Source organism: Populus alba, chromosome 10 (assembly GCF_005239225.2).
Source record: "Populus alba chromosome 10, ASM523922v2, whole genome shotgun sequence".
Taxonomy (NCBI): Eukaryota; Viridiplantae; Streptophyta; class Magnoliopsida; order Malpighiales; family Salicaceae; genus Populus; species Populus alba.
Genome location: NC_133293.1, coordinates 7,406,617 through 7,476,027, shown reverse-complemented (window position 1 = coordinate 7,476,027; position 69,411 = coordinate 7,406,617). Strand labels below are relative to the sequence as shown.

General features: G+C 33.0%; 8 protein-coding genes across 15 annotated transcripts in view; 6 read left to right on the top strand and 2 right to left on the bottom strand.

Annotated features, from left to right (window-relative positions):
- Nucleotides 1-3,748: 3,748 nt before the first annotated feature.
- On the top strand, nucleotides 3,749-4,970 carry LOC118033516 (small heat shock protein, chloroplastic). Its single transcript, XM_035038530.2, has 2 exons — nucleotides 3,749-4,253; nucleotides 4,349-4,970. Exons 1-2 carry the CDS (start codon nucleotides 4,019-4,021, stop codon nucleotides 4,825-4,827), a joined length of 714 nt encoding a protein of 237 aa, XP_034894421.1. The 5' UTR covers nucleotides 3,749-4,018; the 3' UTR covers nucleotides 4,828-4,970.
- Nucleotides 4,971-13,450: 8,480 nt separating this feature from the next.
- On the top strand, nucleotides 13,451-17,889 carry LOC118033512 (protein WVD2-like 7). 2 transcript variants are annotated; one of them, XM_035038526.2, is made up of 8 exons: nucleotides 13,451-13,951; nucleotides 14,693-15,529; nucleotides 15,668-15,729; nucleotides 15,805-15,876; nucleotides 16,169-16,271; nucleotides 16,359-16,433; nucleotides 16,712-16,822; nucleotides 17,217-17,889. In XM_035038526.2, exons 1-8 carry the CDS (start codon nucleotides 13,883-13,885, stop codon nucleotides 17,430-17,432), a joined length of 1,545 nt encoding a protein of 514 aa, XP_034894417.1. In that variant the 5' UTR covers nucleotides 13,451-13,882; the 3' UTR covers nucleotides 17,433-17,889. The 2 variants fall into 2 exon arrangements, with proteins under 2 accessions (XP_034894417.1, XP_034894416.1); XM_035038525.2 differs by having other exon boundaries at nucleotides 13,457-13,951; nucleotides 15,802-15,876.
- Nucleotides 17,890-25,150: 7,261 nt separating this feature from the next.
- LOC118033510 (two-component response regulator ARR11) lies at nucleotides 25,151-29,859 on the bottom strand. 5 transcript variants are annotated; one of them, XM_035038522.2, is made up of 6 exons: nucleotides 29,328-29,467; nucleotides 28,476-28,575; nucleotides 27,259-27,411; nucleotides 26,726-27,112; nucleotides 26,466-26,542; nucleotides 25,151-26,334 (listed from the first exon to the last, which is right to left on the bottom strand). In XM_035038522.2, coding segments are annotated over exons 2-6 (1,617 nt in total). In that variant the 5' UTR covers nucleotides 28,477-28,575; nucleotides 29,328-29,467; the 3' UTR covers nucleotides 25,151-25,335. The 5 variants fall into 5 exon arrangements, with proteins under 5 accessions (XP_034894413.1, XP_034894411.1, XP_034894409.1 ...); XM_035038520.2 differs by lacking the exon at nucleotides 28,476-28,575 and having other exon boundaries at nucleotides 26,466-26,539; nucleotides 29,328-29,859; XM_035038518.2 differs by lacking the exon at nucleotides 28,476-28,575 and having other exon boundaries at nucleotides 29,328-29,856.
- Nucleotides 29,860-34,171: 4,312 nt separating this feature from the next.
- LOC118033515 (E3 ubiquitin-protein ligase AIRP2) lies at nucleotides 34,172-38,215 on the bottom strand. 2 transcript variants are annotated; one of them, XM_035038529.2, is made up of 5 exons: nucleotides 37,915-38,215; nucleotides 35,595-35,757; nucleotides 35,338-35,404; nucleotides 35,007-35,238; nucleotides 34,172-34,889 (listed from the first exon to the last, which is right to left on the bottom strand). In XM_035038529.2, exons 2-5 carry the CDS (start codon nucleotides 35,712-35,714, stop codon nucleotides 34,682-34,684), a joined length of 627 nt encoding a protein of 208 aa, XP_034894420.1. In that variant the 5' UTR covers nucleotides 35,715-35,757; nucleotides 37,915-38,215; the 3' UTR covers nucleotides 34,172-34,681. The 2 variants fall into 2 exon arrangements, with proteins under 2 accessions (XP_034894420.1, XP_034894419.1); XM_035038528.2 differs by lacking the exon at nucleotides 37,915-38,215 and adding an exon at nucleotides 36,240-36,890.
- A 2,311-nt stretch (nucleotides 38,216-40,526) lies between these two features.
- Nucleotides 40,527-45,976, top strand: LOC118033503 (probable LRR receptor-like serine/threonine-protein kinase At1g67720). Its single transcript, XM_035038511.2, has 15 exons — nucleotides 40,527-40,944; nucleotides 41,319-41,856; nucleotides 42,002-42,513; nucleotides 42,685-42,817; nucleotides 43,205-43,276; nucleotides 43,352-43,420; nucleotides 43,561-43,632; nucleotides 43,730-43,798; nucleotides 43,959-44,131; nucleotides 44,207-44,460; nucleotides 44,618-44,744; nucleotides 44,842-44,907; nucleotides 44,992-45,178; nucleotides 45,262-45,394; nucleotides 45,520-45,976. Exons 1-15 carry the CDS (start codon nucleotides 40,875-40,877, stop codon nucleotides 45,847-45,849), a joined length of 2,805 nt encoding a protein of 934 aa, XP_034894402.1. The 5' UTR covers nucleotides 40,527-40,874; the 3' UTR covers nucleotides 45,850-45,976.
- Nucleotides 45,977-46,894: 918 nt separating this feature from the next.
- Nucleotides 46,895-49,339, top strand: LOC118033513 (E3 ubiquitin-protein ligase AIRP2). Its single transcript, XM_035038527.2, has 5 exons — nucleotides 46,895-47,471; nucleotides 48,096-48,258; nucleotides 48,379-48,445; nucleotides 48,585-48,816; nucleotides 48,931-49,339. The coding sequence occupies exons 1-5, from the start codon at nucleotides 47,320-47,322 to the stop codon at nucleotides 49,139-49,141; spliced, it is 825 nt and encodes a 274-aa protein (XP_034894418.1). The 5' UTR covers nucleotides 46,895-47,319; the 3' UTR covers nucleotides 49,142-49,339.
- Nucleotides 49,340-57,795: 8,456 nt separating this feature from the next.
- LOC118033500 (trans-Golgi network-localized SYP41-interacting protein 1) lies at nucleotides 57,796-65,557 on the top strand. 2 transcript variants are annotated; one of them, XM_035038508.2, is made up of 8 exons: nucleotides 57,796-58,126; nucleotides 58,231-58,437; nucleotides 58,537-61,842; nucleotides 61,936-62,773; nucleotides 62,880-63,529; nucleotides 64,615-64,774; nucleotides 64,855-64,936; nucleotides 65,163-65,557. In XM_035038508.2, exons 1-8 carry the CDS (start codon nucleotides 58,043-58,045, stop codon nucleotides 65,263-65,265), a joined length of 5,430 nt encoding a protein of 1,809 aa, XP_034894399.1. In that variant the 5' UTR covers nucleotides 57,796-58,042; the 3' UTR covers nucleotides 65,266-65,557. The 2 variants fall into 2 exon arrangements, with proteins under 2 accessions (XP_034894399.1, XP_034894397.1); XM_035038506.2 differs by having other exon boundaries at nucleotides 61,936-62,797.
- Nucleotides 65,558-68,524: 2,967 nt separating this feature from the next.
- Nucleotides 68,525-69,411, top strand: part of LOC118033507 (very-long-chain 3-oxoacyl-CoA reductase-like protein At1g24470) — a 5,432-nt gene continuing 4,545 nt past the window's right edge. Inside the window, exon 1 of the mRNA XM_035038515.2 lies at nucleotides 68,525-69,385. Within this exon, the coding sequence (XP_034894406.1) occupies nucleotides 68,742-69,385 (644 nt within the window). The 5' untranslated portion in view covers nucleotides 68,525-68,741. The remainder of the gene's footprint in view (nucleotides 69,386-69,411) is intronic.

Sequence of the window (69,411 nt, the reverse complement as noted above, 5' to 3'; positions counted from 1 at the left end):
CAAACATCAAATTAGTTTATGATTGGATTACCTATTGACTTTTCAAATAAATCAAATTGAATTAGATCAACTCATATCTAGTTTTATTTGAAAAAACAACTTGAGATAAATTTTTGAAGAGTGAATTATCAAAATAACTCATCTAGCTAAATCAAATTTAATAACATTAATTAAAACTATCCAACAAATTTTTATTCATCAAGTAATTTTGTTTTTCTAAATGGAGTAATTATCAGAAAAGATTGAATTCTTGAAAAATAACATAGTTTGTAAAAAAAACAAATTCAATTATAATGAAATTCATGATAAGGCATGGATGAAAAGATATTGTTAAGAATTTTTAAAACTTTTATACATTAATGCTGGCATAATTGAGATTAACTATATAGTTAAAATCATTCTTTAGATTTCCTTAAAAAATAAATTTAAATCCACTTTATGTTTAAGCACTAGCTCTTAAATTAATAATATAGACAAGGTGAGGTATATATAGCATTACACAATTATTTGTTAACAACAAGTGATTTCTTCCTCGTAAAGTTTTAGAAAGATATGTTTATTGTTGTGGAATTTATCAAGAATTATAATATATAGTTTTGTTTGGAAGTGTAGTTATAATTATTTTTTAAAGTGTTTTTTATATTAAAATAATATTTTTTATTTTTTAAAAATTATTTTTAGATTAATATATAAAACGATTTCAAAATATAAAAAATAAATTAATTTTTTAATTTTTAATTATTTAAAAATATAAATTGAACCAGCATTTTCAATATTATAAATGCAGTACGATAAAACACTTTTCTATTGACCGAATAAAGATGCATTAAACGACAAAGCAGTGATACGGATTAGTAGATGGGATGAGTGAGAGCGGAGGGACCAGGGTTGATAAAAATAGATTGTAAAAGGGTTATTAACTCCAATAAAATTTCATCATCCAGATCGCGGCGGTGGAGAAACTATAATTGATCAAATCTACCGTTATTTTGATATTTTTTTAAAAAAATATTATTATTTTACAATATTTTAAAAAAATTATATTATTTTTTTATTAATTATTTATATTATTATTTTTATTTATAAAATCAATCAATTTAAATCCAATCAACTTTTATGTGATTTAATTAAAAATTTAAGTTAAATAAAAAAATTAAGATGAGAGATTTTAAAATTAATATTTGTAGCTATATTTTATGATATTATTAAAAAATTATGGATATTCTTAATATTTTTTATATATTTTTAAAAAATTATTTTAATTACAGGAAATACAAGTAAAAAGACTAGCGCATGTGATGATATGGGGATTGATCACCAGCCATTGATGTATCTAATGATGATAATGTAGATGGTAAATATGTATGATCCTTCTAAAATATTTGTGAGTTCAATAACACTTTTGATATTATTATTGTTTTATTAAATTACTATAATATTTATATGGTTTGGTTTTTTACTTTATTTTGCAACTAAATTTTAAAATATTATGTCTTCTAACTTGAAATTTAAAAGCGAACAACACTTTATATTCTTGAAAGTTAGCACTACAAAAATCAATAAAAAATATTTATTTATTTATAAGATTATTATTATTATATTTAAAATAAAAATTAAAAAATCATGAAAACTAAAAATAATAAAAGTATTTTTAAAAAGCATGAAAAAAAAGTTGATAAAAAAAAAAAAGCAGCCATTAAAATAATAATTTTTCTTTGTTTTTTTTCAAGAAACTAGCCCACATTAACAGGCCCATACCTGTCTCCAGCTAATACAGTCCATAGTCCAACAAAGCTAATGACAGGCGGTGACTCAAAAATATCAGTACTTGATTCGACTAAACAAAAAAAAAAAAAAAACATTTATAAGAACTCACTTAACTCTTAAAAATTGCAGTTCTCTCTCTCGCGGAGAATGAACAAGAAAAATTGAGAGATTTAAGGCAATATATTCTCATCTCCAAAAGATTCTTTATCTCTTCGCCTATTTCATCCCTGTTTACTCTTCATAGTCACTAACATCGCAGATCGCTCTGCCAAAACCCTTGTTCTTCGTAAGTAATTTAACTTGAATCTAACCGGAAACCACACCTTTTCTACCCTGAAACCCAGCTAATTTTACAACCTCCATTTGCCTTGGTTTAAACTCGGAATCCAATTGATTTGGACCACAAATCATACCCGAAACACTCGATCAAAACCCGGTCGAACCCTTACCTGAAGAAAAATCAAAAGTTGCAGCACCAAATCAACTCAAAAACGGATTTTTTTTGTTGTTTTTGCAGGTCAATGGTCGTGCAAGAGAGAGGGTTAGGGTTTGCTTATTTTTTTTCTTTTTAGATTTGTGTTTGACAGAGAGAGCACGAGGAAGGTAAGAAAGTTAGCACAAAGAGAGAGGAGTTGTGTGGTAATAGTTATCGGAGGTGTTCGGCGTTCTAAAAATATTTTAAAAAAAAAATTAAATTTTTTTTAAAATTAATATATTTATATTTTAAATTATTTTGATATATTGATTTTAAAAATAATTTTCAAAAAACAAAAAAAAAAATAATATTAATATATTTTTCTGAATAAAAAATATTTTAAAAAACAACCATAACTATATTTTCAAATATGTATTAAGATAAAATCATGGTTTTTATACTCAATTTGATATAAGATATGGATTAATTTTGATTGGATCATCAGATTTTGATAGGTTTATTTGATTGTTTGAATTAAGTTTTTTTTAAAAAAACAAAATAATATTTTTTTAATAAAAAAAATAAAAATTAATGGATTGCAACCGGCTTTTGTCAGATTAACCGAGTCGCTATGATACATCATGTTTTTTTTTTTCTTGTTTTTTTTTTTTTAAATGGTTTGGTTTCAGTCTTGAATTGGCAGAATTTTAAGTCGATCTGCTGATCTGGACCGAGTTTTAAAACTATAGATAAACTATAAAATACTCACTATAAGTTTCCTTTTTTTTTCTATCAAATTGGAAAGTTTATATTAGCCCTGTTTTGCACCAAAAAAGCATTGGCATATTCTAAAATGATGTCGATTTTATATTATTGATGTCTCTAAACCACATTAAGAAATATGGTGAAGGAACATAGTTTAAAACATTTTTTGTGAAATAGAAAAGTTTTATACATGCATAAAATTTTAAGATGTCACGCGAAACAAAACTTTTCAAATAAATTGTTAAAAAAGCTTACATAAATTATAAATTACAATGATAAAAGATAAGAGAGAGAGAGAAACCTCAAAGACAACATTATCTGTACCAATATTTTAATAAGGAAAATGATAACTAAAATGATCCATTTATGCTGCCCAAAATTGGTAATAGAGGGAAATGTTTTTTATCTATCTTATTAAAAACCTCTAATTCAAACATCTCTTTTGTAAGCAATTAAAAAAAACCTTAATCTAGTGGAATATGAACTTGTTTTTTTGGTGTATGAAAGCTAATCTAAATATATTATTATAGTCAAAATTAAAACGTATAAAAAAAACAATTATTTTTTTCCTTGGGAGGCCAAATTAGAGATTTTTTAGTTGAAAATTATCCATCATCTGATCATCATGTAACGATTACAATTTTAAAATATACTGAAATACCTAGATAAAATATTGTATAAATTCCCAGTAATAAAACATTATTCCTTAAATAATCAATTTAAAATAAAAAATTGTTAGGGGCCTTAGGGCAGACATTGGGCAAAGGAAAGGGTTAGGATGTCACTTCGTTTATCTTTGGCCCAGTCATGATCTCAGCCAAAAAAAAAGAAGAAAACTTTCTGGAGAACTCCAGAAGAGTACCAAATTCCCTACTGCTCCCACTTCCATACCTCCTTATCACATAACGTTCTCCAGAAATTTCTACTCTTTTCTTTAAGTATCACTCCATCATCCTCTTCCGATAAATTCCTCACAAGTTTCAGTTTTTCACCCATCTTGATTGCTTGACATCGACGGCCAATTGGAAATCTCCGCTGATCAACAGCTATATTTCTTGAACAAAGATCAAAATGTCTCACGCACTGTCAAATTTAAACCTCTCTCTTCCTCTGCCATCAATGAAGGGTGCTTCTTCAAGAAACCCTTATGGCCTGGCATTTAGCTACAGCCACAACCACAAGAGCAACAATAACATGAAGGCCATGGCAGCAGAAAGCAGAGACAATCTTGACCACTTGCAGAGAGCCAGGAAGAACCCTCAACAATCTCAACACAAGAAAAGAGTGGCCCCTGCTGCACCAATAGGTAATCAATCAATAACTATATCCCATACAATCTTCAAACTAGAAGGTAAGAAACCTTGAGACGCTCACTGAATTTGTTGGTTTCTTTCTTGGCAGGGTTATGGGACAGGTTTCCTACTGCAAGAACAGTGCAGCAGATGATGGAGACAATGGAGAGGGTGATGGAGGACCCATTTGTCTACTCAGGTGGGTGGCCATCACCATTACCCGTAGAGGGGAGTGGGTACAGCAGAGGAAGGACACCATGGGAGATAAAAGAGGGTGAAGATGAGTACAAAATGAGGTTTGATATGCCAGGAATGACTAAAGAAGATGTGAAAGTTTGGGTTGAGGAGAAGATGCTCGTTGTTAAGGCTGAGAAGGTGCCCAAGAAGACGGTGAATGGTGTAGAGAATGGAGAAGAAGAGGAGGGAGAGTGGTCTGCAAAGAGTTATGGCAGGTATAGCAGTAGAATTGCTCTGCCAGAGAATATTCAATTTGAGAAAATCAGTGCTGAAGTTAAAGATGGGGTTTTGTATATAACTATACCTAAAGCCAGTGCCACTGCCAAGATTCATGATATCAATGTTCGGTGATTGCTTAGAAATTGGCTCCTTGCCTGTCCTCCTTATGTTTCAAGTTTTGTGGAAGAAAATTGTAAGAAAGAGCAGTTGTGAGAAGAGCTTCTGCTATGAATCTTGAAGATGAAATTCAGATTTTCCTGCAATTTTCATTTTTATCATCTTTGAAAATGGACGGAAATAAACAGATAGATAAGATCAAAACTATGATGAAAGTTGTGGAAATTGATCACCACAAACTAACCTCTTAAGAAGAAAAGGATAAATTAAAATTTACTTTTAATTTACTGGTTCCGTTAATGGCTTTCTCCTTCAATAATTGTTTCGCAAGATATGTTTCAAACGTTTGACAAGAAACAAAAAAAGGAAACCACATCCTTGTACTAACGAAATTAATGGGATCTCATCAATCAGTCAGTTCACTGTGCATCATGCCTTTTACAATTATACTGGCATCCCTGCCTGCTGCGGGTTTTTATAATTGTGAATTAATGCTAAATAAATTAATATTTTATAGGAGAAAAAAATTATATAAGTCATTAAAAATTTAAAGGCTAAATAAAATAAATTGTGTGAAAATTATTGATATTGTAGAGATACTGAAAGATCAAAAAAAACTTACATGATTGGAAGGCGGTTGAAAAAAACTAATTATGTCATTGATCATATTTCAAAAGTAAAATAACACATAAAATATATATATATATTAAAAAAAATATTAGGAAAAAGATATAATAACTAATTATAAACAAAACGATGTCACAAGCAACATTAAAGAGTTTGCATTTCTTTTTAATAGAGTTAAATGCCTGCAGCATTAGTTCATAGGGGCATGTAAAATTAACAGGAAAGCAGCATGTAAAGTTGCTGCATAAACAAAAATATTGTGTGTCACCATATTAATGGAGATTTCCTGCAAATGAAGAAGAAAGTTGCATTATTAGTGGTCAAATGAAGGAAAAAAGCAGAAAAAAGAAAAGGAAGGTGGAGATTATGTGATACTAATTTGTAAAAAAAAGAAAAAGAAAAAGTAAAGTTTAAAATAATAGTAAAGAAGCTAGAAACTAAGGGCATATGATTTTATTAATTAAACTTGTGTATAGTATCAATTCTGAAGAGTTATTAAATAATTATGTTATTTGTTATAATTTAATTGACATGAATAGAATGAGCCATATATGAAACTTATAAACATAAAAAAAAATGATTCATTATAGTCATTGATTTTGTGGTTAAGAATTGTGTTGTGATTTTGGTCTTGACTCATTCATCTAGTTAACCTATGTTAATAATGATTAATTACTAGAAACCTTTGCTATCACATATTATATCAAACCTAAATTGTTATTGTTTAACTATATTGGCTAAAATGGAATCGACAACTTTGAAACTTTAGACTTTTAGGTTGACCATTTTAATTATTGAGCTATTCAGATGCTATTTTCGGTTAATCACCTTATACGCATCATTGTTTTTCGCTGCTTGGTGTTTTTTTTAGTGTGCTGTGCAATTTAATTGTTGGGATTCTATGGCTAAAATCATTTTCTTTTAATCAGTTGATGGATTAGCATATTAGCAAATTAGTATATTAGACCAACCTTAGCAAATTAATTAACTTGGTTTTTGCCATCATCAACATATAATGATAATGATAACTTAGGTAACAAATTCAATATATTTTTTTTCCTTAACTAAGTTTGATAAACTTTGATTTAACTAATAAAAAGGAGATGGAAAAACAATTTTGTGGTGTAATTGCAACACCAAGCTAGAGAATTTAGTATAAATGAAGAAATAATAATGAATTTTGTCTTAATTTATTATCGTTGTCATTTTTAAGCTGTGAACATTTTGCAAACAATTTTGTTGGAAAGAATTAAATCTTTTTTTTAATACATATCCAACAACCTTTTGTTGTTAGTTCCATTTATCACACTTTATGTTAATTGACTAAAATCATGGGTTTATCTAATCATCAATATTTTTTATAAACTGTATTTTTATTTACAGTAATAGGAATGTTCAGAGGAAATAAAAAGTGACAAAAAGAAAGGACTTTTTTAATATGTTTACAAAAGTTATTATGAAATGACCATTTAATTTGTTTTGAGTTGTAACAATGGGTTATATGTTTTATTAGCATCGACCGCAGACAAAGAATTGTGAATGTTCAGAATATCATTTCTGATAAATTATTTGTTGTCTTTAATTCTGTCTCATTATAATGAGATGTTAGGTAAGCCTACATAATTGGGGTATTATTGAAACTAAAGTTAGATTCTTGTTTTTATAAGTGATCCGACCTTTTTATCTCTTGGTATCATGATAACTAAATTTTTTGCCAAGAAGTTCTGCCTCTCCTGCGCTGTTTGTTTCTCCTTACATCCATTGTTTGCATTTTGGTGGAATCTTGAGTAATAGCAAGTTTTGTGAGCTTTTGTGGTTCATGTCAGGATCCAGTGCTTTTTCTTTATTCTCATAGTGGAGTTTTTGCTAGATGTCTTTGCTTCTTAAGGTTGTTATGTTAGTCTGAATGTTTTGGGGTTTAGTTTTTTTGCAGGTTATTGTTATAGGATTTCTCTTTTGTAGTCATTTTCTGATTGGTTGATTGTTTTATAGCACCCTAATTTTTTTTTAAAAAAAATTTGAACATATTCGTGAAAAAGGTGATCTTGATCGTCAAAATTTGTAATTTTGTTTCATTTTTTGATATTTGACTAAGAAGTTTGGGCAAAATTATCAAAAGTTTGTTATTTTAAGTGAAATAAAAGATTATACTGTTTTTATTTATTTATTTATTTTTTATTTATACTGCCGCATATGAACTGCTGTGATGATTGGTAATTGATTATTGTTATTTCTAAATTCTAATGTTACTTTTTAAAAACATGTTGCTTCAGGATCGCTTTATATTGATGATTTGGAGAGTATATTAGATGAAGTTGTGCTTTCTCTCAATACCATGATTGAGGATGGTAGCGTTGAAGAGGTACTCCCTTATTTTTTTTCTAGCATATGTATTGCTACGACTAGTAAAATATTTCAAGATTAAGAACTTGAGCTTAAAAAACTCACCCCTTTAGGTCCAACTTCCTTTGATATTGGCTAAATTAACTTTATCTTCACTAAATACTTGGAAAAACCATAAAAAAAAAAAGAGGTAAACAAGAAATGATAAACCGAATATATCCCCCATAACCTATTTGATGATGCAATCCATAAGTCTAAGTCTCTTTCAATTTATGTGGGAAAATTTCTAATATTTCTTGCTTTGAGTACTAAATCTTCAAGACTGTCAACTTTGATTAGTTTCGTTGCCCGCGAACGTTGTAGGTATGGATTCAGGTCTTAACAATATCTAGAGGGTTTTTCAAAAAAAAAAAAAATCAACTAGCAAGACACAATTAATTTAAAGAGTTAAAAAACAATCTAATTGATGAGTAAAAATATGAGTTAACTTGAAAAAAATCAAGACAATTTTTTTTTTTAATATTAAAATGACAACATAATAGATCACACCTTATCAACCCGATTTAATTGCCAAATTCACGACCCATATTGGACACAACCATAGTGAGCTAACTCATTCGAGTGAATGTTTCTTTCCTTTTCATTTCTTTATTCTTTTCCTAGTTGAGCTTTATTTGAACTCGAGTCGGATGAAATTTAACACTAAATTAAAAAGTTATTAAAGAAACAAAGACTATATTGAAAGAAGAAAGAAGAGGATTCGGGCTCAAGTATGATAAGATTTAAGATTCAATTGAAAAGTTGATATAAAATAAGAGATTGAATGAACAAAAAGGGTAAAAAAATATAGCACGTGTAATGCACGTGCCAACATGTGAGAAAAGCTGTCGTATTGGATGGTGCATGTAGCTTCTTCAACATCTAAAGGTGGTCTTCATTATTGTCTTTCGAACTCGCCCTGATTAGGCCTTCCTTTTAAGGTAGCACTGTGGTGGCCACCTTTTGACTACATGGCATCAATGACTATTTTTATCTCTCTCCACCTTTGGGATTCCACAACTGAATTTCTTGTTCTTTTTTCTTTAAGGGCTACTTTTTTTTTTTTTCTAATCATTAATTACAATCTTTCTAGATTTAATCTATTAGAATACAAAAAATGAAAACAGTTTTTTCACAAGATTAAGTGCAAAACCAATAAAAAATGTTTTTTTTTTTTTTACTAAATAAGAAGATCCCAACAAGCAAGCAAAAACAAAATACTTAGGCAATCATGAAACAAATTAGCACATATGGCATAGATTTTGTTTTAAATGAGTTTTTAAAAATTATTTTATTTTAAAAATATTAAAGTAATGCTTGTTAAATTAACCAAAGTAGTATTTCATACGTGTGCGCTTCTTCTTCCTTTATTACGAGTGACTAAAGCTCATCCTCCTTATTGCAATTCTCAGATAAGCCAAGATTCACATTGCTAATTTTTTATACAATGATTATATGTAAGGCTTGACTCAAGGATCTGGATCTGGTGAAGCTCGTAAGCAAAAGAACGTCAAGTTTCATAAGCTCAAAAGAGCCAAAACTTATTGCTGGGAGTGATTAGTGTGAACCTAAATTTACCATGGTTATGATATTAGAAGATGTTATTTCATCATAAAAAACAATATGCCTACTCTCATGTAGCCTCATGATCTTGTTTTTCAACATAAGACACTTCTCTACGAGATAACTGATCAAGCGATGATATTTGTAATAATTTGGATTGTCCACTTGGTTTGCTTCTTCGAGCCATTTCAACTCTAGTGGTTCGATGAGATTTGCTTTGAGCAAATCATCTAGCATTCTTGATATGTCTGAGTCAGGGAATGCATACTATTTTTTCTTATCGCTCTTTCAAGGCTGGCTTCTTTCTTTCACCCTTTTGAAAAGTAGTCAATGTTACACAATTATTGTTTTTTAAACTTTGGTTGGTACCTTTATGAAAGCATAGTTAATTATAAAATATTGTTTTCCCTCAACATTTAGAGCACTCTTTTCTAATCCATAACCTTTAAGCTTATTTCTCCTAGGCTTTTCCATAGGTAATGATGAACTTTTAACTGCAACAATGCTAAGTTTCATATCGTGTACTCGAGTAGCCAATTCTTTAAAAGACTTTGGTTTGATGCCTTATAATATGTAGTCTAGTCCCCCAATGCATCCCTTGAATACACATATCTAGTGTAAAAGTTTTGGTGAGCCGATCTCTAAAGTTGAGGCTAAGGTTTCTCCATCGATGAATAGAGTTGATGACAAGCTCCTTTTTCCATTTATGTGCATTGCTGAGTTTAATCATGTTGGCTACACTACAAGTACTATAGAAGCAGTTAAGAAACTCATGTTCTAATTTCTCTCAACTATTAATTAAACCAGACTTCAAGTTAATATGTCAGTCAAAGGCATTGTCTTTCAGGGAAAGAATGAACTGTTTTACCATGAGATAACCATCGGTTTTGACATTATTGCAAGTCTCTATGAAATGAGCTATGTGTTGCCTAGGATTCTCTTTGCCATTGAATTGTCAAAACTTTGGTGGTTGATAGCTCAAAGGCATAAAAATATGAAGGATGAAATGAGCTTTCTTCTTAGTCAGTGATGGCTTTCTTGATCAGTTCTTTTAGTTTATTTATAGTGAAGATGCCATTAGTAATACATTGATATTCCTTATAGCTCCAATTGTAAAATCCTCAATGACATCTAGTTGATCCATTTACAAAGCATTGGTAATCGAAGTTTGGCCTTCCTTGTTCATGCTCTCAAGTTTGCTCATCAGCTTTGCTATCTTGTAGTCTTTTTCCTCGAGTGAAGTTGAAAGCCTCTTGGTGAGTTTTGTCAAAGTTAGCCACTTGATCCTCCAAAGATGTAGTCTCAGTCATCATCACTAACATGGTGTCAAAACCCGAATCCTTACTTGGTGATCGACATGGAGAGGTCTTCATGAGAGAATTGTTGAAGTAGTCACATTGAGTGTCGAAGAAAAGTCCATGCACCCCACTTGATTTTTATGGTGGAGTTACTTGTAGCTTTTATCTTTAGAGTGAGCTCTTGTACTTTCTTTTTTTTGCATTCAATATCAACATCAGCTTAAGAATCAGCTCAGTTTGTGCATACAACTTAGCAATGGTTTTTTTTTTTAATGGCGAGGTTGAAGAATCTTTAACTGCATGTTAGCGACTTGAATCAGTACCCTTATTGCTTTTTGAAGCGACAATGATGATCATGTTCTTTCTAGTTGTCATTGAGAGGTTGTTGAAAATTCTTTCTTGAAGGGAAGAGATGTGAGGAAGAGAATCCCTAATGGAGTCGCCAGAAAATCATGGACACAATTTTAAGCATATGAAATTAGATAAGCACATGTTCACAAATATTTGAATTTATTAAAATATATAATTAGATATAATCTCTATTTAAAATATTCTTACAAAAAGAATAAACAATCATTTTATTCCTCCTTTAGATTTGATATGTGGTGATTTGATTTATTTATAAAATCAAGCCAAGATTTATGCTTTGTAAGAATGCGAATTTGGAAGTGTATTGCGAAGTGAGATTTGATGATTTGATGCTTTGAAGAATATATTTGATTTTTTTTTCAAAGTATTATTAAAAAAACCCTTATACAACGTTTAGGCTTGTCCCTATAAAGCTTCGTTTTTATATACTTCAAGTGTAGATGAAAAAAGGGTTGAGAGAAAGAGCTTCCTTGCTTGAAGTGTTTGTCTTGAAGAAAATTTTGTATCTCCAAAAATTCTTTTTCCTTTTTGTCTAAGGCGATACCCTCTATTTATAGAGATTTGTAGGAGCTCTCAAGTATTTTTTTTTTTTCAATGTCATGTGATATTATTTTATTGGTTGTTTTTATAGACGAGATCTTGTGTTTATGACAAGATATCTTCAATATCTCATCTCATATATCAACCTTTCATTGGCTAAGAAATATTTGAAGGCTTATTTATTTTTTATGTCATTTATTTTTATTTTATCCTTTTATGTAAAAATAAAAATAAAAATGACACATCTATAGAAAATTTTTGTTTCTACAAAAGAAACCCATGACCCATAAAAAATGATAATAATATCTTCACCTAGGATTTATCTCATCTAATTGCGCCTATTTTTTTTTTTTTTAAATGAGTCCAAGAAGTAACTAATATCATACCACTAATTACTCTTTAAACATCATAAAATTTCTCATTGCATCAAATACCAAACACATATTATATTTAACAATTATTTTAAAATAAAATAGATAAAAATAAAATATACAGAAAAGTTAAAATAGTGAAGATAAAGATATAAAAAATAAATCTATTTTAAAATAATTTTAGAATGAATTTCTATCATTTTAAAACAAAAAAAAAAAAAAAAATATCTTTTTATTTAAATTATCTATATTTTTTTATCCTTATATAATAACCAATTACCAGGTAGATGAATGATTCTATAAATAAATCATTAAAAAAACTCTAGCTTTCTTTATTTTATCTATCTATTGTGTTGTTTAGAGATGTTCCTTTCCATAATATTAATAAAGTTTCTCTGTTAATTCTATAGTAAATTGTCGACTGCATCACTATCTGCAAGCTAAATAAATTTAAAAAGTGCCAACGAAAAATACAGGAGAGAGGCTGCCAATAACGAAGAAAATCCCTACCCAGTGGGTGAAGGGAGTGCAAATGATTATCTAGAAAAAAAAAAAAAGTTTTTAATTAATTAATTAATTCGTTAAACATGGTCCCTTGATATAGGCCTTAAAAGAGTATAATAAGTTTTTGCTTTCTAAAATTATTTTATGAAAATTTTTTGAATTTTAAATTATTTTTTATGATTTTGTATTTTTTTGATAAGCTAATCGCAAAAGTAAATTTTTAAAACTAAAAAAATATTATTTTAATATATTTCCAAGCAAAACATATTTTAAAAAACAATTGTTATCATAATCACAAACAATACCTAATTGTAGACAAAAATTGTTACTAATGAGTTTATTTTTTTTTTTTAAAAAATTATTTTTTTTTTTTACTTTGAATTAATATTTTACAGTATTTTCAGATCGTTTTGATGTATTAATATAAAAAATTAAAAAAAAAATTTATTTAAATACATCTCCAAACAAAAAACATTTTGAAAAAGCAACCATTAAGTATAATAATAAACTAGTTTTAAGAAGGTGTTTAAAAGTATAATAGATATTATTTTTTCAAAGTGTTTTTTGCTTGGAAATATATTAAAATAATATATATATATATATATATATATTATTTTTAAAATTTATTTTTGATATTAGCATATAAAAAATAATTTAAAAATACTAAAAAAATCAAATAAAAAAATCAAAATTTAACCAAAAAATATTTATTCTCAATTTTATACGAGTGACCTTCTAGAATTAATTTTTTTTCTATATTTTTGAAAGATTTTGATATGATTTATAAAAAATATTTTTTAAAAAATAAAAAAATATTATTTTAATATTTTTAAAAATTTCTCTGTTTGCCCCCCTCCACCTTTCTCTCTTCCTTCAAATTCAAATTAATGGACTAAACCAAACTGAACATAAATAAAATCCATCAGTTTCTCTTTATCTGTCACCACCCCCCTCTCTCACATGATTGTTTTTTTAGAAGTGAAACTAGACGTTAGGAGCTTTGTTCAGGTAGGTCCCGAAGAAATCCATCCATCAATCAAAATATAAAGATTCAGTCTTTTCTTTGTTAAAAGTAAGTGAAAGAAGCGCAACCCAACAACAACAACGGTCTCTTCACTCACTCACTCGCTGACAGAGGAAGAAGGTTCCCTTTCTCTGCAGAAGAACGGAGTTGCCTCTTACGCTCTCATCTTGCCTTTGTTGCCTGCAAGACATGAAATGAGATGGACCCATTCGAGCCTACACCCTGATTTTCATATTTTAAAGGGAGACCAGAGACTGACTCTGCCATAAACTAAACTAAAACTAAGATAAGCTCTACGTACCTGCTGTCGGTAGCGAAAAGGGTTTTGAGTAAAAAAGAGAGTATTTTTGTTTGTGGGATTCGCTTTCTTTGTATAGATAGATAAAATAAAAATGGGAGAATCAGCTTGTCTTAAGAGATCTTTTTCTCATCCATCTAGTGCTTCCAGAGAAGCCAAAGAGGTTAGTCCTTCAAGCTTTATTGCTTTTTTTTTTTTTTTTTTTTCATGTCTTGTCTTATCATGCTCTGGGGTTTGAAGGAATGGTTTTTCTTTTATGGTGTTGTTTTTAGTAATCTTTTGTGGTTTTTGCTTCGATTGTTGTGATTTTGCCTCTGATATTGAGACATCTTGAAAAAATTATGACTACTGGGGTTTTTGGTGAAATGGAAAAATGGCTGTTGTGAGATTCTGTTGCTCATTTTCCTTTTGCTTTTTGGGTTATCAAACAGACCATAATGCTTTGAGGATTTACTCGTTTTTATTGAATTAATTACTGCTGTTCTTGATTTTGTTCAATGCTTTGAACACTTGAAACGAAAGTATTTTAAGCTCTCCTTTTATTTTCCGTAACTGCTAATATTTTCCGGAGAATTGCATATATTTGATTAAATGCAGCCTTGATTGGCTTTCGTTAAATCTCATTTTTCGGACATCCTCGTGTTGATGATTGCCTTTTTTCTTTCCATTGTTGGAACTTCTTTTGGACTTGAGTATGGCTTTTTTTTGTTCTTTTTAATATATCTGGCATTCATCAAGATTATGGCCCCTTTTTGTTTCAGTTAATAAAGAAGACACCGAGTCTCTGGAGTTTCTTTGCATTTTGTGTTAATTGTTTTATTGATATCATTGGTTTGAAATAGATAATAATGAGTTGCATCAAAGAAATCACTGAGCAAACAAGTAGAATATTTTTGAGTTTCAGGGCAATCCCATTCTAGCCCTGACTGAATCAATCTCGTTCGGGAGATTTATGTCAGAATCTTTGGCTTGGGAGAAGTGGTCAACCTTTAGTCACAATCGCTTCTTGGAAGAAGTTGAGCAGTTTTCCAAGCCAGGTTCTGTTGCCCAGAAGAAGGCATATTTCGAAGCTTATTACAAGAAGAGGGCAGCCATGAAAGCAGCAGCCTTGCTTGAGCAAGCAAACGCTGCATCTAACGACGTTCCTGAAGTAGAAGCTGCAGACAAGGCTCCCAGCAGTTCTCAACCAATGATTTTTTATGCTGGCCTAGTTCATTCTTCTGATGCAAATGCATTTTATGCTGATGGTCGAATGGATAATTCACAAAATGCAAAGGTGGAAGGAGATGAAGTGATAGGAGAAAAGAATGTTGAGGTGGAAAACTCTATTCACGTGGCAAATTCAAAGCAGATTGAAAATGCTGACGACTGTGACATTATTGTGGCCATGCCAGAAGAGAAGATGCCCAATAAGGTAAACAACCATCCCAACCAGGAAGCTGCTGAAATGGAGAACGTAGCTTTACCAAATAATAAAAGGCAAATGAGTTCTTTATCAAACTCATTGAGTCAGAGTAGAGCATCGAAACTTCCTAAGTCTTCTGCCAAACTGTCAAGTTCCACAAGACTAAATGCTACTCCAAACAGTAAGAAGTCTGCTGGAGAATTGGTGGGTGAAAAGAGAGCAACTTCAAAATCTATCCATGTGTCAATCAATTTTGCTTCTCGCTTGCAAGACACCAACAAAAGTTCTGTCAGAGTATCTAAAGACAGGTCCGCTACTCCAGAAAATCCAACCAGGGTATCTCCATTCCTCATACCATGATTATTTGATGCTAATCATTTTATGCGGTATAGACACTCATGCACACACTTCAATTATTACTCACACCAGTAAGAATCTTGTAACCCACCAAGATGAATTATGTCTAAACTGCAGGGATCTGTTCATGGTGTATCAAAGCTTCTTCCTTCAATATTTCGGCATTCACAAGATAGAAGGTATTTTGTCTCTACAAGCACAAGCAGCTGGCCCTTTCTAATTGTTATAATTGACACAGTTTATCCTCGCAGAAGTAAGTCAGAGCTCAACAAGTCAATTTCAGGAAAAATTACACCTGGTGAAATATCACAGACCCTCTCTTCAGAGTAAGGACTTTGCTCCTGGGTTTCCTGAATGATTCTTTTTTGTCTGTACCATGTTACTCATGCCACAGTCAAGTTTGCTTCTACTGAACTAGAGAGTATAAACACACTGAATGCATCATTGATAATTTATGTTCATAGCTGAAAAACATAAAATTAAATTTTAAGTTTGTGGCAGTTTTGCATTCTTCATCTTGATTGCTCATTCCACGTGGAGAATGAATAATTAGTAACTAGAACAGAGAAGCACCATTTTTCCTATGTTCAACATTATTCTAAACTTATAGAACTACAGCTGCTCGAAATCATCAAGCGCAAAAGGAAGCAAATCACGACCTCCACTTATATCCTCTCCATTTAGCTTTAGAAGCGAAGAAAGAGTGGCAAAACGAAAAGAGGCAAGATTAATCTCTGTAGTTTTTCTATTAATTCCTTACTTGCAATAATGTCATGGTTTTGATATCTCGTTTTACTGGCTGTTCTAGTTCTTTCAGAAGCTAGGAGAGAAAAACAATGCGAAGGAGGACACAGAAAAAAAGCATCTGCATGCGAGACCTAAGGTCATCTCACATAGCTTTATTGTAGTGTTCGTACGGTGGCGTGTGAGTTACCAATGTTAAAATGATCAGTTTCCTTTGGTACCCAATGATTCCAGCCAAAATGTTTGGTATTTTTGAAATGAAGGTCAAAATCCTTTGGAAATTTACAAACTTGTAAAATCCATGCAATATTTTTTTCAAAAAGTTGTTTTCTGATTACAACTGTGGACTTCAATTTTATCCTTGTTTCTTGATAAAGCCAATTTCAAAAAGTTATCTTTCCCTTTAATGTTGTCCAGGAGAAGGCAGAGCATGACCTTAAGAAACTAAGACAGAGTGCTGTCTTCAGAGGGAAACCAAGTGATGACTTGCATCGTGGATTACATTCTCCATACAATTCAATGAAGAAGGTTCGTCGTATATCTATTTCCCCAACTTCTCTATATGATAAAGTTGACTTCATGGTCAATGGGAGGTGCATCGAGCAGCTAAATTTTGCTGTAATTTGTAATTTAGAACTGTTATGGCATAAGCATAACAGTTAGAAGAACCTAATAGTATGAAATTCGAAATCGAACTTGCCAAGTAGGTATAATCTAGAAGTTCAGTCTTTGGAAATAACTTCCTACGTTGGCCTACTTGAGAAGTTAATCACGGAAATCTGATCCTGCCTGTATTTCTTCCGTGGATGAGAAGGTTTTCCCTTTTCATAGGGCCAGGGGTGAAAACAAGTAGAGATACGGTTCAAGATCTGGGCTTAGATGCATTACTTTTTTAGTCTTACAGATCATTCATGTTTTGCAGATCCCTCTGACACGACCTCGATCACCAAAACTTGGAAGGAAGTCAACCCCCAATGCGGTACGGGAAGCAAGTCTTCAACTTCATCAAAGACCTTCAGTCAATGCTGAAACTTCCAAGCCTTTTATACAGAAAAGTAACCATAGCTCAACTTGCTCTGTCAACTTGCTACCAAAGAAGAAAGCACGTGAGAATGCTTCTCCAAATATCCAGTGGTGAGCTCCTATAGTGAGGGTGCCATGAACATCCGCACTGTGTTTCTTTTGAAGAATTGATCAACCCAGCTAGTGATTGTGAAGTTTGCATCATTTATAATTACACTCTACAGAAGGAAAATAATCCACTGAAGGCAGCGGAATTTAGATTAGGGGGGGTATTGATGGGGAGTTTGTATTTTTTGTTGAGGGCTGCTTTCAACATCAAGTAGCATTTTTATACCAGTTCTTTTTTCTGCATCTTTGTGGACGTTAATAGTTTTGGAAATATGTAATAAATTAGAGGTTTGACAATAGAATAGAAGGCATTATACTTTCACTCCACGTTGAAAAGGTTGGCACTATTGTTCCCTGACATGCTGCAAGTTCATAGACGGAGACAGCAAAAATTTACCCTGCCTGTAACTTTTTGGTTGAAAGACTCTGCCTCTCTAAGTCTATTTTATTGTTTTTATTTTATTTATTTAGGTTGTTTATGTTATACAATTTTCATTGTTGGGCTAACCCTAATAGGTAGATATTATTTTAGGATTATGATATTTATATGTTTTTTTTATTCAGATTGTGGGATAATTTTGATGAATTAAATAAAAATTATAAATTAATCCTCCTCTAAACTCTCTTTTCTTCCTGGATTTTTTTTTCTTGCTTTTAATTCTTGGCTTATTTCTTTCTTTGCCAGCTTTATTTCCTTTATGCCCGTTTGTCCTGCATCAATTTTGGTTTTAGAGCATAAGCTTTTAATTATTCTTACAATTAATTGATTTATTAAGACTTGTGTTGAATCAAAATCAACTATCGACATAAACTTGATAAAAAAAACTTTTAGTCTTTTTGTTTACAACTAAAAAAGAACTTTTGCTCATCTTCAATATAGATCTAGCACCCCTAAACCCTAGACATACCATGCTTTTAGCCAAATGATCACCATCCACCCTCACACAGCTATTAGAGCAAATTGGGCTCCTCCAACAACGCCACCATAATAGTCCTCTAGTGTTGCCTTCAGCATGTTATACTTTCATCCTGCCACTAACAAAGAACCAATCTCATCCAGCTATGTTCTAACTAATAGGCTAGTACATCCACACCACCAGTCAACCACCCCCCAACCACCGCAATCTCACTTTCAGTCACTAACAACAGATCGATACCATAGATCTTTAGCAGCCACAACAAATTCTTATCTACAACAGCAACAAAGAAACCAACAAAGAGTCTTTTAAGGAATTTAAACTCACCAATCCAATGTCATCTCCACGTCATCATTCTTTGCCACGTAAGCGTTATATAATATGCAGTGAATTCCAACATATTTCCATTACAATCTGGTCATTAAGCCTCTACAATTTTTTTTTTAACCATTGAATATCATTATTCCTGTATATTTTGCACTTGTTGAACAAGAATTAACGTTGATAATATTCTTTTATGCTTGACTATAAAAATTTATAACATGTCTTGTAATTTGAGATACCTTAACTTTTTGGCTTATTGATTCATTTATCTTAAATATTCAATTGTCTTAATTAATTACAAGCTTAGCTAAATTTATGGGGAAATTTGAAACATTGTGTTTTGAACTACTTGTGTGCATTTAAATGACAAACATTACTTGCATGCTATTTTTCTTAGTTTAATCTATTATTGCTTAGTCTTCAAGATAAACTGTATGGTATTCAAGATAAACAAATAATTAAACATTAGCTTTAATTTTATATTGCAATTTACTTACTAGTGTCATTTGTGATCTCAATAATAGTTTTAGCATTAGTATAACATGTGTTTACGAAGTGGTCGTTTAATAAATAATCTAGAACTCAACAATTGCCATGGACCCAACCTTTAGTAATGTTCTTAGAAATATTCAAAAGTAATTATAACTTATACGAGCTGATATGAACAAAATGTCTACACAAATGAACAACTTTTATGAGAGAGTGAAACCCTTATACACTTTACAAATAAGGTTATCTAGTGAAAGTAAGCATTCTAATGACAACTATAGGAATCATCGAAGAACAACTCCTTGTAGAAACTATCATCATGACTACCAATAGAGCCACAATGACTTTGGTGACTTTAACAATAGTAAGCATTCTAAAAATTATCATCAAAGACCAGTTCATCCTAGGAATCACCAATATAACCATAATCAGGATCACCACAACTACGATGACCTTGATGATTGAGTCATGAGACATATCAAGATAGAAGCCCTGACTTGACTTTTGAGGGTCAACTTGACTCATGTATCTTTGATAGTTAGGTCCATAACATGAATCAATTCTTTGATTAGTATAACTTGTCTAAGAATAGGAGGTAAGGTTTGCAAAACTTATCATCAAAGACTAGTTCACCCTAGGAATCACCAATATAACCATAATCAGGATCACCACAACTACGATGACCTTGATGATTGAGTCATGAGACATATCACGATAGAAGCCCTGACTTGATTTTTTAGGGTCAACTTGACTCATGTATCTTTGATAGTTAGGTCTATAACATGAATTAATTCTTTGATTAGTATAATTTGTCTAAGAATAGGAGGTAAGGTTTGCAAAAATAAAACTTAGTGGTATTGCTCAACTCTATTGGAAAAGTATAGAAGAGTCTTTGGTTAGGAGAGGTCAATATTTTATTATTTATTGGGTTGAGATGAAAACTAAGTTACAAAAGAAATACCTATTTCATTCCTATAGGAACAATGTCTTAGACCAGTAGAAAAACTTTAAGTAAGGAAATAAGTCTACTAATAAATATATACATAATTAATGAGTATCACATAAAGAGTGAATGGTTAGAAGGATGAGATAATGACTCTAAGTAGATTTCATAAAGGCTTGAATGATGACCTTAAAAGAGAGATTGTGTTTAGAGGTGTGTCCACCCTTGATAAAGCTTATACCTTAGTGCAAAACTACGAGTTGGTTATAAAAAGTCAGTGTATAAGATGTTAGGACGCCTGTAGTATCCCTTCTAGGTTCTAACTTGGTAGTAATAGTTTTTTATTGGGTGTTTCACCCTGTAAACATAATCCTACTATTGCCCAGATGCCTAGGGAAGACATGGTAAAGGTATTCTCTATAAAGTATCTAAGATAACCTCAATGATTTAATGTTTTAAGTATCAAGGTTTTGGTCATGTTTCCTTTAGTTGTCCCAATAAGGATTTGTTAATAAAGGATTAAGAGGATATGAGTGATGAATATAATTATGATGATAAGGTATATAAACTTCATCCCGATTGATTTTCAGGTCCTAGATGTTGAGGGAAAATGAGTCCAACCTACGTAGGATGTGTTAGATCAATATTCTTCCCAGATTGAGAATATTTTATAGAATGGGAGACAACCAAGTTAAGTGTAATTAGATGGCCTTAACACAATCTAAAGGAATCAAGGATTGGAAAAAGAGAAATGCTATTCTTTTACACCTATATTAAATATGGAGATAAATCCTGCAAGATCATTATAAATAGTGAGGGTTATATCAATACAAATATTTCCTCTATAGTAGCATATATTGCTTAAGCTTAAAGTCTATCTCACATCTTAAACCATATAATGTGCTCTGAGTTAACAATACATCCGCAACAATTAAGGAGATATGTTCTTTTCCCATAAATATCTTGGATTATCATGATGAGATTTGGTGTGATGTAATTTCTATGAACGTAGGACATATCATTTTAGGTAGGCTTTGGTTATATGATTTGGACATTACCATCTTTGAACGATCAAATTCATATTCATTTATTTTTTATGGTAAAAAGATTTAACTTACTAGATTACCACTAAAGCTTAATAATAATAGCAAGAAGAAGGAAAAAGTGAAAAAGGGAGGGCTCAATATAATAAGTCATAAGAAGTTTGACAAGGAGGTTTGTGAAAAGTATGTTGTGTTTGCTTTAGTGGCCAAAGAGGTTGTAGAAAATTATTTAAATAAACCACCTAAAGAGGTAAGGAAAGTGTTGAAGAGTTTTTAGATGTTCTTTCATTTTTTTTTTTTGAGCTACCTGAATGTTTACCCTCTCTATGTGTGACATTCAACACGTGCATAAATTTAGTTATGTGCCACATTACCAAAATTCCTTTTACTATAGGATGAACTTTAATGAACATGTTGAATTTAAAGACAAGTATATGAACTTTATAAAAAGGGATTTACGATGAGAGATTTGAGCGCTTGTGCAGTTATACTTACCCTTTTAACACCTAAGAAAGATGGATTATGGAGAATGTGTGTAGATAATGAGTTCATCAACAAGATTATAATCAAGTATTGTTTTTCAAATTCCTTGATTGGGTTAAATATTAGATTTATGATAGCAAGTACCCAAATTTCTCAAGATTACCTAAAGAGATATCATCATATTATAATTTGTCAAGAGATGAATGGAATTACATTTAAGACAAAAATGAAATTATATGAGGCTAGTCATACATTTTGGCTAGGTACTTTTATGAGATAATGACAACAGGTGCTTAGGCTATTATTGGAACAAAACCGAAAGGAAAAATATTTAGATCACCTATTTAAGTGTTTTTCTTCACGGATCGTAGCGGTTTATTAGGGTTTATAAGTCACATAAAGAAGTCTTTATTGATACTTAAAAAAATTCAATGATATGTAGATTGGTTTTGAGTTTAATAATATTCATAAGAAGCGTAGTTTTCTTGGTGCTTGTTGATTTTCTATCATCATTTTCATCCAAGGAACTTGCACCTCTATATTGCTTATTAATTTTTCTGGGGAAAAATTTTTTATTTGAACCAAGGAGTTGTCAATAGAGGTAAATGAGCTAATAAGGCATTTGAGCAAGTTAAGCAAGAAGATGATGAAGGCCCAAGCCTTAATGCTCTTGTGCCTGACATTTATTAAAGGTTGTTTTTAAGTAGAATATAATGCCTCGGGAGTTGGTTATTATGTGCGAGGTACTTAATCAGAACTTCACCTTATAGGCTTACTTTAATGAGAACTTAACGATGCCAAACTAAAAGTACTTAATCTATGATAAAAAAAAAAAATTATTCATGATAGTCAGGCTTGCCTATGGTGCCACTATTTGTATTATATGTAATTCCGACAAGGACCTCCATATCTCACTCCTACAAAACAAGCTCAATCACATGTATGGTTGTTAGGTTAGGTATTTGTAAGTCTATTCATTTGATTGAAAATAAATCATAGATGAAAAATAGAGACGCAGATGCCATTAAATTGCTGGTGTACCCCAACAGTACCGTTGAATTCATAATGAGTGTTGAAGTTACTAGATTTGAGATATTAAACAAAGAAGTTCATGAATCTTGGTCTAGAATGTTAGAGGAAATATCGATTTGAGAAGAATGAACAGTAACCCAATACTTGTAATGGTTTATACCGCCTTCCAGGTCACACAGTGTTTGTTTTAGATAATGAAGCTTTGTATCATGAAGACATCCAATGTACTGCACTTTTTTTTATATATACAAGACTTCATGTTGGAGATCTCAAGACACTCCTTATAAGAAATACAAAGCAATTAAATTATACTGAATCATTAAAGTTCTTTTGGTCTAATCTTAAAAAGAGATAATAGTTAAGTTTGTAGGTTGAATTTTCGAAACATCTCCAGCTAGCTAAATACTAAGAAAAATATAAACACTACTCTAAATTTTTTTACAGCCCTGTTGTATGTCCCTATTTGCCCTTGACAAGATGCAAATATAGATTTTATTTTGGCACTTCCACATATTACAAAAGAAGTATAATTCTAATCTTTGTGGTATGATCGCTTCTATAAGATGGACCCTATTTTATTCCTTTATACTAAGACCATCAATGTTTTCTAGAGTTGCAAAACTCTATTTTGATGAGATTGTCAAGTTGCATGGTCTTCTCAAAACCATAGTCTCAAATAAGGATGTTAGATTTATGACTTATTTCTAGAAAATCCTTTGGCATATGGTAGGAGCTAAGTTGAAGTTTTCTAGTGTTCACCACCCTCAAATTGATAGACAAATCAAGGTGGTTAATAGGAGTTCAGACAATCTTTTGAGATGAGATTTGGTTATTCCTACATCCTAGTTTGCTTATAATTGCTTTGTTAATAGGTCGATAGACACGAGTCCTTTTGAAGTTGTATATGGTTACAAGCCTAGTAAGTCTTTAGACCTTTTTCTCATGTCTCCTAATGTTAGGGTGTATGGGTTAATCAGGTCATTTTTATGTAGAGTTCAGGATTTGCATGTTGAGATCACTAAGTAGATTCAAGCAAATAATGCACAATATAAACCTTGAGTTGATTTACATAGATGACACAATGAATTTAATGTTAGAGACCATGTTATGATACAAGTTAGACTCAAACGGTATCCTTCGAAAACCAATCAAAAATTAAATGCACATAGTGCTAGACCATTCAAAGTGCTAAAATAGGTTGGTTCAAATGCTTATGTTATTGATTTACCACTTGATTTTGACATTAGCTCCACATTTAATATTAAGGATCTAGTATATCAAAAACTACATCTATTACAAGTGATCCCTTTGAAATGCAATTTAATTCCTCTCTTGATGATCCTATGGAAACCTCTACCCTTTTCATCTTGACATCATTATAAAATGATAATATTGATATTATTTTGGATGAACAAATTGCTTTTACCAAGAATGGTAGAGTTCAACGGTTTCTAGTTCGTTGAGTAGGCTGATTTAATTCAAATTGCACTTAGATCACTAGAGATACATTGCAACAGATTAATCCAGATCTTTGGGAATACCATTAAAGTCATTTAGAGTTACACTTGATGGGGTCGATTTTCTCCAATCCCGGGAGAGTTGGTAGGGACACTAGACCAACACCATATATTAAATGAATTTATGGACAAAGACGACAAATGATGGCCCAGGTTGTTACTCTTTGCATGAAAGATTGAACCCATTTGAACCTATTTTATTATGTTTGTTTTATTTATTTAGATTATTTATGTTAGACATTTTAAATTAATAGAATAAGCCCAATAACTGAATGTTTTAAATTATGCTATTTGTATGTTACTTTTTCACTTTATGAGACAATTTTAATGAAAGGAATAAAAATCACATATTATTCCTCCTCTAAATTCTCTATTCTTCATGGCTTTTATTTCCTTGCTTCTGTTTTTTTTTCCTTTCCCTAGTTTTATTTCTTTTTGTTTGTTGCCCCGCATCACCTGCTATGTCAAACTAGAACTATAAAATCTCTGTTTATTCTCAAATATTAGCTTTGCATAACGTGTTGCCTGGTTTCGCACTTAAGCTAAATTTTCTAGTGTTTGAACAGAGCTAAAATTCGAATAGAAACTGGCTCTCTTCCTTTCCCTCTACTATTATTTCCTCTCTTTTTTCTTTGTTCATTTCTGCTGTATTTGACACAATTTCAATTAAAAACCTACATAGACAGACCAGTCCATTTAGTACGTACAAAAGCAGTTGATTTAGTATAGCGGCGAAAGAAGGGCGCGCCACCACTGAACGAAGGGTTGGACCTTATCAGAGAGAGTTCTACAATGCCGTCAATTGAGTTAGCTCTACATTGATCAAGCAGAATGTGCATAGAATGGACACAAAGCCATTCCAGTTAAAGCATCAGAATCAGAGGTGCGAAGATCAGATTTCAACTTGCAGCAGCTAATAACATGTAATTACAAAATTTGCAAGGAATAAGAGAGTTGCAGCATGCAGCAGAGAGAAATGCAGGTGCCAGCTGAGCCAGACATGAACAGGGAACCTTATTATGCTTATACATGTTTCAACATGCAAGACCAGACCGATCGAAACTATAAGATCCCAACCCAGAGTTAGATTACCCCTCTAATATATTGGTACAGAAAAAGAAAAGCCAGGTGATCCTTCATCATTGAAGGGAGACGGGGATCATCATATAAACAAGCTTTGATCTATTAGAGCATATTCTGTGGGGTCATAGAACTCATAGTCAAACCTCAGGCCATCATTCAAGTGTATCGGTACGTCTGTGAGAAGACTTGGGTCAAAATATTCCGGAACCTCTATGTTTTGGAGCCCGAGATTCATATAGTAATCACCTGGGACAAAACATACTTGCAAGCCCTCATCCAAAGTAGCCAAAGGCGGCATTCCCAAATTTATGTTTTTTCTGGAAGATTCCACATCTGTAAGGCAATTCATATTCAGGCCTTGATTTTCCATACTAGAAGTGCTTGACACTTGATGATTTGTCGAGTTGGTCTTCGTTTGAAGAGGGATAGGGTCAACTGCACTTGCTGTTGAACTTACATGGCTGGCATTGCTGCCGTAGTCATTACGTGAAGGCTTAATTTTGACAGGGCAACCGGTTTCTCTCTCTGTCAAGGAAGGTGGAGAAATGATGGCCGGAGCAGGCTGTGGATAATCAGCTCGTGTAAGCTGCTTTTGACCAGTCATTGGTAGGTGGCTAAACCCATCATTAAAATGAAGTGGATTATGTTCTTGTTTGAGTCGAATCTCTGGAATTCCACACCATGGATACTTTGTTGGTAACGAAGAATCAAATGTTGAAAAATTTACTTCTGATCGTGGAGGTGCAAGCGGACGACCAAATTCCATCTGTGAAATCCTGGGTTTACGAGGATTGGGAGCATCAACTGTTAAGCCTCTTTTGGGTTCTGCCACAGGCGTTGTAACAAGTATCTTTCTATCACCATCGTGGCTTCTGGGATCCACATTGTGAAGAACCAAGCTACTGCCAGAAAATCCATAGCACCCATTTGAAACATCAGTTGGCTGCAAGTTGATTGAATTGTGAGAGCCAAAACTTCCAACAGAATCACTCAGAGGTGAGTCCGACTGCTTTATCATACCAACAGGATTGTTAAAATCGTTTCCTTTCTGCAATCTACTCAAATAGAGACGGTATTTCTGCATGGAAGAAAGCCTTTCCAATGAGGAATACGGTACTGCTCAAAAGTCAAGAAAGCTCATAAAACATTTTGAGTTTAAAAATGACAGAAAGATGTTAATATTCCTCCATTGATTTTCTTAACTTGTACCTGCAAATGGCTAGCGACATTTTCCCTTGTCAAACGCGGCACATTCATCAAGTCAAGTATTTTCTTTGGACCAACTTCTGCCAAACAGACATTACTTGTCATTGCTCTGTAGAAACATGACAAAGATGTGGCTATATCATTGAAAACCACATGAAGACAATTCAATGCTATCAAGTTTTAATAAATTATAGGAAAATTCATAATTCCTGAAACGATCCAATCACCAAATTTCTGAAATGAAACTTCGAATAAATACTTACTATCAAATCCTATCTGATTTACTGCTTTGACAAATTTCTGATGAAGTTCTACAGACCAAACTACTCTAGCTTTCTTTGTAGAAGTATTATCACCAATGTCTTTTTCATCATGCCTGCTTTCGATATCTTTTCTTTTCTTTATCGAAGTAAGGTCTTCTCCACAGAGAAAATGCCCATCCTCATATTGATCTGATCCATTTCTAGTCATTTGAAAACTTTCGATCCCTTCGAGAATTTCAATATCTCTTACCTCGTGTATTTTCTTTCTGAATACATGCTGCCATATATTCCGGAGTTCTTTCATTCGTATAGGCTTAAGAAGATAATCACAAGCTCCATGTTGGACGCCTTTCATCACCCTGCTTGTCTCTCCATCAACAGACATCACTGTAAGGTGAAAAGTACATCTGGTCAGAAGCCGAAGCAACATTCCATTATATACACAGTGCATGTAACGCTTGCATGCATGTATACATAAAATTTAAAAGACTGGCTTTGAAATGAAATTCCTTGAGTAAAAGAAAGGAACCGACTAATTACTGGAAGATCCATCTCCAGTCCAACATGCTCTAGAAGTTTGAAACCATCCATGTCAGGCATGTAGACATCACTGATTACAATGTCATATCCACCTTTCCTCTCACGAAGCAGGTTCAAAGCATCTCTTGCCAAACCGCAGGTGGTCACTAAACAAAGCATTCCAAATGAAAATGTGAAACACTCCACATATGGTCAAAAGCCAAGAATCTTGCTATAGAATCAAATCCAACCTAAGAGAATGATTTCACTGAACAAGATAATACTGCGAGGATATGAAATACTAAAAAAGTTAGAAGAACATCATGATGTTAAAGGCATAAAAACCATAAACCAGGTTGACTTTATGTGCTTAAGAACTTATAGGGAATCGCATTAATAGAGCATATCCTTCTAGATAGAATGAAAATGCCAAGGCACATTAATGCTAGCATGTACAATGATTAGCTCAGCTTAGCATGTGTTAATCGGAACTGTAATGGAGGTGCTTTTCCACCCACTACACTTCCATTAAGTTTTTGGTAAGGGAAAAAAACAAAAGAAAAGGCAGCCACGGAAGTAGTTTAGATGGCCAGAAATCAAAATTCAGAAGTCGATGCTTATTAGTTCTGTGGTGAAACAAATTTCTTTTGATTAAATATCCTTTAAAATCTAGTAATTTCATACATTTTATATCTATTAATATTTGTGTTCATCCAATCATGATTTTGTCTATTATCATTATTTTGGTCTTCAACACCAGAATCACTTTAAACAGCAAATATAATTGGCAACAACATTTGCTACAATGATAGCTATGACCAGAACCATCAACACATAAAAGCCAACAACGTTGCCAGACAGACATAGTCTATTCAATCTCATCACACTTGAGATTACTACAGCTGAGGTAATTAAATACCCTCAGAAGATAAAAATTAAACAAGTTGAGATGAGCTAATTCCTTGCCATGTCGGTGCCGTTTCAATAGGTTTGGTGATACATTAACATTCCATCAAGAATCCAACACATTAATTCCTATCACTAACTGCTCCTTGTAGTGCTACATATTGAAGAAGTTCGATGAAATACGTTGTAGCAGACCAAAATGATTGTAGTTAGTAATCATGCTGTCTCATAAAGTAAACAAATCTGCACTAACCATCAATCATACTTATAAGTTATCATCATCTAATGCCTAGAATAATAAAACTCCATGGAGTTCAGACTCAACTTTTTGGAAGATATAATCATTGTCTCTGTGTATCATACTTTCATTAGTTTAGTTGGCAAGTGGAGCAAACATCAATAAACCTTCTAATTACTCTAACCAGCTGCAAAAAAGAAAAAGGGCAAATCTGTAAAGAGTAGCACAACATCATTGATGAAATTGCAGATTTCTGTTCAAAAAAGTAATTCCAGAGTTGAAATCTTGAAATCAAGAGAAGCAACAGATCACAGAAGAAGTGTGAGGATAAAAGCACTTTTTTTTCAGTAAGGAGAATAAAAGCACTTCTTAATCGACTCAAAGACAACTTTTAGCCTTTTATAGACTTTTAAGTCAAAATCCCACAAGTGAGCCAACCCCTTACAATTACTCCACATTTTCAATAACATATGAGCCAGTCTACAGAGATGAAATTCACACATTCTAAATTTGCAACTTGAAATGCTTTCACTTAACAAATTGCTTCTGATTAGATTAGTTGAGCTGACATGAAGAATTCCTGGAAACAATTTACCCCAGAAATGCTCAAAAACAATAGAATAACCTTCCGTGCACAATTTAGCATGATCCCTTTAGTGGCATGTCACTTGCTCAACTAAAAAAACAAAAAAAAAAAAATTGCGAATTCTCCATGGACTAGCTTATAACAAAGAAATTAAGATATCCCTTCAAAGAAAACACCAAATAACAGGAAATTAAGAAACATGGAGTAGAAGTCACCATCTAACAGAAATGAAACCATGGGTAGCAAAAATAAAACCCAGTTCAAACGGCAGTTTTCAAGTGAAAAAGAAACCGCGAGAAGCAACTCAGAAGAGCAGTACTAGCAAGAAACTGAGGTGGAAAATAGTTAATAACCTTCATAAGAGCATTTCTTGAGCATCTTTTCAAGGATTTTTAACCAGGTGGGATCATCATCGACAACGAGAACACGGAGACCAGCAGGAAACGAATCATTCCGGGGAGAGGAGAAACCATTCTCCATCATGGCAGAGACGGAAAAGGAGACGGGGAAACAGAGTCAGTACTATGAATGATTGTGAGAATTAAGAGAGTAGAGTAGTACCAGTCCTTAAGGAGAGTAACTTGTCTGGGTTTTTAAAGTGAAAACTGGGTTTGTTTGTTTGTTTTGGTTTTAATAAGAAACAGAGAGAGACAGAGAGACATGCACTGTCGAGAAAGTTAACGAAAAAGAAAGCACCCAACAGAATATTGTCTTTGGCGCCGGTTTAGGTTTCAGCTTAACGGTTCCTGTTGAGTTCCTTGCCACCTCAAGTTGCCTCTCTCTCTCTCTCTCTCTCTCTCTCTCTCTCTCTCTCTAAGCACTTTACAGATTCTACACGAGAGAAATTATGAGGCTTGACTTTGTTACTACAGTATTTGATCATGGCAATAAAAGATGGAGGAAATTATGTTCATCTTGCAGCTCAAAACGGAAAAAAAGATAGGAATTAGCTGTGAGAAATCTAACATAGAATTTACTTTCTAGAAAAAATAGAGCCTGAGGTGGAATTAAAGAATGTTTGAATGGAAAAATATGCATCTCAAAGGAATTTTAAAAGTTAATCCAATTAGATTAATGATAATCTTCATTCCAATGATATTATTATTATTTTTGCATAGATTCTGAACCAATAAATTATATTCGTAATGAAATAATTAAAGGAAAGACTAATCTTGACTTAATGACAACAAGGTCATTTAGAATTGTGAAAATTTCTAAAAAGAATTATTTATTTTTTAAAATTAATTTTTTATACATTTTAAAATCATTTTGAAGTTATGATATTTTTAAAAAATAAAAAGTATTATTTTAATATATTTTTAAAAACAATTACAAATATCCTAATAGCTGCTATCTCTGACTACTTGGCTGGTCTATAAGTAAGGCTCGTCTTCGTGCCTGTTTGTTTATGCGGTAGCTTTTGCTTTTAAAACAAACCACACATGTCAAATGTTTGGTAATATTAAAACACATTTTACTGTTCATGTGGGACCCATACAAAATTTGTTTAAATCGCAGGTTTGCGGAAAGCAGCTCTCAGCTGCTTTCTGCAAATCTACGGACAGTGGAGAGTGAAACTCCACCATTCACGTGAACAGTGGAGTTATTATCCATTGTTCTGACCGAACCGGGTCTTGTCCAAAACTAAATGCATTGAACCTGGTCCAACTTGGTTAAAAAAAAATTCAATCTTTATTTTTAATTTTAATTGTGTTTTATTCAAAAAAAATTAAAAGGAGATCACTTGATGATGTAGAATTGTAGAATTTGATCGCAATCCCAATTTTGTTCCTAATCATATTTTACCTGATGTTGTTGTGCGTCTAAGAAACCAAGGAAACTGTAGTCTTTGTCGAATGGATTTCGTACGTGATGAATTTGTAGATAGTTTAATGGAATAATAAAAAATATTTGATATAAGTATTATTTATTTCATAATGTAATAACAGTAGTTAAATCTACAATATTTAAATTAAAAACCATCAATATATATATATATATAATCTCAATTTGAAAAGCATTATTTTAACCAAACATATTAAGTTACTTTTTAATTCAACCTTAATTTCAATTACAGTGTTAATCAAATATATATAAATATCAAACCAACTTCAACTAAAAGTACTTTTTATAAAATAATTTTTTTAAAATTATAATCATAAAACTACAACAATATCAAAGACATGAGTTAGGCCACTATCCAAGCTTTTCTTATATAACTTGAAGTTACCCTAACTTAGATTAAAATTAATTAATTAATCCATCTATGCATCCTTGATCAGAATTTTGATAGTTGCGACTACCCACAGCCAATCTTAATTGTGGGACATTTTAACACAAAAAAAAAAAAAGAATTGAAATGATGTTAATAAATTAAATTGGTGGAATCCTTCAGTAATTTCGATATTGGTGGAATTAAATTGGTGGAATCCACCAATAATTTCGATACTGATGGAAAGATTAATTGGATTGAATGGCTAATCAATTTTTTTTGTCAATATATCTCTATAAATTTAATTAAATCCAATTTATCTCTATAATCATCCTTTAATTTATAGTTTTATTAATATTTCATCAAATTTTATTGAAATGCCTTCCAATAAGAAACCCAAGCTGATCTGGTTTATAAAAAATTAATCAGAAAAACCTATATTAGATTTGAGTTTCTAAAAGTTTTGCATCCGTTTATATAAAAACATATGCTAAAAAAATAAATAAGAAAATGATCTAAAATATAAAACAAATTGAGAACCATTAAGCTTATAAAAATATATTAAAGACAAGACCTAAAATATAAATACAAACTAAGCTAATCCCTCTCTCTCTCTCTCTCTCACCTTGGAAGGGAAAGAACTCTATATTAAATTATCAATGGTGGGAGAATGGAAACCTACGGATTCTCAATAATTCTTATAAATTAAAACATATTTATGCACATACATGCATGGTTGTGTAAGGTTCTGTAATATTTTAGTCCAAAGGGTACACAATCATATGACCCAGCAAGAACCAGAAGTGTCGGAGCTCAACGAGCTGCATGACTCATCAAGCTTTAAACAAGCAAATTCCAGTGACGAAGTGGCACCTACTCCTCCTCTCAATGCAAGCTGGTGGAAATCTCTCGTCTTTCGAGCTAGCTCTGGCTGCTGTCACGCATGTATTGGGTCGTTTTTTCCACGCTTTGATGATGTGTCGAGCTTGAAAACCTAGCTAGAAGTGGGAATCCATCGTAATCTCTACCTAGCTCTAGCAGCTATGAGATCAAAGTTACTTCTGCTCACGTCCTTTCTTCCATCTCCTGCGTTGTTTGTGATGGTGGAACGCACAGCACTCACAGGGTGATTGAGCTTCTTTCAATTCTGCTGATGGTTTTCGCCGAGAAATGGAAACGAATACCAACATGACATGCAGGCTTGTGACCTAAGCACTCTCACGTAAAAGGAAAACGTTTCAGGAGCTCACTAACCGTTGATAGGCAGGATTAATTTCTTATAATAGCTGGATATATAGAATGATGCTCGATCGTTCATGGTGTGCTTGTGATGTGAAAGGAATTAATGGCAATCGGTATCTCAATCTAGAGCTAGAAGTCGTTGATGGAGGCCACGATAGCAACTTCCGAAAAGCAAGAGATTTTGAGGCCACAATTAGTAGTGCCATTTGCTCCAAACTTGGTGCTGATAAAAAGAGGGCATCTCATCATTAATTAATCACCGTTTTAGGACCAATAATCACTCACTTAGGCCCTCTAATTAGCAATTAGAAGTACTGATTTGTAAGTACATCTCTCGAACCCCATTAGTGGGTCTAACGTCTTTTCTTTTAACCATGGACCAATCTCAGAGTAATTTGCTGGTTATTCTCTTAGGTTAATGATTTTATATGGGTGATTAAGAGCTTTCGACATTAATCAATGCTTAATTAAAGATTATTAATTACCTTTTGAGAGTGGGGTAGGAAAGGATTTTAAAAGGAAGAGGAAAACTCTAAAAGGAAATGCCCACTACCAATTACTTTATTTGAAGGAGAATTATATACTAAAAAAGAGGGTAAGCAACAAATAGGGAATTTCTCTTAAGTGGGGTGTTGCTTTTTATTTGTTTAATTAAAAGTTTAGAATATAACTCTCCCCTTAATTCCCTCCTATGATGCTTAAATCTTATATCTTTTATTCTTTGAACTTTATGCATTCATTATTTTTCTCACTATCTAATCTTGTAATTACCTGCTGGCAGATGCTAAATAAATAATGGAATGAACAATTTGCTCGAGAATATGCCCTAATCTAGTTTTTGACGCGGCTAATGAAGTGTCTAAGCATGGTTTTTATTCTTGTAGTTAATTTGGTACCTTCTGCTTTTAAATATGTTTTACTTAAACAGATATCAAATCATATTTTTTAGTGTTTTTCTTATGGTTTTGTTGTACTAATATTAAAAAATTAAAAAAATATTATGTGTCACAGTATCAAATATAAATTCCTATAAAAATATACCTCTAGTTTTTTGCGCTGGTAATGAAATGCAGACTTTTTGTGGCACCATTGTCTTTGTAAGTTTTTGGTTTTACAAGTTCATGAAAAACCAAAGCAACCTATTCAACCTCCTCGTGATGCTAAATATTAAAATAAAATTAACAACAGAAAAAAGTTATTACAATAGTAGTTGGATTCATCATTAGATTCTACATTAAAATAATGTCTCACGATTTTATTTTATTTTCTATTTTATTATTTGTGTTTGATCAAGCTTGACATTATCCCAAGGCATGGTCTTGTTGTGAAAGAATAATGAAATCGAGCTCCTGTTATGCAAGTGATATTCGGCGCCCGTGATTATCACCCCTTATCCAAGATACTGGACCTGGAGCGCGGTGTATGAGGTGGAGCTGATTTCAGATTCACCGGACAGATTGGATTACGATAACTAGGCCAAACGGGCCACCGCCCTGTTGGATACGATACAGCCCCATCACTGCAGGAAGGTTAAGGAGATTAAGTTCAAGCGCACATGCCCTTGATAATTTCAGTTCATAATTCGGATATACTTATCAACTGGATTCGAGATCATTTGGAGAATCTCAACTAAGTTTTCTCTATAAATACATTATCTTTAGGGAAGATAAACGAGATTATGTTCCTAAGCAAAAGTGAAAGGAAAAGATACCAATGGAGAAAAACCTGAAGCCCGACTGGTGATTGCAGGAAAAAACTATGAACAGGCAGGCCCCTTGATTATTTAAGCAATCTCATGATTGCAAGGAACATGTCATATATCATATATTTGATCCATGATATTTGCCGGACTAACACAGCGTGGTAAACATAGGCCAAGTACTCACACAAGCAATAAGTTTCTATGCTTCTTCATTTCCAACACTCAGGTTCCAAAAAGCTGAGTTGAATGCCATGCATAATATCTTTTCTATTCGTATCTACTAATTACATGTATTGCTCATCCCATATACATGCAGGGCTTAACCTTTCATTCCGCTGATGATGTTTCTTGAGTTCTCAACTCTCCTGCTTGCCACCTGATTCATAGCTCACGGGGAAGTATCCAGCAATTTAGTTGATCACATAGAGCTACCAGTGAAACGTCATTTTTAACCAGCCACATGGTGGATGAATCGAACTGCTCCATCGAATACTAGTATGTACAATAATGGCTGGTAGCCTGTATGATTCACTGCATTCTTTTTCAACAAATCAGATCATGTAATCAAACAGAATCGCTTGAGTCTCAGGCACTAGAAGAGGCATGTTGTCCATGTAAAGGTAGAAACGCCTTAGATTCTCCTCCGCGAGAGCAACTGTATCGATAACATCATCATTACTAATGAGAACCCATAAATCTGTACAGCTCATTCTCTTTAGGCTGCCACGGCAAAAAGGGCAGGACTGAGATCTCACATTCCTGTCCAAAATTTGATTACATTACTTCGCAGATACAATTATCAGGAAGTGCAGCTCCTAATCGTTATGCTAAGAAGCAAACTACAAGAAGTAAATGAATAATTGGGAACTGACTTACCAGTCATGGAAGCAGCTGATGCACAAGGAGTGCCCACAGTTGGGCAATACCATCTTTGCACTATTTTCCATGCATATCCCACACTCTTCGTCTCTCTCAAAATCGCTTTCAGATAGCTCCCTCTGGTCTTCCATTCTCTTTCTGCTCAAAACATCAGTGCTGCTTCTCTTATGGTTATCTTCCACTTCAATAAACTCACCTTCAAGCTGTCTCAGAGAAGGGTATATGATAGCTGAAAGGATAGGTGAATTGAAAGCTCTCAGAGGTCAAACAAGAAAGAAGAGAAGATGGACAATAAGCCAATAGCAAAAAGTCCTTGAAATGTACATACCATAAAATTCCCTTAGACTGGCCTTTTTTTCTTTGGAGGACAACGATGGCATTCCATCAACATATACCTGGATAAAAATGAACTTAATTCGAGTGTATTAAAGCTACTAAAAAAGGAGGAGAAAATGAAAGAGAAAAGGAAAAAACCCTCAGAACTGCATTTCAACAAACAACCCTCTAATTAAGCCCTCTAATCTGTTCCAAAAATAATACTCAGAAGGAGTGATTAAGTATAAGCTGAAGCAAACACCAACCTACCTTATATACAAGTATGTGGAGAAGGCCTAAATAACTAGGGAGGGCATCTGTACAACTATAGTCCATCCATTCCACCAAAAACAAGATGAAGGGGGCAAAGGAGCTATATGACAACCTCATTTGCACACAACTCCCACCACGATCTCCTGGGAGAGCAGCCGCCCTGCAAAACCCCACCACAAAAACCCCTATCAAACCTCAATTTAACAGTTCACAAGAAGCATAGAAAAGGAATATTACATGAAGAATAAATGCAAACTAGAAAAATGATCAAAGTCAACTTTGTGTCCAAACGAATCCCGAAAAGAAAATAAGAAACACAATGTATTAGAAAATAAGGAACTTTGTTAATGGATATGCCCCATTTCCAATTACAGCACTTGTAACCAAATTAGAAAAGCACAGGCGAAAGACACATATCATCCATCATAAACCCAATTTCGTATTCAAATTCACCAACTCTATCTTTGTTGATGAAAAATTAATTATCTTTGTTGTGACAGATTCCTAGCCCACATCCCTCAACTGAACAGAAGAAGGCAATCACACAAGTCCAGGAAAGTAAAGCAGGGTTCTTTACCAATTACTGATAAAATATCAAAATGAGCATAGGAGTAAGGAAATGAATAAAATTGTAAGCCTTACATCGCATTGGCATGTTGTATATCAGCTTCAAGAGCTTTGAGAGATTCTCTAAAGGATGATTTACTGGGCTGTTTTCGCCACATTTGGTTATCTTCTTTTGACTCCTGATAGGGGGGAGAGAGAAAGGGTGGAAGGATGAGAAAAAGGTGTCTTTTGAGGAAGGTCGTATGGCTTCGTTCTGTTGAGGGAATGTTGGAGCTTGGAAGGGAAAGAAGGATAAAAGAAGATGGAGACTCTTAGAGAGAGAAAGAGGGGGGGGCATTGCTTAGTGATCAAACCTCTTTCACAGTTGAAGGAAAGAAAGAGATACCTTGTCTGTCTGTCCAATGTATCTTTCCTTTCCTTAGCATGCATTATTTTTCTGTAGTAAATATAAATCAAAGCTTGGGCTAAGGTATCTCATCTTGTTGTTGATGTTGACTTTCCTTCCTCCTTATCCTCGTCAATTAAACACCATTGTTCTTGGAAAAATTCTATAAAAATAGTCTTCTCAATTTCTCAATCGTGCCATGTAGGGAAAATAATTGGGAAGGGAAAGTTCCCTCCAAGGGTGTAAGAGAAGAATTGTAGCTTAATAGCGTGGAGGTAAAGAACACATCAAATAATGAAACAATTAATAAAAACTGGACAAAAAATTCTTGATTGGTGGTTTTAAAAAAGTTGATATACACAAATGAAAAAAAAAGGAGAAAAATATTAAATATGAGACCGATACTTGAATTTTTTTCACAACTTTTCTTTCCTGCCGTGGGTGTTATTGGTTCTATAATTTAGATATAGTTTATTTTTGTGTTTTTAAAAAATTATATTTTTTTATTTTTTTGTTTCAAATTAATATTTTTTTTTGTTTTTTTAGATTATTTTGATATGCAAATATCAAAAATAAATTTAAAAAATAAAAAATATATTATTTTAATATATTTTCATGTAAAAAATATTTTAAAAAATAACTGCTCCTATATTTTTAAACATCTTATAAACTTTAGCTTAAATTATAAAGCTAATCTTATATGGGTAAACTTGAGCCTCAAAACAAGTGAACTTATAATATGGTATTTAGAAATATAGTAATTATTGTTTTTTTAAAAAAATATCTAATTAAAAATATATTAAAATAATAATTTTTAATATTCATACATTAAAACTATAAAAAAAACAACAATAAAAAATTAATTTAAAATAAAAAAAAAATTTTTTAAAAAAAATATGATGCCAGTACAAAAACAAACAACGACTATATTTACGCACTTGTGTATATTTTATAGATTCACCCTCGAAGTGAACTTCGAGGCTGCCATTATGCCCCTTTTCTTTTATTTTGTTGTTATTGCCACTCAACAAATTTATAAATTGAAAAAAATAACTTTTTCATATAACTTTTTAATTCTTCGATATTGAATATTCCAATCAAAGTATAAAAAACATAAAGTAAGAATATTTTTTTTTTTTGTTCAGTTTTCATACTAACCTCAGCTGCATTTTTAGGAACTCAAGAATCCTTGCGTTAGTTAATAATGTCTGGAGAAAGATGGTGCATCATGCGTGACTTAAAAATAAAGCAATAGGAGGAACATCCTCTATAAAATCACACTCCTCCCTGCAAGTTTTAGCAAAAGACGCCAAACAATTTGCAAATTGATTGCTATTTCTTAAGATTAACCCTAAAGTTGTGTACCTGAAAAGATTGGGTTAAAGAAGCTAATATCATCACAGGAATTGCCCAGCTCTTGCCTGCATTATATAGCTTGGCTGAGCAGTGGATGATCAGATTCAACTATCAGGCTAGTGAAGCCCGATGAGACAGCTGGTTGCAGACCGAAGACCGTTCTCATTGCTTCTCCAACAACCAGATTGTTGAACCTCCCCATGGATGTATTTATGAGCACTTGAAGAAACCAGGCCCTCTGAGTCACGGAAGCTAAGTTTCACGGGCGGCGGTGTTGATGGTGATAATAGCCGAGAATCCTGTCAAAGCTGTTCATCTGGGATCTTATATATTTTGGGTTTGTTTTTTTAACCCTTTGAAAAGTTATCCGGATTGTGACCTGGCGAGTCATTTGATAAATATTTTTTAATTTTTTAAAAAAAACTAATGTTTTGTTAGTAAAAGAAAAATAAAAAGATAGATCCAACCCAACTCATGATCAGCACTTTGAACTAGATTTTTAGGCTAATTAAACACAAACAAAAATAACAAATAAGCATATTCTAGCTGTTAGTTCCTTTTAGATGAAATAAATCCGAGAGTCAACTCATGATTCAGTATTTTTTTATTTAATATTTCTGTGCTTCGAAAAAGTCTAAACATATAAATAAAATGTTAGCTTAAATAAACATGGATATCCTATAAGATCTAATATGCTTGGATTCAATTATTTTGGGTTTGAAATGATATCAAATCTATTTTTTCTAGATCTAACTACTCGTCAAATCCAATTGAACTTGAAAATCTATTTTAGAACCTTCATATTAATTATATGAAATATTCATTTCATAGATATTTATCCCCTTACATCTATAGAATTATAAAAGACTTCTCAAAAGGAAATATTTATCATTTATTAATGTATTCCAAAGCAAAGAACTTTTCATAAAAAACAACAAGATTAATGAGATATAAATACTCTCTAGCCATCTAGATAAAAAGTTTATTTTTTCATACTATAAAAATTTATATATCTCATTACATTAATCACAAAATATCAAGAACAAACACCCTTATTTTTAGAATTAAAAACTCTTTTTATTTATTATCACTTATTTAAAATTATTGATTTTATTATTTTTAATCTCATTTATAAAACCTTTTTTACTAGCGCTAGGATTAGTCTCATTAATTTTTGTACTTCCTAGACAAAAACAAAATAAAAATAAGTATATAAATATTTAATTAATTACCATCCAAACATCAAATTTCTTAAATAAATTGCATTTTTTTATATATCATAATCAACAATACTAATTTTTTTATTATTATAGAATGAAACTGGGTCATCCTTGTTGTACATCTCAACTTTCAACCGACCGACCTTCCAACTAAAAGTGAAAACACAAACAATTATAAAAACAAGCCAGATTTCATGGACCGTTTTGATTGGAGCTCTTCTGTATTCCTTTATTGGATAAAGTTTCACCATACCCTACTTTTGGTGTTAATGTTTTGCATGGACATAAGATTCTCTCCTCTATTGTGAGCCAATGGATGAAATTTAATGGCTAATAAGATGCCATGTCATCGGCTTAGTAATGTTCTGAGACTTCCGAAGTCAGACGATCATTTCTCTTGTTGTTTAAGATTTTGGTGGGACCAATGCAGATCTTTGCCCTTATCACATCAACTGATCAAAGTTAATCCGTTCACTCGGTTAACCCTGTTACTAATATTATTAAAAAAAAATATTTTTTAATTTTTTTAAAAAATATCAAACTGAGTTATAATAGAATAATTGAGTTGTGATCAATCTATTATTTTTTTCAAGAGATTATATTGCATCAACTCTAGGTTGATTTATTTTAACATTTAAATCACACATTCCCTTGTAATTTGGTTTTTTTTTCTTGTAGTATTTATAGTTTATTTGAATATTTATAAGTTTTGTAGTTTGTTTTTTAAAAATTATTATATTAATATATAATTTATACGTTAGAATTTATTTGAGATTCATTTGTTTGAGTTTAAAAAGTATTTAAAAATGTAGTTGTACTGTGTTTTTAAAAAAATTAATTTTTTTATATATTTTAGATTATTTTAATGTGTTGATCTTAAAAAAAAAAATTAAAATTATTTTTAATGTATTTCAGCACGAAAAACACTTTGAAAAACAACTGTAATCACACTAGCAAACATGCCTTTAATGGTAAATTAAATTTTGTAACTTATGTTCTATAATTTAAAAAATAACATGTTATTTTAACGGGGTAGTCCAAATCAACAGACAGTGATTTGTATATTTTTTTCAAACTAGCTATATGAAAATCTTGCAAAGCAAAAGACAAGTTGGTCCAAAGTGACAGAAAAAGTAGATTTTGTGCTCCACAAAAGCTAAAGTAAGAGCAGATTATTAAATTCCGCAACAGCAGCAATCCTACTGCTTTTCTCTGCTTTTAGGGATGCTTTATGCATGGCTAGTGTTTCAATCCCAATCCCCCACTGACCCTTTTGACAGGGATCACTAGCCTTAATGAGTTGTTGATTCATCAATTAATGAGATTCCATATTCATACTTTGATCTTGTAATAATATTTACAAAAATAATTTGATTATTTGAGATGAGTGGACGCGTTATTTTGTCTGTATATAAGAGAAACAAGATTTCCTGTTCTTCAACAGAGCAAACAAACTGGTAGTACAAGTAGGATTTCTTTAAAAAAGGAAATAAAGCAGAGCTTGAGATCTTTTGATTTGCTCCAAAAATAAGATTCCAAAGGGAAAAGGAGGACATAACGTGAGTGAACATCGCACACCCTCATCAATCAAGAAGAAAGAGAGAGTGAAAGCCAAGTTCTGAGCAGTGGAGGAAAGTAGCTTAGATGCTCGACTTAACAACATACAGTTATGGAGCTCATCAATCACTGACAAATTCTAACACTAAAACAAAAGGATCATAGGATTAGTTTTTGTCTTCCTGTTCCTCAATGGCTTCGTATTCCCTTTTTCTGCTTCTTTATTTATTCCTCATGTCTTCTGTTATATGCCAAGTTACAGGTGAGTTCTTCTTCATTCTGCAGCTCTGTTATTCTAAGAATGTTTTCATTTGATTTCTTTGGTCTTCAAGCAAATCCCTGCTTGATCAGGATTAAGTAAAATGTCGTCCCATGTTACCAACTTGTTTTCCTGTCGGAATCTGAAGTATTTTTCCATGCTTTTGCAATATATACACTAGTGATGACAACAGTAAGAGAAAGTATATGAAATCAAGAAATGAAATGGAAATAATTGATTTTCTCATTGTCCGATTGCCTGCTGGATACAAGTCAAGTCACAGTCACCTAATTTATTTACTACAGAAACAATAAGAAAGAAAACAATAGAATGGTAATGATGTTTTTTTCCGTGTGTGCTTGCTGTTCAACATGCAGAATTCATCAGCATAGATTGTGGAGGCACAAGTAATTACACAGATCCAATAACTGGACTTGCATGGGTTTCAGACAATGGCACTATCATGAACTATGGAAAATCAGCAGAGGTAGAAATTCCAAACGGAAATATGCAGTACCGAAGACGGCGAGACTTTCCGATAGACAGCAAGAAGTATTGTTACACTCTTGGCACCAAAGAGAGACGTCGGTATCTTGTCCGTGCCACATTTCAGTATGGAATCTTAGGAAATGGAGATGCATACCCCAAATTTGATATCTACTTGGATGCAACTAAGTGGTCGACTGTGGTGGTATTGGATGCTTCAAGAGTGTATGTGAAGGAAATGATTATCAGGGCTCCTTCAAGTTCAATTGATGTGTGTATATGCTGTGCTTCAACTGGTTCTCCCTTCATATCCACTCTAGAGTTGCGACCTCTCAACCTTTCAATGTACGCAACTGATTTCGAGGATAATTTCTTCTTAGAGGTAGCAGCCAGAGTAAATTTTGGGGCCCTGAGCAAGGATGTCATCAGGTCAGCTGATTTCCAAATGTTATATAAAGATAGCGTAGATTTAATAGAGCACTTCATTAACTAGCTTTCCACTCACTTCTGTATTAAATCAAGTTCTTGGGAAACATGCAAAGATGTCAAAATATATAACATTTGCCTCTCTCAGGTACCCGGATGATCCGTATGACAGAATTTGGGATTCAGATCTTGAGAAGAGGCAAAACTATCTTGTAGGTGTGGCTCCTGGCACGGTTAGAATCAATACATCAAAGTACATAGACACTAGGACTAGAGAATACCCTCCTGTTAAAGTAATGCAAACAGCTGTTGTTGGCACTCAAGGGACACTTAGTTATAGGTTGAACCTTGATGACTTCCCTGCCAATGCTCGAGCTTATGCATATTTTGCCGAAATTGAAGACTTGGGAGCAAATGAGACTCGGAAATTCAAATTGCAGCAACCTTACTTTCCTGACTACAGCAACGCAGTGGTAAATATTGCAGAAAATGCCAATGGGAGCCACACACTTTATGAACCCAGCTACATGAATGTGACTCTGGATTTTGTCCTTTCATTCTCTTTTGTCAAGACCCGAGATTCTACACAAGGACCACTCTTAAATGCGATTGAGATTAGTAAATACCTAAAGATTGAACCAAGGACCGACAGCCAAGATGGTAAGTCTAAATCTCAGCATATTGGAGTTTATCTAATCCTAAAAAGTAAAAACCATCTGTATGCAGAGCTCCAAATCATTATGCTGTTCTTGATATTTCATAACATTATGAGAAAGAATGTGCTTGGCCAATAATATTAGCTGTGTTGAATAACTACAACTTCACTGGCAGTGACTGTTCTCAACGCCCTTCGTTCTCTGTCTGCTGAAAGTGCTTGGACAAATGAACAAGGCGATCCTTGTGTTCCTGCTCACTGGGATTGGGTTAATTGCACCTCAACCACACCACCAAGAATCACTAAAATGTAACTTCTTCTCACTTGATTAATTCCAGATCATGTTCATATATTTCATAAAGTATATTGCATAATTGCATTTTAGACTCTTGTGTTTGAAAAACAGCAGGTAGTTGCAGTGGGTGTGAACACTTATTATTCCATTCATATCTGTTCATTGATTTGTCAACTAGAGTACTTGCTTTTCCATGTTTAACTGCATGCTGCGGTCATCAACTTGGAGAAAAAATAAATCAATTATGCTCAGAAAGGCCACAATATTTTCCTTCTATACAATATAAAAAGGTGTTGCTAACTTGCGCTGGACTCCAGAAATGTTGCCACTTTAGTTAAGAAGTTTATGGTTCGAACTTGCTAAGATCCTTATAAGAGTGACTCTGCTAACATGCTGAACAGTGCGCTGTCAGGAAAGAACCTGAAAGGGGAGATTCCACCTGAGATTAATAACATGGAGACATTGACAGAATTGTAAGTGATACTATGCAATATATGAGTTGAAATACTTCATATTATTCTCTATCTTAATCCTTTTCTTTTTTGTAGGTGGTTGGATGGTAACTTCCTTACAGGGCCAATCCCTAGTATAAGCAATCTTGTTAATTTGAAAATAGTGTAAGCTTTGAAATTCACGGCTTACATTTCACAAGTTTATGCTAAAAAACCATGTTTACTACTTCATATTTCGGCGGATTTACAGTCATCTGTTAAAAAACTGACTAGTCCATTTCCTGCTCTATTTAATGGCCATCCAGGCATCTGGAGAACAACAAACTGAGTGGTCAATTACCCAAGTACCTGGGTAGTTTGCCAGACTTACAAGAGCTGTAAGTAGCACTCTTGACGTACTTAAACTGTCGCTATATACTATATGTTTCCATGACACTGCTCCGATACTCAGTGCTGTAAAATGCCTTTATGCAGGTACATACAGAACAACTACTTTAGCGGGGAAATACCTTCGGGGTTGCTAACTGGAAAAGTTATTATCAAGTGAGTATATCAAATTATTGTATGTCATTGTTTACCCTTTGGCTTATACGATAATAAAAGAGGTGGCGAGCTGTTGTCTGATATGAAATTGGTGTAGAGAATGAAATATACTGTGTGGCACAGAACATTTATAAAGAGCTACAATATTATTCTCTTGCAGTTATGAACATAATCCTGGACTGCATAAAGCGGCAGGAAAGAAGATTCATTCTAAGTTGATGCTTGGAATTTCGATTGGCATACTTGCAGCACTATTAGTTGTTCTGATAGGAAGTTTACTGTTCTTGCGTAATCTGCAAAGAAAGACGTCTCATCAAAAAACTGCAGTCCAAGGTCTGTATACCTCAGTTATCTTCCTATTGCATAGCAAAAATTTCTGCATTTCTTAAGTGTTCTTGAGTCCATCAGGTAGTTCTTTGCGTGTTAGTGCCAAACCTTCAACTGCGTATTCTGTATCACGGGGTTGGCATGTGATGGATGAAGGAGTTTCATACTATATTCCGCTCTCTGAGATTGAAGAAGCTACCAAAAACTTTTCCAAAAAAATTGGTAGAGGAAGTTTTGGGACTGTCTACTATGGCCAGATGAAAGATGGAAAAGAAGTGGCAGTCAAGATAATGGGTGACTCGACCACTCATATGACCCAGCAGTTTGTGACTGAGGTAACATCATAGTCAGCCAACATAATTTGTTGAGTTCTAGATTTGAAACCTTGAAGGGTTAAAGAACAAGAAACTTTGTTAGCATGAGACCAGACCACGAAGCCACTGTTATGATCGCCAAAGGGCTGGTTAATTAACTCCATTAACGTACCTGCAGGTTGCCCTCTTGTCAAGAATTCATCACAGGAACTTGGTTCCTTTGATCGGCTATTGTGAAGAAGAAAATCAACGTATACTGGTTTATGAATATATGCACAACGGAACTTTGCGCGATCACATACATGGTTTGCAATCCGCACATGATAATTGCTCAATTTCCACCCTTCTGTTTCTTTAGTTGTAACATTTTGAATCAAGATCAATGAGATGACCTTTTAACAGGTTCTGTCAACCAGAAGCGCTTGGATTGGCTTGCTCGTCTGCAGATTGCAGAAGATTCAGCAAAAGGTTAATTTAGAACTTCTCATTTGTTTATGCATTAGTATTTGTTTTACAAGTTCACAGAATAAACATATATTTAGATAATTGTAGGACTTGAATACTTGCACACCGGATGCAACCCCAGCATCATACACCGCGATGTTAAAACAAGCAACATCCTCCTAGACATCAATATGAGAGCAAAAGTTTCAGATTTTGGGCTTTCAAGGCAAGCAGAGGAGGATTTAACCCATGTATCAAGTGTTGCACGAGGAACAGTGGGCTACCTGGATCCTGAGTAAGGCACAATCGTCTGGTGTGCGTAACCATCATTTTCCTCTACTGCTTAATGCTTAACCAATCATGTTACTGCTTCTCCAGGTACTATGCAAATCAGCAATTGACTGAAAAAAGTGATGTCTACAGTTTTGGAGTAGTTCTCCTTGAGCTGTTATCAGGGAAAAAACCTGTTTCGACAGAAGATTTTGGCGCTGAGATGAACATTGTTCATTGGGTATGCATTTTCACTGTCATCATTCTTTCCAAAGACATATAAGCATCTTTCTTGAATCAGAGCAAATATAGTCTATGAAATCAAATTAAGACTCAATAATCCAGAGGTGCTGCGATCTTGTGCAGGCAAGGGCCTTGATTCGTAAAGGAGATGCGATGAGCATTGTAGATCCTGTCCTAATTGGAAATGTGAAGATGGAGTCCATTTGGAGGATCGCTGAAGTTGCGATCCAGTGCGTAGAACAGCGTGCAGTTTCGCGACCAAGGATGCAAGAAATAATTTTGGCAATACAAGAAGCTAACAAGATTGAAAAGGGAACTTACGGCAGTCAAAAACTACATTCTGGTAGTTCAAAGGCACAATCTTCCCGGAAAACATTACTTACAAGCTTTCTTGAGATTGAGAGCCAGAGCCCTGACTCATCTAATGGTTGCCTTGTCCCAGCCGCCAGATAATTTTCTTTCCAGCAGCCTTTGCTTATCTGTAACATATACTCTTTACCATATTCACAGATTTTTGTTGTTTTTTGTACCTTTTTTTTAGATTAAATGTTACAATACAATAAAATTGAGAGGCCCACAATTGTTTTGTCAAAATAAATGAATTGACTAGAAGAAAGAAGAAGAAGAAAATAACAATTGAGAGGCACCTTGTGGAAGACGTCATGATTGTGTTGCCCTCTCAAACAGGTGGAGAGAGGGAGAGCCTTGTGCCCCAAGCAGATTGAGTTGCCTCCCAATTCTCTTGGTTGACCTATTGGCAATTGGCATTGAACAAGGATATATATATATATATATATATATATATATATATATATATATTGCTTTGACTCCACATTTTTGGTGGCGTGTGTGAATAGTTTGTTAATGTTCACTTGTTTTGGATTCATTAAAAATGATATGGTTGTTGTGGTTTTAAATATTTTTATTAAAAATATATTAAAATAATATTTTTTTATTTTAAAAAAAATTATTTTTATTATCAATATATTAAAATGATATAAAAATATAATTTTAACCCCTTTTTCAAACACTATTTTTATACTAATTAAACTAATAACAACACTAAATCGCATGGAAAACAGTAATGTTTTTATTTTATCCACTAGGTGTTGTGTATTCTTCTAAATTAACGAAAGGTTAAGACTACTTGCCGTAATAATTTGAGTGTTCGTATATATTGCATCTTTTTTACTTGTGTATTTTACTTGTTTTGTAATATGATTAATAAAAAAAAAATTACTTGCTAGATAAATAGGGGTAAATAACATAAGAAAAACCTAATCTAGGAAGGAGCTAGGCCTCCATAGTCCATACAGGAGCTGGAAAATTTCGACAAAAAAAATCCAATCACGTGACAATATATATAATATGATTCGACCCCATTAAATTAGGGTTTCTATTCTATAATTAAAATTCAAGCTGTCACCAATTTCACAAGCCACTGAAAAAAAAAAAAAAAAAAAAAAAGCCAACTCAAACAAGGCTGCTATAGTTTACCTAACAAAGATAATACCTTAAAAACTCAATCAAGAACCCGCCACCAAGTCTTGTTAGCTCCTTCTTGGAGGGCTATTTGATTGTACAAATCCCAATAAGTCATCCACGAATAACATAGAATCCACGGGAAGTAAATTCGAAACATAGAGAGGCAAGGCAAGGCAATAAAGAACCCGTGAAATGAAAGGTTATTTGAAAGAATAAGAAAAAAAACAGGGAGGAAGACTCTAAAAGCAAAAGATTAGTAGATAAGAACAAAAAAAAAAAAAAAGATTAAAGGAGAGCATCCTCAACAGACAAACAACACACAGCCACCCACCTCTTGAGAATTATACACAAAGTATTCTCTGACCATCAATAAAACCGAACCACTTAGCGTCACAAAGCCGCCCTAGAGAGAAAGCTAGAGACGTAGACCTTTTTCTTATGTTGTTTTCTCTTTATCGAAACATCAGCTACTGGTTTTTGGGGGCTTTCAGTTTGAGGGAGATGGAGATGATGTGTTATCAGTTGACCAACTCATCTTACGAAGATTCCCTTAAAGTTTTGGAGGCTGATATTCAGCATGCTAATGCTTTGTGAGTTAAATTCATTGTATTTTTTTTCGACTTCTCTTTTGATGATGAGATGGGTTGTTTTTGTTTATTTTCATTTCTTCTCGGGATTTTAAGAATCACTTGTTATGTTATAATCAACAAGAACACAGGTTGTTTTATTATTAATTTGAGGAAACAGAGGATAGGAATTTTGTTGTAGTTGGTCTGTATCTTCTTGCTTTCTATGATCAATTATAATCTGTGCTATGCTATTTTTAGATTTTGTGAGCTTGTAGAACGATGTTTTCAAGTGGGAGTTAATGTATCAGTTGAATTTCATATTAGTTAAACATAAAAAAAAGATTGGTATATTTTTGTACAGCACACACAAAGAATGGATTTTGGTGTTGATGTCTGCCTATTCAATTGCAGCTAAAGTGAGCTACTTTGACTAAAATTTCATAAAATTCCAGGTGCTAATAAGCAGAGACAGTTGGGAATTGGGATTCTTTCTCTTATCATGCCTTCTCTGTTTTCAGAAAAAAAAAAATGAGTGGAAACTTTTAAAATTTCTTTCTTTTTTTGGTGACCAGTATTATGCTTGGGCCAAATAATGAGACTCAATTTAACTAATTTTGTTACATGATGTGAATTATGGTGTATTAGGGCTGCTGCAATTCCAAAGGACAAGGGTGGAGCACGCCTGCGGATGAAATTAGCTTACAATCAGTGGGCTCCTCTCTTTTTCTTTCTGCTACAAAGAATAGATTGTTCTTATTTTTGCCTGCTCCCCAGATATCTAAATTTCTTTCATGTACTAGTATATAAGGTCAGTTCTCTTTTTGGTCCGGTGATTCTTAAAAGATAGTTTGCTAAAGTTTCCATTTCTTGCATATTGCTGTATATAGTTGGCAAGTTCATAAATTTTTGGCTCGTAAATGCCTTGCAGGTGTATACTGATGGTAGACCAAGCCTATCTAAGCATGGAAGGAAAGCAACAGTTCAGGAATTCTATGGTATGCAAATTATCTACTTTTTTTTTTTGGCTTTTCTTAATCCATAAACTATAGTTATAAATGCATTAAAACTAATTTCCAACCATTCTGATTGTATGTTTTATTTGACTTTTTCTGTTTTCATAAAAATGAATGGCAGGCGTTATATTGCCGTCTCTTCATCGGCTTAATAGTAACTTAGAAGAGCTGGGGGATGTTAAAGGAGAGAATTATGGCATGGAGAGTTTGGGAAAAAAGGTGGAAGGAGATAACAGGCTTGCCAATATTGATTTAGAGAGGGAAGATGAATGTGGAATTTGTTTGGAGCCCTGCACCAAAATGGTCTTGCCTAACTGTTGTCATGCAATGTGCATCAAATGCTACCACAATTGGTAACTACAAACCTCGAAATCTTACTGCAATATCATGCCCTTTTCCTCTGTGAATACTTGATATCAAAGAGAGTTGCCATATTTTCACTTATTTGGTTTTTTTCACAATTGCAGGAACACAAGGTCGGAGTCCTGCCCTTTTTGCCGTGGCAGCTTAAAGAGAGTTAACTCGGAAGACTTGTGGGTTCTCACTTGTAACAGTGAAGTTGTTGACACGAAAGCGATTTCCAAAGAGGATTTGTTGCGGTTCTACCTCTACATCAATAGCTTGCCAAAAGATTATCCTGATGCTCTTTTCTTAGTGTATTATGAGTACCTAATATGAATTGAAAGTAAATTAGAAGAATGATGTATAGAGGGAAAATGCCGACCTTCGAAATGTAAATAGAGTCCGGTAAGAGCTAATGTCCCTGATTCTTAAACAAAATAATCAATCTCATCTTATGTTGAGCTCTTGAGCATCAGCAACCTATAAATAAATATAATACCTAAATATGTGAAAATTAAGTTTATTTTTAGAACATATAGCAGCACATTTATACTTACTTATCATCAATACCCTTGTTGTGCTTCTCCTTTCTAACAGTTACAATAACAATATTTAGACAAATGTATGCTTGCGGTTGTCTTCGTATCACATTTGTTTGTCTTACCATGCCATATGATCTGTTTCCTGTAATGAAATGGATTTAGAGTCGAGTTTGTGCATTGTTCATCTTGTTTTACCCCTTTCAACTCGCTTATGGATTATAATAGCATTGGTATTATGAGTTTCAATCAGAGTTTTCTTTTTGTTTGGGTTTCCTACGTACTCACCATACTGCGCAAGCAGCATACTACAAGTTTCATTGCCAGGTTCCATTGGCCTTTTTCTTTTTTCTTAACCAAGTTTTTTGGCTATGCCTGTGCTGTTTTCCTAGATATATTGCATTGCTCGTAAAGATGGAATTGTGTGAGAATTGCTTCAGCCTGTCACCGTCACAAAAGCTCATAGCCATTTCCATGGCCGGCTTTAATAGCCTAGACGCTTTTTGTTTAGTCGATAGGATGAAAAGGAGGAAAGCAAGGATGGAGAGAATTTGTGTTAGGACGGAAACCCAGTAGGGGATGAATAGGAGAGGTCATTCTCTTCCTTCCTGCTGATTAGGGTCTCCTTCCACCCGATCAAATGAAGGGAGCATCTTATTCTTCCCCTTCCATCCTGCCTACAAGAACTAGATTGTCATGCCCGATAAACTTCTGAAGTAAACGGTGTCAGAAACTACTAATTATATTTTAACTGATCAAGGGAATGATTACAAGCAGGGGATGGGTAGAACTGTGTTTGGAATTGCGGTAACTATTGTGGTTGAAAAAAGTTGTTTTATAAAAAGTATTTTTAGTTGAAGTTGATTTTAAAAAATATGTATTTGGTTGAAATTGTGGTTGAAATTGAGATTGAAGAAAAAGTAGTTGAATATGTTTGTTTAAGAATGCTTTTGAAATTGAGGTTATAAAATAATTTAAATATTATATATATATAATAATATTGATGGTTTTTAATTTAAATATTGTGGATTTAACTATTACTATTACATCATGAAAATAAATCATACTTTATATTAAAAAAAACATTATTGTTCCATTAAACTATCTACAATTCCATTACATATAAAATTCATTCGACAAAAACTATAAAATTAGGTAAAATATTATTAGGAATAAAATTGAGAGTATAGTACGAGTAAATTTAATTCACCTCAAACTAATTTTTTTTTAAAAAAAAAAAAAAACTGAACAATGGGGCCATGCTCCACTGTTCATTAGAAATCCCCACGAGAAGCAGCAAAATGAAGCTTCTCCAAAACCTGCGGCACGGCCACAAAGTTGGTAAGTCCCATGGAAAATCACTTTTTTTTTCTTTACCAAACGCTGATATGTGTGGCTGCAGGTGAACCTCACCCGCAACCACATTACCAAACAACATCTTAGTTGATCTTATGACCACCATCGTCTGGCATGACTAGCTAGGCCCAAGTTGAAGAGGAATAATAACCATGTCAGATTAGAGCAACTTCTTGTAAATATCGAGAGGGGAACAAGAAGAAGAAGAAGAAGGTAGAGCAATGGCCTGATTAATTTACTAATATGACTTTATCTAAATATAAGGAAAAGGAAAGTGAAAGTGAAATGTAGGCTTTGAGAATTGAGATAAAATTATCATTCAAGGAGTAGTTGGACCAGATTACTTAACAAGCTGACAATAGTGATGAACTATAAATTTTTATGGTATAAAATGTGTTGTGGTTTGACCATGATAAATAAATGTATGGTAAACTTTAAAATGCATGGTTATGAAAGTGGGATACATGTCAAAACTATAGTCCAACCATAAGTTAATCAAAAGCATGCTTGACCTACTTTTAAGATTTCAGTGCAAAAATTAATCAAAGCCAAAAGACTATTTAATTTTTTGTTGACCAAAAAATATATATATATATATATATATATGAGAACCCAATGAAATGATTATTCTCGTTGCCCATGTTTTTCAACCTCTTCATCGACCTCTAATCATTCTTGAACAACCTTTGTTTACGAACATTCTCTCTCTCTTTCTCTTTTTTAGTCACAAACAATTGCAAAACCCACAAACTAGCACCGGATCTGCACAAACCACCATCCACGACCAAGATCTACAAAAACCACCACCATGTATGTTTTCCTTAAGTCTTGTAATCCCCTTTTCATGTACAAGCATTGTTTTCTGCAAAAAAATCTAGGCAAGTTTTGATTTTGATATTTCTTCAATCTCAACTATGTATATTCTTAAAAAATTTGAATCTAACAAGATATTGTTCACTATTGAAACTATATCCCTATTTATTTTTGCAAAAATCATTGATCTGCTCTTGATAATTTGGTAAACACTTGTGATTCTAATCTTCTTCTTTCTTAGTTGCAAAATTTAGGAGATTGATAAATTTGTTGATTTTGATTTCATATAGTAAATGGACAAAGGTTTAAAGTGTAGCTTCAATTATTTTGAGTTCAAAAATATATATATGAATGAATGAAATGATGTAAAAAGCTAAAATTTTGTAAATGATGTAGAAAGGATAGAACAAAAAAAAAAGATACTCACAAAAATTATTAGTATGATTAATATGGTATAAGAAACTAAAATCAACTAAAGGATACTATAACATGGGAACCAAACTGAATTTAAGAGAAAATGAGTATTTATTTAAATATATTAGCCAATATCAATACAATAAAAATTCAATACAGACTAATGCTGGTTCTAATTCTATATTAACTAAATTGTTTTTGGTCTTAAGCATAGCTATTCAAAAAAATTGAGTGACTATTTCTAGATAATCAATCTCTCAAATATAAAATATTACTAGTAGGAAATAAATTGGTAACATATGAAAAATCAAATAAGTAGGAGAAAAGAAAAATATCCAAAGCTAGACAATTTAATTGATACCATAAAAATAATCTGATCCTGTTAACTGATTATATAATAGATTCAAAGACCTAAGAGAAGAAAATCTAGTTAAAGATGAAAGAAAATGTTATTATTGTATTGATTCCCTAATAGGTATAGGTTCTATAGTTTCTTGAACCTTTATTTAAAACCACAACCACAAAAGTAATGGCTCTTTATAATTACATAAAAATGAGGTCCAAACAAGATGTTATTTTTAATGAGTTTGAACATCATCCTGATTTTGTGACTCTGGATTTTTTATGTGATATTTATTCAACAATCACAAGTACATGGAGGCAACTAGACTTTGCATATGGATGGTGTTCGAGATGAAATTGCTTCAAGTTTGATGGGAGAATTGTAGATTTTTTTAATTTTACAAGTAGTTAATTTTAAATATATATTAATTGTTCAATGTTATATATTGAAAAATTTAATATCCTATTTTGGTCATTTCATATCTAACCACAATTTTAATCAAATACTAATGGCATGCTTATGATGAAGAAGCAATTTTCAACTATAGTTTTTACCAAACACATAATTTAGGTAAATCAACCACACAAAAAAGTGATTTTTTAAAAATTATTTTTCTTAAACCACAAAAACAACCACAATATCTAACATAAGAAATAGTGACTATAGATCTGCTATCAGCATGATGTTATAATAGAGATTTGCTTAGCCTTACAGTTATAAAATTTGAACCAAGAATAGACTTGACTTGGGTCATGGACAAAGCCAATTAACTTCAAAAAATATTTTTTAAAAAAACTTTGTTTTTTTTTAAATAAAATATAAAATAATTATGTTTTTTTTATTGAGTTGGCTAGATCATTAATCAATCTAGATTATTAACTTGTCAAACCAAGTCAACTTTCTCTATTAATTATCAAACTCAACACAACTCACATCCGAGTCGATCCATGGTGCTGAATTTAATAAGGTAGTGTTTTGGTATTGTGATAGTGGTTGTTTTTTAAAGTGCTTTTAGCTTAGAAATACATCAAAATAATATTTTTTTTATTTTTTTCAAATTTATTTTTAACATCAGCATATTAAAATAATTTAAAAATACCAAAAAAATTAATTTGAAGGAAAAAAATAAAAAAAAATGCTTAAAAACACAATTGGACCGCAAAAACAAACACTATTTAAATAGACTCACATGAGCATAACAGTAAACATTTGACTTCTTTAACTCAAAATTGTTTGTTGTTGTCCAAAAGAATTAAGATGGTTTAATTTATTGATTTGGAAGCCAAACTAGTATTTTACAAAATAATAATATGGTCTCAAATTATTCATAGAAAAACAAAAGAAAAAAAAAGAATTTAAAGATATTTTTTTTATAATCATATTTAAGGATATTTAAGCATTGGATGGTTGAAATTAGTAAAATAATAAGTTGATCCCTTTAGTTTAAAATTTCAATATTGAATCCTTGTGTTTTGTCATTTATTTGTAACTTGATTTTTTAGTTAGTTTTCTATGATAATTTGATGTTTTTCTTCTCATACATTATTAATTTTTATGCTTATGATTTTCAAAACTAGAAGAATAACTTTTTAATTTATAAAAATATTTGAGGATTGAATTATAATTTATATATGCTAAAATGAGTTATAAAGCGGTGGGAAAATTTTTTAAACCTATATTAACATTAACAAAAATAAAACTAAAAGAGGTGGTGTTTATTATGTATCACCTCACAAAACACTATTTATTGTAATAGTTTTTTTTTTTTTTTTGTATTTTTATCTTTTAACATTTGATTTATTAGAGATTGGTCTTTATGGTTTGTTGTAGTTTGTTTTTTATGTGGTCATCTAAGTCTCATGATTTGTGTTGTGAGTATAACAGGTTAACCTTGTTGATTCAAGTTTTTTTTTAATTTCATCATTAAACATTCAGTTGTTTAGGAATTAAGTTTCATGATTTGTTTTAGTTTACTTTATATTAGGTTATCATAATTTCATGACTCAGATCACAAGTTTTACAAGTTAATCTCCGTTAATTCAAGTTGTTTTACTGTGTTTTTTTTTTAGATTATTATTTTTCCAATTTTATTCTTTAATAATGGATTGATTGAGAATATTGCTTCATAATTTGTTTTAATTTATTTTATATAGGGTTATCTTGATCTCATGAATTGAGTCGTATCGTAAGTTTGGCAGATTAACCTGAGTTAACTCAGATTGTTTTTTCAATTTGCTTCTATGAGGTTATCCTTATCTCATGACCCGGGTCATAAGTTTGGTAAGTTAACTCGAGTTGACTTGGGTCATTTTTTATCATTTGTTTTATTGATTTTTTTTCAATTCATCCTTTAACATTGAGAATTGAGCTTCATGATTTGTTTTGATTTACTTTATATGGGTTTATCTTGGTCTCATGACTCAAGTCGTGAATTTAGCTAGTTAACCTAGGTTGAATCAAATAAGTTTTATTTTGTCCTTTCTTTAATTAATTTTTTTAAATTTTTTTCCTTTAACATTGGGTTGATTAGGAATTATGGTTCATAATTTGTTTCAACTTGTTTTATATGAGGTTATTAGTTATTATAATCTCATGACCTGAGTCAATTCAATATGTTGCGTCTCCATATTTTTTTTTTTTTTTTTAAAGAATGTCATCTTGAATTTGTTACTAATCGTCCAAGTCTTATTTTGATCTGTCAAGTTGACCGAATCACATCAGGTCAACCTCTACTTGTTTTATTTTTTTTCTTTTAGAAAAAACATTAATAATGCATGATTTTTTTTATTTTGAAAAGAGTGTGATTTGACAATAACGTAGCGTTGACCAATGATTTAGTATAATGACAAATATAAATAAATCCAAACAAATCAATCTAAATACCTTAAAAATTCAAACACATACCCAAATCCAAGAACCCATCAATTTAAAACCCAAAACATTTTCAAAACAATAAAAAATGGAGGTTATAAAGGTCAAATAACACATTTAAATTAGTTTTTTTTTTTTTTTTTTAGTAATTGGAACCTTATCATCTTCAAGAAAAGGAAGGACTGAAAAGTCCTTTGCTTTTAATGTCATTAATGAGGGGAAAATATCATTTGAATTTAATTAATAATGGATAAATATCCTTTATATTGCATTAATAAGATAATAAGACCATTTAGAGGCTTTTTGTATATCTATAGATGTAGGGAGATTATTATCTCTAATATAAATAATTCATGTAATTAATCTAAAAGTAGAGCTGTATAGTAAAACCAATTGGACATGGCATATGGGAAAACTTAGATAAAAAGGTCATGGTTGTTCATCAAATTCATAACACCTTTAGTTTAGTTGACAGTTGAACCCAAATGCATGATGTTTGGTGATTTGTCAGACCTACGTTACTTTACGTTCAGATGGTAAACTCAAGTAAATTAGGCCTGAACCAATGGCAGAACCCTAGTTTATTGCCATAACCACTTTACCTTGGGTTCAGCTGGTGGCAAAACCTAAGTATATTAGGTCTGATAAGTTGTCAGACCCACGTTATCTTTGATTTGGCTGATGATGGAGCCTAAGCATATTAGATCTGATATATTGTCAGACCTTTGTTGTCTTGGACTTTTCTTAGCCATAAAAATATTGAGAAAAAAATTATTAACTCATCAGATAAAGAAGAAAAATTCGAGTTTAGCATGTATCTTGAATGATTGTGAACTATTTTTGAATGAGGATGATACATTTTTAATTAGTGAGAAAGAAAATTAGAAGATAAATTCTTGGTTAGCAAGATGAATTAGATAATGATATTTTGATGGTTTTGCATAATATTCCACGAATATTATTGATCAAATTTTGTTCTTTAACTATTTTGCACCACACCTATCAAAATATTGAGTCAAAATTTACACTTGCATCAATATCTGTCAACTTTATTCTCTACATATTTATCATTTTCAAGCACATTTCCTTGACTTCAATTTCATTATCAATCACAATTACTTAAAAAAGTTTCAATTGAATCTCAAGGTATGGCTATTTCACTATCATCATGTATGGAAGGTCTGATTTGAATACATGATTTTCATAAAAAATAAAATAAAATTATGATCTACCTATTCAATACTCCAATCAATTTGTTGTACCATCTCAAGATCCATGTGAAAATCCACCCACGACTAAAAAGATAAAGCAATTAAGTAACTTTAGAGATGGATAAGATATTTGCCTTGTAAAGGCATGAATCAACGTTAACACGATCTAATATGTGAAAAATAAAAAAATAAGGTGTATTAGAAAATAATTCATGACAATATCAACGAAAATAAGAAGTTTGTATCTGAGCATACATTAAGTTCTCTAATGCATCGTTGGTCGACCATTTAATTAGCAATGAATAATTTTTTTTTTCCCTATGCTCAAATAAAAAATAAAACCGGAGTGGTCTCACCTATGAAAACAAGGTATTTCATATATAAAACTTATATATTTAAATTCATTTAATTTATCATTTTTTAAGTAATGCATTTCAATGCGATTTAAATATTAGGTCGATGAAGTGAATATTGCATATAAAAAAATAATTTCAAGACCAACCATTTTCATTTCAATATTGTTGAGATAAATTGAAAAGCCAACCTAAATGAATGATTGAAAATTTAAAGAAAAAATAAAAAATATTAAAAATGCAACTCTGATACTTATTCTTCTATTACATAAAGTTTAATTGACTTGTAAGAAGATGATGTTGTACTTGATGATAATAATAGTATAGAGAGACCAACATGTAAAAAGACAATAAATAAATAAGCTAAAAAAAAAAAAGGTAACATAACTTTGCATGTTTGGTTGATCCTAAAGGATTACAAAGAAACATAAAATGAAATTTGAAACAAATGGATTTGTTTTTGAAAAATCTTATGCTTTAGAGGAAGAGAAAGGAAAGGTAAAAAATAAAAATAAAAAGATAAAGAAAGAAAAAAATAAAATTGGTATGATTTAAGGATAACTATTATCGAAACAACAATAAATAGAGAGAATTATGTTAATAAAATATAATTAAAAAATGCCTCGATATTTGATTAAATATTAAGAGGATTGTCAAATGCAATATTATTTAGACAATGTAATAATAATTTTAATTAGTATGTATTATCTAAATTTTTATTTTTAGTGTATGCATTTTATTTCTAATTACTACTATAATAAAAGTTAAAGAATTCAAAAATTTATTAATATAATCTGAAAGCAATCAACAACATAAAATAATATACACTCGAATATTCATCCCATATATCATTTGAATAATAAAAAAATAAAATACTTATAACCTTCTATTTTAAAAAACGTGGATATGATCATAGCTAGCTAGATAACTTTTACCCAAACTGAAAGCTCAACAATGGCATTGGGAGACATAGGAACGACACCGTCGCAGTCAACTTCACGAAAACGCGCTACAACCAAGCCGTTTTGGTTTTTTCCACCACGTTCGCGATTGGAAAAAAATAAACAAGAGGCACGCAGATCTATGAAAGCAAGTAACGCCAAATTCTAGGTTTAGGTGGGAAATATTTCTCTGCTCCGCACTTAACAATATCAACCGACAAATCACCGTTAATTCCTCCACAACTCAAATCCAACTGCGTTTCCTTTATTTCTCCGTCTGTTCAAATCCCCAAATCAAACAGTCTCGAATTCCCTTAGGGTATCCTTCTTTCCAACCTTGAATAATTAATTTAATTAGCAGATCTGATAGCAATTAGGTTATAATTTAATTAGAAAATGTCAGAATCAAAGGAGCAAAATGGAGTGACAGCAGAGGAAGATGAAGAATCAAATGGAGTTGCTGCTGCTCATACCAACCAGGTAATCACTGATTATCTCTCAAGTTTCACTTTTTTTTTTTATGGATTGAATTTTGCATATTATTGTTATTATTATTATTTGAGGGAGAGAGGAAATGAGTGCAGGAGGGAGGAGAGATGCTGCACGTTGAAAGCAAAGAAGATATGTTCGAAGATGCAACTGATGATATTGAAGAGAACCAGTTTCAAGAAATTGTCGATGATGCTACTCTACTACAAGAACATGGTGCTTCTTCTCCTTCTATTGATGAATTAAAAGCAATCCTTGACAAGACTCTTCAAGAAAAACAGACCCTCTCTACTGAATTAAAGGTCCTTTTTTTCTTTTTTCTTTTTATTTTTTCAATTCCTTTTGACGTTATTGATTTGTAAATGATATTTTGGGTTTTCTTTTTTTATTTTTTGGATCAGGAAGAAAGGGAAAGCATCTCGAGGGACGTTTCTATTCTATGCCATGAGCTTAAGGGTTTGGCGGATAAACAGTCTTTGTCTGCTGATTATGGAAATCAGGAAGAAATGGTGGCGGATAATGATACTTCCTTATTGCGTGAGATGTTAAGTGAGTGCTCTCAGTTTGTCAAGGTTGCATTGGATGAGCGCTTACGGACTGAGGGGGTGATAAGAGAGCTGAATCAACGGATCGAGGATCTTACAGTGAAGGCTCAGGCGGAAGAGGGTGTTGAGGTTGTTGCAGACAGGCTGTTAGCTTCACTTGGCGTGGTGGTTAATCCTGGAGAGTTGCTGGATTATTCAGTTATGGGGAAACTGGCTCATGTTGAGAGAAGTGGCTCTTTGTTAGTTGATCATTATAGCTGGATGCTCTATGAAATTGATCAGCTTAGGGCGTGTTTAACTGAGGGAGGGTTTAATTTTGAGGGGCAGGAGCCGTTTGGGCCTGCAATGGTTTTTGCTGCTGCCCGTGGTGAGTTGGTGGAGCTCAAGAGAAAGGAAGTAGAGATGGTCGAAAAACTAGGCCATTTAGAGGATGAAAGTAGGAAATTGGTTGAACAGGTTGAGAAGGAAAAAATGATGGCAGAGGCAGCAAATGTAGAACTTGGAAGAATGAAGGTGGAACTTGAGCAGGAAAAGAACAGGTTTGCAAATACAAAGGATAAGCTTAGCATGGCTGTGACCAAGGGGAAGGCATTGGTTCAGCAACGGGATTCACTAAAGCATGCTCTGGCTGAGAAAACAAGTGAGCTTGACAAATGTCTGGCTGAATTGCAAGAGAAATCAAGTGCCATTGAGACCGCAGAGCTATGCAAGGGCGAGTTGGTCAAATGTGAGAACTTGGTGGCATCATTGCAGGAAACGCTTGCACAAAGAAATGCAGTTTCTGAAAGCTTGGAAGTAGTTTTTTCTCAGATTGATGTATATGAGGGACTTCAAACGATGGATGTTGTAGAGAAATTGAAATGGTTAGTAAATGAGGTTACATCACTGCAGGGAATGCTTTCAGAAAAGAATGCAATTTTTGAGAACTTTGAAGAAATTCTGTCGCACAATAATGTTCCCAAGGAGGAAACAGATCTTATTGAGAAGTTGAGATGGCATGTGAATTTGACTTCGTCACTCGAGGAAACTCTTTCACAAAGGAATAAAGTTATTGACTATCTTGAAGAAAGTTTTTCTCAGATAAGTGTGCCTGTGGAACTTCAGTCAGTGGATACTGTTGAAAAGTTGAAATGGCTTGTCGAGGAGAGAAATGCACTTAAGGATAATTTGCTGGAATTCCACAAATTGAAAGATGCCTTATCTTTAATTGACCTACCTGAAACTGCTTCATCCTCTGACTTGAAAACTCGAATAGGTTGGCTCAAGGAATCAGTTAACCAATCAAAAGGTGAAATAAATGAGTTGCGGGAAGAACTTGCTAGAACAAAGACATCTGCACAAAATGAGATTGACCAGTTAAGTGCTTTGCTTTCAGCAGAGTTACAAGAAAAGGAATATATTAAAATGGAGTTGGATGTCTTAGAACGCAACTTTGAAGAGGTCCATCTAGCCTCATCCGAAAAGCATCAGATGGTGCAGATGTTGTTAGAGCGTTCTGGAATAACAGCAGACAGTCTTGAACCCTATCAGACTTATTCTGATCTGCCCATGCTTATCGATAGATGCTTTGGGAAGATAAAAGAAGAAAGCAATTCTTCTTCTGACACCTCTGCTGTTGCTGAAGTGTTCGAAAGTATGCAGAGTCTCTTGTATGTCAGGGATCAGGAGTTGATGCTTTGCGAGAAACTTCTTGAAGAAGACATGCTGGTGAGATCAGAGGTGATTAATCTGTCTGGTGAGCTAAAAGTGGCATCTCTAGGACTTTCTGCATTGAAGGAGGAAAAAGACACCCTGCAGAAAGATCTTGAGCGCACAGAGGAGAAATCTGCTTTCCTGAGGGAGAAGTTGTCCTTGGCAGTTAAGAAAGGCAAGGGATTGGTTCAAGATAGAGAAAACCTGAAACTTCTCGTGGAAGAGAAGAAATCAGAAGTTGAGAATTTGAAACTCGGGTTACAGAAGCAAGAATCTATAGTTTCTGACTGCAGGGATGAGATAAATAGATTGTCTGCTGATTTAGAGCAAATCCCAAAGTTGGAGACTGATCTTGTTGCTGCCAAAGATCAACATAATCAACTTGAGCAATTCTTATTGGAGAGCAATAACATGTTACAGAGAGTTATTGAATCCATTGATGGTATTGTTCTTCCTGTCGCTTCTGATTTTGATGAGCCTGCACAAAAGGTGAACTGGCTTGCAGGGTACTTGATTGAATGCCAGCAGGCTAAGATCCACATGGAGCAAGATTTGGAAAAAGTTAAGGAAGAAACTAATATTCTGGCTAGTGAGTTAGCAGATGCCCAACGAGCAATGAAATCACTCGAAGATGCATTATCTGCTGCAGAGAACCAAATCTCTCAACTATCTGAAGAGAAAGGGGAAATGGAAGTTGCAAAAAGAACTGTTGAACTGGACCTACAAAAGGCAATAGATGAAACAACTACTCAAACTAGCAAGTTTACTGAGGCTTGTGCGACTATAAAATCACTTGAAGATTCATTGTCCCTAGCAGAAAATAATATTTCTATGATCACCAAAGAGAGAGAAGAGGTCCGGCTGAGCAGAGCTTCTACCGAGGCTGAACTAGAGAAACTAAGAGAAGATATCACTATTCAAACTAGCAAACTTACTGAGACATTTCGAACTGTAAAGTCTCTTGAAGATGCACTGTCTCAGGCAGAGACCAATGTTTCTTTGCTGACTGAACAAAACAATCGTCTCCAGGATGACAGATCCAATTTGGAGAGCGAGCTAAAGAAGTTAAAAGAAGAAGCTGATTTCCAGACTGGCAAACTGACTTCTACCTTGTCAACTATAAAATCACTGGAGGATGCATTGTTGAAGGCGTCAAATGATATTGCTTTGCTAGAAGATGAAAAGAAGACTTACCAGCAGAAGATTTCTATGCTTAACTCTAAGTTGAACACATGCATGGATGAATTAGCTGGAACCAGCGGCAGCTTAGAAAGCAGGTCCGTGGAACTCATGCATCTCCTTGGTGATCTTCAAATTATTATGAAAAATGAGAGTTTATTGTCCATGGTCAGACAACATTTTGAGAAGCAGTTTGAGAGCTTGAAAAATATTGATCTCATTCTCAATGACATAACAGTACACTTCGTTGACACAGATCTGGAAGCACTGAAAAGTTACTATGTGATGGAGGTAATAATTTTCATTTTTTTCCTATTTTTTTGTTTTTGCTGAAGGATTTTGGGCTATTTCTGATCAATGCTCTTCAATTGAATTCTTTTCCAGGAAGATTCGTGTGTGACAAAACCTTTTCCATATGACCTTGGCAATAGGGTGAACAGTGGAATTGTTAACGGTCAGGTGAATGCAGTGGATGTTGATAACATTCCCTTGTATTTTAAGGAGACTGTTGAAGAGTTTCAGTTGAGAAACAAAAATCTTGCAGAAAATTTTGAAGGTTTCTCAATTTTCACAAATGAATTTATTGAAGCACTATTGAGAAAATTAAGGATAAGCAGGGATGCTGTAAGTTCTGTTTTTGAAAACATGGGGTCTTTGAAAGCAAAAATGAAGAATTCGGAACTGCTTAAAGAGGAACATGAGAAAACCATAGCCAAATTAGAACAAGATCGTAAAATTTTGCTGTCTGCTTGTACTAATGCCACTAGAGAACTGCAGTTTGAAGTTAAGAACAAGCTACTGGAACTAAGCTCTATTCCTGAGCTTGAAAAGTTGAACTGTAATCCCATTCAAGAAGCAAGTGAAGCTGGTGCAGAGGACACGGAGCATCAGCAAAGGCTTGATGAAAGAGAATATGCCATGATAGCAGAGAAGTTGTCATTAGCTGCAACAAGAGCGCAAACTCTGGCTAAACTGTTTGAGAGTACAAGTAATGTGGCAGCTGCAACAATAGAAGACTTGCAGAACAAATTGGTGGAAAGCACAGCAACTTCAGAAAAAGCCACGGAAAAATGCGTAGTACTCCAAAATAGGGTTTTGGAGTTCGAGACTGATGTCGAAGCGTTACAAAATTCAAGCCAAGAGTTGGGACTCAAAATAAAAGATTACCAAGCTATGGAGGAAAAGTTGAAGGAACAGGAAGCTGAACTGTCAGCTTTACAAGGTAATCTGTTGGTGAAAGATCAAGGTGAATATTTCTTGTAATTTTTTAAAATCTAATTAGTTGTTTTGCTCGCTACTAACTTATTTGTGAATGCTTGTTGTTCCAGAGGCCGAAGAACCTCTCATGTCTGTATCGCAATTGAAAACCCTTTTTGAGAAGATAAGTAGGATTGAAATTCCTTTTGAAGATTCAGAAGTAGGAGGTTTGGAACCTCAGAGTTCAGTTGATGTAAAGAAATTGTTTTACATTGTTGATAGCATAAGTGAGTTGCATAATCAATTAAATACATTATCTCATGACAAAGAAGAGCTACAATCAACGCTGTCAACAAGGATTCTTGAAATTGAGAATCTGAAAGAGGAAACTGAAACCCAATTTAGAAATAGGCAAGACTATGAAAAGATAAAGAATGAAATGTCTGAGCTATTCTTTGGTTTAGAGAAGCTTATTGTTATATTTGGAGATCATGGATTTGTTGGGGAACAAAATTCCTCCGGTGAGCAGAGATTGCTGCCAGCATTGGAAAAACAGATCATGGCCCTGCTCCTGGAAGTTGATAATGCAAAATCCTATGCTGAGGAACTCGATACAAAGTTACTTGGGAGCCAGAAAGTTATAGATGAATTGTCTTCTAAGATTAAAGTGCTTGAAGATTCACTTCAAAGTAGAACCGCTAAGCCAGAGATTGTTCAGGAAAGGAGCATCTTTGAGGCACCTCCACCTACTGTCTCAGAAATATCTGAAATCGAAGATGCGGTAAATACTCTTTATGTCATGTTTTCCATGACTGACTTTCTTGATACGCCTCTATCACTTAGCTGCTGAAGTCTTGATAGATGTTTTGTTACCTAATAAGACAAATTTAATTTTATGGGCCTCTTAACTGTGGACTCCAGATAAATTGCCAACAGGTGTAGACTTCTACATTCTTGTTTTAGACAAAGCATAGGAGATGAACATTGGGTGCACTACTACACCATGAACATTCCTTCTGCTTTTACAACTCTATGTCCACTGAGTGGCAGTGAAACATTTGGAATACCTTTGCTTTCCCTGGAAGATAATATCATGTTAGAGAAGTCCCAAAATAAATGGAGACCTTGATATGCATGCCTGCTTCTGTTCTCCCACATGCAGTGGTTTTCCCCTCGTTTTCCTTATGTTCAATTATGTGGTCCTTTGGAAGTTCCTGTTACTGTTCCTGACACTAGCAAGAATTTAGCATCTTGTTTTAGTTGTAGAGATTTTGTTACCCCATATCTCAATAATTTAGTGATGGCCCATATGATCAAAGCGCAATTTATCATCGCATCTTTCCAAATATGTGTTCTTAAAGTGATATGCTGGCATGGATGGTTTGTTTTCCTGCTGACTCGTTCTATATAGCAATTTTTTTTTTTGTTTTTTCACTTATTATGGAGCTTTTAACATATTCTTCTGACAAGTGCAACATCCCTGTTTGTTGTGCATTTCAATTTCTTAGCATGCTGTCCCTTGTGGGCACCACAGGAATTTCTTAGATTTGCTGACAGTTTGGCTGAAAAAATCCATTTCAATTGCACGAAACCACTACTGCAATTGCAATGCATAGCAATTTCATGTGTGTACACAATCTATTTCTCTTGTGCGAATTTAGTTTCTCTTTCTAGGCCAATATTAAGTGCATATAAAGTAATTCAGTAGGAAGAGTAATCATGTTACACCATAAGTTACTTGCTGATCCTATTAAATAAGACTAGCCTTTCTGGTTCTAAATTCTGCTTTGGGAGATTCATAATGCTTTGTCTACTTTTTTCAGAAGCTGCCTCTATTAAACCTTTATCTTCCTGATGCTTTTTCAGGGACCAGTTGGAAAGAATGGAATAGCTCCTGTTGCCTCATCTACTGCCTCAGCTGCTCATGTGCGAACTATGCGAAAAGGATCAACTGACCATCTTGCACTCAACGTTGATCTGGAATCTGGTAGTCTGATCAACCACGAGGAAACTGATGAGGACAAAGGTTTGCATTCTACGGATTCCTTCTCATGGATAGAAGTTTCTTGGATTGAAAACTTAATCTTGTATCATTTTTTATGACAGGTCATGTTTTCAAGTCTCTTAACACATCTGGTCTCATTCCAAAACAAGGAAAGTCAGCTGCAGATCGAATCGACAGCATATGGTAAAGTGCTAAAACCGCATAAATGAATAATTGGGGAGTAAGGGAAAAAATATGGAAAGCTCAAATTGCTGTTTCTAATTTTTCTTATTGCACTTTCAATGTGATCAATTTATAAGTTGGTGGGTATGAGGATATGTATTAATCAGTCTTCACCTGTTTTTTATTGTCAGTGGGATTCAATTCAGTGAAACCAAACTTGAAACTAAGCTGCTTTCTACCTATGCAGGGTATCTGGCGGCCGAGTTCTAATGAGCCGTCCCAGGGCGAGGCTAGGCCTTATTGCCTATTGGCTTTTCTTGCACATATGGCTTCTGGGAACCATTTTGTAACAAAGTCTGTGATCATCTCCTTTCTGGACCACAGTTACAGGTTTAAGCGTCAGCATATGCAACTTGTATCATAGATATTTACCCCATTCCTTTCGTTATTGTTGTTCACATTGAAATTCTTTACCATCATTGATCCTCTGCCATCATATTTTAGGGTGCAGAGAATCCAATCTGCTTGTGGAAAATAATCCACGTTTGTTTGTACCCTTTTGTAGGAAAAATTAAGATATAGCTTTGTGAGTGATAAGATGAATGTGAAAATTGGTGGTGACAAGTGGCTAACCTTGGTATCTCTCCCGTGTCTGCGTGCCCTTTTTGTAACCAGCAGCTCCAAATTTTGTAATCAAAATAACCACAACTTCTGTTTAAATCCCAGCTAAAACTAGACCGGTAAAATGTTCCAAACCTAGTCATCAGGAACAAGTATCCCTAGGCAATTCCACTCCTGTAAAGGAGCTCAGCTGGGCGATAAAATGATGGGTGGAATATTCATAACCATTCACGCGGCGAGAAGCCCTAATTTAAAGGTCATCTTAACGTGAATTGAGTTGTAGAGTGCCAACAATGTATTTTTCAGAGCTATCAAAAACGAAGAAGAGGATGCTAATCTTATATGAACAGAATTCACTTGCTTAGAACAATCTTCATCTTGATATGGAAATTCTATGGTGGAATTCACAATAAAAAAATATATAAAAATGTTAAAGATTCACTATAGAACATACCATCTTTAAAAAAGATAATTGGATTTATAATTGAGATGCTATACTATGATGGATATTAAAATAAATTTATCCCCTGCCTTATATTTATAAAAAAATATATTTTTATTTATATTTTACACTTACAGTCTGTCGGTATGTATATTATCGATAGACTCATGGACAGAAACAATCCATTAGAAAAAACTCTCATTGATAATTTATAGTTTATTGGTGAATTTGTCAGTAATAAATATACCAATGGATTTCCAGACGAACAAAGTACATCATAAAAAAGTTACCCGCTCCAACTAGTCGGTATCTCCATTGGTAAATTTAACATATCACTAACAGAAAAACCATATGTAATGTCATTAGTGTTTTTATTTGTCCGTTGGTATATTAATTAGTAAATATAACATATCACCAATAGAATATCATCTATAATTCAGTTAGTGAGTTAATAGTAGCAATGATATTTACAATAATTTTTTTTCATCTATCTCTGGAATCTATCAACGGAGTTATTCTGTTGGTAACTCCATTAGTAATATTTTTTAAAAAATATACTAAATAGAAGTAGAAAAATAATTAAAATAATACAAAAATAAAATATTTATTACAAAATTAATCATTTGTACTTTCAAATAAATAAATCTAAAATAGAGAACCACACCTACCCTAGACATCTACACAAATTAATGGATAAAGAAAATTAAACTGCTCTTATTTTCTTAAAAAAAAAAATTAAAAACATTTTTTTTATACGAAAGACTATCCAAAATTAATTTTAAACTTACAAATAAACAACATATATACCACACAACTCAATTAATTTTACTCAATTTATTCTAACAATGGACTGTTGTAGTGTCTATGGAAATAGATGCAGATTGGAGCTTACTAGCACCCTCTCAACTAGTACTAGAAAAGACGTGTTTTTTTCTTCAATGGATTGGAGCCACAACTCATTCGTTGTTAAAAAAAATAAATTAATAATAATCTTAAGATATAGTTTTTGTATATTTAAAATAACTTAATATAAATCCTTTTTAGATATTGATTTTGATGTTTGAATTAGAAATTTTTTTAAAAAAAAAACATATTTTCAATTATTAAATCAACTCTTTAAAGTCATTTGAATAGATTTTTACTAACTCAATTTTAAAGGTGAGTAAAAAAAAATAAAAAAACTAATTAAATTGAGAAAACTAAAAAAAAATAACTGAAAAAATCGAACCATGAAAAAAAATCGATTAAACCGATTAAAATTTTATAAAAACCAACCGATTTGGTTCGGTTTCGGTTTTATATACCTGAAACTGAAAAAACCAAAATAACTAAACCCAAACCAAAAAAAACGAGCCAAACCAGAAAAAACCGAGCCAAACAAAAAAAACCAAATCAAAACCAAATTAAACCAAAAAATCAAGCCAAAACCAAAAATAATTACCCCTACTTAATTTTAACATAAAGGCAGACAATATTCATGACTGTACTGAACATTAGCTGTCAACGTTTGTCATGTAAATTATAAATAGATCCAACCTAATTGACCACGTACCTCGTCTAGAAAATAAATTCCTTCCCAACTTTCCCCGTTAACATGTGACCACCTAGTTGATGCCCTCCCTCCTGACTCACTTGCTTCGCTAAAGCGATGCTATCAATAAATTAATGTAGATGAATTGATGCAAACAAGTGTCCTTCAATTTCGTCCATCCACACCTCAATCACCGATTTCAATCTGACTCTTCAGAATTGGTTTCACTTGGTTTCAAAAATATTTTCAAATTATTACCGGTGAGATTATCAATAAATTTATTTTTGTAAATATATTCTAGAAAGTTAAAAAAAAAAAATTACAGCAAATATTAATACTTCTATTAATTACCCGACAAAATTAACTCATTGATATATTTCAGAAAATTAAAAAAAAAATACTGTAAATATCATTATAATTATTAACTAACCGAAAGAATTATATATAATTTTTTTGTTAGTGATATACTAAATATTACCAAGAAAATTACTTACGAAATGAAATATATCAATGAGAGTTAAAAAAGAATTACAATAAATATTAATGTTTCTATTAACTTACAACAAAATCAGTCTGTTAATATATTCTAGAAAATTAAAAAAAAAAATACTGTAAATATTACTGTAACTATTAATTTATTAAAATTATATATGGTTTTTTTATTGGTGATATGCTAAATATTATCAAGAAAAATAACAACAAAATGAAACAAATAGTTTTTTTCTTGGTGTATATGACCTATTTGTAAAGCATCAGTATTTTTATTAACAATAGACAAAAAAAAAAACATACCAGAAATTACTGATAAATGTTTTTCTGACAGATGTTTTTTACCCGTGATACTGTCAGTAAAATAATCACTGACGGATTATTGACGTAAATAGTGATAAAAATTTCTTTCGATTAAACCAGAAAACTGAACCTCTTGCATGCCTGGTGCCCTTCCCTTTCCGGCAACTAGCTAGTTTGTTCATTGCAGCTAGCCCTTTGTACTGGAATGCATTAGAGAGAGAGAGAGAGAGAGAGAGAGAGAGAGAGAGAGGTGCGAGTGACCTCACAGCTATAATGTGGCAACCACATGCACCCACACGAATCATGGCCAAACGGCTGAGACGTAAACGTCAATATTGCTAGCTGATCATCATATATCATTGCCAATACCAGGGACCAGCCAAGAGTCCTTCCATGTCTCAGTTTTCTCTCAAAAGAAAAGGAGAAGAAGAAGAAGAAGAATGCTCTCAGCATGCATCACCCACCTCCTAACCCAGCCCATGTGGCTTCTTCTTCTCTCATCCCTCGGTTTCATCTCCTTCCTCAAAGCCTCAACCCTTCTTCTCAGCTGGGTGTATGCAACGTTTCTCAGACCAGAAAAGGATCTCAAAGGCTATGGCTCCTGGGCTCTCATCACTGGAGCTACAGACGGTATAGGGAAAGCCTTTGCTCGTCAGCTAGCTCAAAAGGGTCTGAACCTTATACTAGTGAGTAGAAACCCCAACAAGCTCAGAACAGTCTCGAGTGAAATCCTAGCAGAACATCCAGGCACCAAGATCAAGACGGTGGTGTTTGATTTTTCAGGCAAAGTTTCCACTCGTCCTGTCCAAGGAGTTATAGAGGAGGCCGTAGAGGGGCTGAATGTTGGTTTGTTGATAAATAACGTGGGAATCACGTACCCCGCAGCCAGGTTTTTCCACGAGGTGGATGAGAAAGTCTGGATGGATGTTGTTAGAGTGAATTTGGAGGGCACCAGTAGAGTTACCAGAGCAGTTTTACCGGGGATGATTCAGAGGAAAAGAGGTGCCATTGTTAATATTGGCTCCGGAGCTTCTAGTGTCATGCCTTCACATCCCCTCTTCACAATCTATGCTGCTACCAAAGCGTAAGCATTGCATAACCATGAACCAT

What these genes read in the sequence shown, in the direction of transcription:
- LOC118033516 (XM_035038530.2), top strand. Translation starts at nt 4,019, where the DNA reads ATGTCTCACGCACTGTCAAATTTAAACCTCTCTCTTCCTCTGCCATCA. An exon ending in GGCCCCTGCTGCACCAATAG is followed by an intron (nt 4,254 to 4,348) that starts GTAATCAATCAA and finishes CTTTCTTGGCAG; the next exon opens with GGTTATGGGACAGGTTTCCT.
- LOC118033512 (XM_035038525.2), top strand. Translation starts at nt 13,883, where the DNA reads ATGGGAGAATCAGCTTGTCTTAAGAGATCTTTTTCTCATCCATCTAGT. An exon ending in CGGCATTCACAAGATAGAAG is followed by an intron (nt 15,730 to 15,801) that starts GTATTTTGTCTC and finishes TTATCCTCGCAG; the next exon opens with AAGTAAGTCAGAGCTCAACA. An exon ending in CATACAATTCAATGAAGAAG is followed by an intron (nt 16,823 to 17,216) that starts GTTCGTCGTATA and finishes CATGTTTTGCAG; the next exon opens with ATCCCTCTGACACGACCTCG.
- LOC118033510 (XM_035038518.2), bottom strand. Translation starts at nt 29,457, where the DNA reads ATGATGGAGAATGGTTTCTCCTCTCCCCGGAATGATTCGTTTCCTGCT. An exon ending in AAATCAGATAGGATTTGATA is followed by an intron (nt 26,543 to 26,725) that starts GTAAGTATTTAT and finishes TCTGTTTGGCAG; the next exon opens with AAGTTGGTCCAAAGAAAATA. An exon ending in ATGTCGCTAGCCATTTGCAG is followed by an intron (nt 26,335 to 26,465) that starts GTACAAGTTAAG and finishes TCTTCCATGCAG; the next exon opens with AAATACCGTCTCTATTTGAG.
- LOC118033515 (XM_035038528.2), bottom strand. Translation starts at nt 36,322, where the DNA reads ATGTGGCGAAAACAGCCCAGTAAATCATCCTTTAGAGAATCTCTCAAA. An exon ending in TCCACATACTTGTATATAAG is followed by an intron (nt 35,405 to 35,594) that starts GTAGGTTGGTGT and finishes ATTTTTATCCAG; the next exon opens with GTATATGTTGATGGAATGCC. An exon ending in CAGTCTAAGGGAATTTTATG is followed by an intron (nt 35,239 to 35,337) that starts GTATGTACATTT and finishes CTATCCTTTCAG; the next exon opens with CTATCATATACCCTTCTCTG.
- LOC118033503 (XM_035038511.2), top strand. Translation starts at nt 40,875, where the DNA reads ATGGCTTCGTATTCCCTTTTTCTGCTTCTTTATTTATTCCTCATGTCT. An exon ending in ATGGAGACATTGACAGAATT is followed by an intron (nt 43,277 to 43,351) that starts GTAAGTGATACT and finishes TCTTTTTTGTAG; the next exon opens with GTGGTTGGATGGTAACTTCC. An exon ending in GTGGGCTACCTGGATCCTGA is followed by an intron (nt 45,179 to 45,261) that starts GTAAGGCACAAT and finishes CTGCTTCTCCAG; the next exon opens with GTACTATGCAAATCAGCAAT.
- LOC118033513 (XM_035038527.2), top strand. Translation starts at nt 47,320, where the DNA reads ATGTTGTTTTCTCTTTATCGAAACATCAGCTACTGGTTTTTGGGGGCT. An exon ending in AACAGTTCAGGAATTCTATG is followed by an intron (nt 48,446 to 48,584) that starts GTATGCAAATTA and finishes AATGAATGGCAG; the next exon opens with GCGTTATATTGCCGTCTCTT. An exon ending in ATCAAATGCTACCACAATTG is followed by an intron (nt 48,817 to 48,930) that starts GTAACTACAAAC and finishes TCACAATTGCAG; the next exon opens with GAACACAAGGTCGGAGTCCT.
- LOC118033500 (XM_035038506.2), top strand. Translation starts at nt 58,043, where the DNA reads ATGTCAGAATCAAAGGAGCAAAATGGAGTGACAGCAGAGGAAGATGAA. An exon ending in CCCTCTCTACTGAATTAAAG is followed by an intron (nt 58,438 to 58,536) that starts GTCCTTTTTTTC and finishes TTTTTGGATCAG; the next exon opens with GAAGAAAGGGAAAGCATCTC. An exon ending in GGAAACTGATGAGGACAAAG is followed by an intron (nt 64,775 to 64,854) that starts GTTTGCATTCTA and finishes TTTTTATGACAG; the next exon opens with GTCATGTTTTCAAGTCTCTT.